This window comes from Solanum pennellii, chromosome 5 (assembly GCF_001406875.1).
Source record: "Solanum pennellii chromosome 5, SPENNV200".
Taxonomy (NCBI): domain Eukaryota; kingdom Viridiplantae; phylum Streptophyta; class Magnoliopsida; order Solanales; family Solanaceae; genus Solanum; species Solanum pennellii.
Genome location: NC_028641.1, coordinates 68892705 through 68944122, shown reverse-complemented (window position 1 = coordinate 68944122; position 51418 = coordinate 68892705). Strand labels below are relative to the sequence as shown.

Genomic DNA, 51418 nt, shown 5'->3' with positions numbered 1-51418 from the left:
TATTTTATCATATATATATATATATATATATATATATATATATAAGATTTTATGTTTGCACCTATGCACATCAAAATGCAATTCAATAGGTCTGTTTTTCCTAAATTGATATCCTGTCCAATTTCATAGATTCATAAAATATATAAGCATTTGTCATCCAAAGAGAAATAATAAAATAGAACGTGTACTCATTATTTTAGCTTGTACTTTTTAACAAAATTTATTGTTGATTACACTAAAAAATTAATATAATTTATTTTGTATATACTATTTGTATGGGACAAACGTGCAACACACGTGTCCAAGCAGTGGTATCCTTCATAATTTTTACTCTTTTAACTAGGTTTACAAAGTTAATTATGCTACACTTTTAATTTTTAAGTATGAGTCACTTTAATTACAAAATATATCATCATATAATATATGTGTAATATTTTAAGTCCACTTATTTTATCATATATATATATATATATATATATATATATATATAAGATTTTATGTTTGCACCTATGCACATCAAAATGCAATTCAATAGGTCTGTTTTTCCTAAATTGATATCCTGTCCAATTTCATAGATTCATAAAATATATAAGCATTTGTCATCCAAAGAGAAATAATAAAATAGAACGTGTACTCATTATTTTAGCTTGTACTTTTTAACAAAATTTATTGTTGATTACACTAAAAAATTAATATAATTTATTTTGTATATACTATTTGTATGGGACAAACGTGCAACACACGTGTCCAAGCAGTGGTATCCTTCATAATTTTTACTCTTTTAACTAGGTTTACAAAGTTAATTATGCTACACTTTTAATTTTTAAGTATGAGTCACTTTAATTACAAAATATATCATCATATAATGTATGTGTAATATTTTAAGTCCACTTATTTTATCATACTAATATAAAGAAACCTAATAGATCATCTCAAAAAGATGTACAACACCAAGAACTTAAGACTATTTTCTCTATTAAGTTGCCCAATATGCAAACCCAAATCTTCCCTTTACAAAGCCCAACTCATCTTCCCTCTTCAATTGATTGAATTACCCTTAAGTTAGGTAAGCATCTAGGGTTTCTTATCTGAATTTTTCTTGAACCTCTCATCCTCTTTACAATTATCCTTCAAGATGCCTGTCTCCTCTTCAAGAAAAACTTTCAGATATTTTCATTATTTACAAATGCTTCCTCACCATTTTCAAGCATATCTCAAAAAATTGAGATGTGCTCCATCTCTTCTTTTTTCAAGGTTCAAGGGAGTCCACATCAAACAACACAATTAAAGGTTCACCACTTTAAGTATAATATAAGAAAAATCATGTTCTCTATGTACGGAAAAAGTGAAGACCGGACAAATTCAGATTTCCCTGCATTTGATTTTGAATAGATATCTCTACAACCAAATTAAATTCAAAATTTCCAAATGCAGATCTAACTCAAACCCTAATTTCATCCTATAAACCTTTAGATTTTGTTTTGGGTCATGTTCTTTAGCAACGTCCACCCACTTAAGCTCGTTATAGCTTTGTTCTTCTATCTCTTCCTTCCATAGAGTAGATCTGAGGCATTCTAAGAAAACCCCGAGTTCGCTGCTCCATGCAAGGTCAGTGCCCATTTTATTAGTTCTTTTTATATTATGTTACCAAGTTAATAAGGCACAAAAAGGATCAAAATAAAATAAAACTTTGCTAGAAGGATCAAACTTATTCCAACATTAATGTTTTTTATTCCAACAATAAAATAGAATTTAAATTAATTTTGTTACTTCTGTTAGATATAAACGACACATCTAGGAGATTTGTGTAATGGTAGGTGTTATTGGGTCAACCCTTCCCGATCTAACCCACTAGGCAGTATATCACCCTTTGACGTCTCACCCCTTTTGTTTTTCTCTCAATCTAGTTCAACAATTAAACTAGCATGAGAATAAGACAACAAAAGCACGTATATGAATCATTTCCCAACTTTGTATTGAACTCATGACACAAAGAGAGCACACAAATAACTTAGCCTGCAAAATTTGACCAAAGCCCCTGCTTGAGACACGTCTACCTATGCCAATAAATAGGCTAAATCACCTTGTCACATGCCACGAACATGATAGTCTAATTCAGTTGGCATCCCCCACTGATAGGCCAATTAAAAGTTTGAAAATACAAGTTCACTCTACATTCCTGACAATCCACAAATGGCTAAATATTGCCTAACTGCCCAGACATGTGAGAGAAATATGTGAGCAACCTTCAATTCTAGAGACAAAACACGCTTCTAGTCACCCATGTTTGTGCGTGACTACGTGCTTGGGTTGTGTGCACGTCCTTCCCCACAGAAGTTGCCATTGGTCTAGTCTCTTGGGTCGTCTCCTCTTGCCCAACACTTACCCCTTACACTTCTTTAGTTGTAGTCATGTCACGATCATAGCCTTACATTAACTTGTGTTAGCTCTGCTAGCGCCTTAGACACATATCGTCTTACATGCTTTAGCCACACCAATGACATGGTATATATTCAATTGAGCTTCATCTTTATTGAAGTCATTGGGTTTTGGCTATTTTGATCATGCAAATCAATACTCAAGACCCGATCCACTCAAACCATCAAGCTGAGGTTCTAAAAGACGGTTATATGTGATCCATTTTTATGATGAATGTTATATCATCTCTAAATGACAAAGTTGTGGGGTATATCAAATAATTTCCCCAGATGTTATACATGTGTCCACAATAGATAAAGTATCAAATATTTGAATGTAATTTCTTAACAGGAATAATTTAATCAGTAAGTAATTATAGTAAATTTTCATAATGATAAATTAGAATTTTAAAACAAAATCTCGACTTTCTCTATATAGGATATATACTATTTCACGATAAAAGATTTGTCCATTATTATAATGGTTCTCTAATATTACAAAACTTTTAAATGGATTAATTTTCTTTCTTTAAACAAACTTTTAAATCGATTGATTATTAAGGTTCCCTAATATGTTTACTACACCCACTGTCATTATATTGATTCTGGCCTTATAAGTATGTTTCCAACAACACAACTTCACACCATTGTTCTTAACATAAACTCTCTCTCTCTCTCTGTTTCTCTCTCTCCAAATTATTTAGTTTCACGACTGTACCTTAGAAATGGCATGATATAATCAGATGGTGGCTTAGCAGTTTCATTCTCCAACTTATTCTGACCAGCTAACATATGAATTTATCATTCATTTGCTAACGTACCAGAAAGAGTGGTTGATTTGGGCATTAAAGCAGGAATAATCTATCGCTACCAGCGGTGTTCTTGTTGATGAGTATGGGAATGGGGAAGACAAAAACAAGGGCAAGTATTTTTTTATCTTAGTTTTATCTCACGTACTCCTTGTACTTCCTTCAGGCTCCCAAAATCGAAAGGAAGCCTAATTTATGTCTTATTGTTGTAGTGATTCAGTAGGTCAGTGACATTGATCGTTTCACCCCTGAAGGAATCACAAAAATTCTTGTTTACCATGTGCCGACCGATAGAAAAATATTGGTAAATTTGTTGCATATGATTTTTTATCATTATATACTCCACAGTAGATCTTGAGTTAAGGAAAATTGTGATGCCACTAACAAAAAAGCTTTTCTTTTGATAGCATCATATTTTTTCAGTACTCAGCCTCCATTGTGGAGTACGTAGTGGTGAAAAAATTATATTCCATAGATTTTTCAATATTCTTCTCCATGTTGGCACCGCCATAAACAAGAATTTGTTGGTTCCTATAGTGGTGAGAGGCAGATCTTACTGACCCACTACATTACACCAATAACAGGACATACAACTAAGGTTCCTTTTACTAAGCTCTTAGGAAGAACAAATGACATATGATAGAAAATCGGAATTATAAATTATGTCCCTAGTTCGCGTTTAGCAAGCACAAGTTCTATGTCTTCAATAGTCATACCCATTCCCATTTCATCAGCAATAAATAACGCCTCTAGTAGTAGATTCTTCTTCATCAGAACCCTAACAACTACTCTCTTTCTTACTATTGAAGTCTAGATCATTTGAACAGTTTTCAGTCATTCACCAACCATTCTTTTCTTCCAGATCTCCCATATCAAAGTGGGCCTCTTCTTTTTATTACTAGCCCCCATTTTATTTTTAACTGCAGTTGCACTAGTTAAAAGATTTGAAATTAAGGGCATATTAATTATGTATCATAACAAGATAATATTTTCTGGAAATATTAAAGTTATATAGAGTACGATCATTGTTTCCAGTGTAATCATAACTCAAGGATATAGCAAGCAAGCCTTGTAGAGTTGTCCTTATAATGGCAGCTTTGTTCTCCTCACTTAACAATTCACATTTAAGTCCGAAAAATTATTTACATTTATATATACACAACACATACTGGGCACATATATAAGCCATATTCCATCTTAGTGAAATACTTCAACACACAAAAAAAAGTAAGTACAATTTTTTAAAACATAATAAGTCCACTTATTTCTAAGGAAGGGAAACTCCAAAAACAACTTCCTTTAGAAAAATGACAGAGAAGAGAAGTGTTAAGACTCCCATGTAACACCTCAAACTGTGAAATAACTAAGTAGACGTTCGTACAAGTTAACCATTCGTTTTTAGTTTTGGATCAACATTAAATAACCATATCTTTTAGCAGATAAAGAGTTAGGTTGTGCGTGACCTATAAAATCAAAGGACTTTGAGTCCCCTTTCCAACTCCACAAATTTTGATAAATTTGGAGTCGAGTAAAACATTATGGCTGCTTGAGTGAAGCCTCTCTATTTAAGGCATTCCATCTATTTTAGAAAAGGGTATTTTTGTCTTTTCCTTTTCCCACTTGTCTTAGCACGTTTTTCCTGACTCAATTAAGGGTTTAATCAGATACTAAATCCCACATTCACATTCAAATAACCTTGGTATTTAGAGCGAGGTTTAAGAGGAGAAACGGGCTAAGTTCTAGCATTCTTTAATATTTGCAAAATTCGCCAAGAACATCATTATTTCTAGGTACATACGGCTTTCCATAGTGATGGACTTATTATTCGTCCACGAAGTCTTTATGAATAACCTTGGGATTTAGAGCTAGGTTTAAGACGAGAAACGGGCTAAGTTCTAGCATTCTTTAAGATTTGCACAATTTGCCAAGAACATCGTTATTTCTAGGTACGTACGACTTTCCATTGTGATGGACTTATCATTCGTCCACGAAGTCTTTATGTTAAGAGATTCTTGATCGGCTCTTAATTGTTGTTCATTCTTTAACAATGGATTCTTTTGAGTTGAGGATCTTGAGTATGAGTTATGATTTGGGATGGAGATAGTATGGGTTTTTGATGATTTTGTGTGGGATTTCTAAATCAAAAAGAGTTTAGAAAAAATCTATTACGACCTGAGAGCAGCCCCTAGTCGTAACATGGCGTACTCGACCTCGAAGAGGTCTTATACAAGCCTTATAGAATTCATAACATTCTATCATAAGGAAAAATGACAAGGAATTAAAACTTTTCATTCAAAACCCTTTACTTCAAGAACACAACATTTAAAATACCCTTTTCATCCACCTTTGTGTTCAAAATTGACTACTTTTTTAATTGTTTTAAAATTAAACTCTTTAAATATTTTTCAAAATACTTGGCGTTCAATTATTGATTATAATTATAATTTATTAATATAATTTATAAATCAACCCACTACACACTCATTACTAACTAAACCTCACCCAATTAATAATCCAATTATAATATCAAAATCGTCATAAACACTACTAAAATACGATGAAATTATAGATTTCTGAAAATGACATTCAAAATTATTCGAGTCCGAATCGGAGCCCCAATTAATTATAGGTTGAGCCGCTTATTTAGGAGGACACTTTCTTTCAAAATAGAATTAGAAATTTATGATTAAAGGTAAAGAAGTAATACATCCCAAAATGATTCATGCACTTTTTTTAAATATAAATTTATAAATATTTATGATTTGCTTTAAAATTTTAATATATTATTTTGAAAAAAAGTTACCTATGAAGTAACATCACATAATTGAGACGTAAGATTAATTAAGATAAACATAGTCGGACTTTTAAGTTTATTGGTGATTTTTATTTAGCCACTTGAATATATGATAATTTACTTCTATAATTTTTAAAAACACTCAATTTGCAGTAGCTTGCATTAATAATGTGATAAGTTCATTAATTTAGAGGGATTTAATTATTAATGGGGTGAGTAGTGGATTGATTTATAAATTATACTAATAAGTTAATTATAACATATAGCTGAGCACCACATATTTTAATTTTTTTTTAAAATAGTTTAAATATAAAACCGTTAAATAAGTGGTCAATTTTGAACCAAAAGGTGGATGACATGGGTATTTTGGACCCAATAGGTGGGTGGGAAGGGTATTTTGGAGCCGATAGGTGGATGGAGGGTAATTTTGTACCATTTCCAATACTTTGAGGGTATTTTAGGCCCTTTTCCGTAAAAGTTTTCATTCAAAACCCTTCACTTCAAGAACACAACATTTAAAATCATAGCTGAAGCCTACATCTCACATGGCTATTTAACCTAGACATGGAACCTAAAGATAGGGTCACGACCCTTACAATCGAAAGACTTAAACGAAACTAGACATAACCTATTACAAATTAAATACAAGAAACTTCTAAATACTTGTCCCCGAATCATGAGGACATAAACTTGGTCTTAGAGAACTCTTCCCAAGCCCTTGAATCTAGAGAACTCTATCTCTTGCCGAAACCTAAACTTGTAGTAAAAAGTAGAATTCTATATTGGTTCCACAATTAAGTACTAAGTATGATTACCATGCAAAAACATGCTTAGGAAGGGAAATTTCATTTGAAAGTCATGCATATGTCATTTTGGTAAAACTTCATAATTAAGAGCATATTAGGCATAATCTCCAAAACACATCAATATACTAATAATATCTTCACATTAGGACATATTCAACATACAATCTTTTGACAATGCATATTCATAAGAATAATAAACATTACATTCTTCACATAAACATATTAAGACCATCCCCTAAGGACAACTCTAAATCATACTTGTGCAATGTATGAGTAGCATCCCATAATACTACTCTCTCTATGTATTCCTTAAAGTCACCCTAGACTAGGCACATTCATAATCATTAAGTCTAGACAAGGAAGTAACTCGTAATACAACCCAAGAAAGACATACATTATAACATAAATTATATAATTCAACATTCTATATTAACTTAATTAAGAGTACCATCATTCATTAGGCATTAAGTTAACATCCTTAATAGCATACTCATAATACATAATAGCATAACCACATAAGTAATCCTAGATTGCACTTGTGCCATATGTAGATAAGGTCCCATAACCCTACCTACACTAAGTACCATCTTTGGACTACCATGCAAATACCTATCACAGATTAGTCTCCTCCATAGTTCATACACATAGTAAAGAGACATTCATAGTCATGTTCATATTCATAATTCATAAACATACTTCATATTCATTGCAAGTGTCATACTTCATATTCATAGCACATAGCATAATGCATATTCAAAGTGCAGAACATACGTATCCATAGTACATATCGTAATGCATATTCATAGTACATAAACATAACACATATTCATAGTACATAAACATAAGAGGAACTCACCATGAGTACTCTCAAAGTCCACTCATGTCATGCATTAATGACATCCCATACTACCACTTATACTAAGTAATCCCTTTGAGTAACCATAGCATATAAATGTCTTTCGTATTCATAATTTATATTCTTGTTCATTAGAAGGGATATAGTCTTAACCGACATAGACCATGTTAGCTACATGGAATCCAGTGTCATATGACCCGACACCGAAAAATGTGTCCTACTTGCCTAAGGTAGAACTAACATATTTAGCTTTAGTGTGGATCCACCAGCTAATATCTATTAGGACACATAGTTATGGGATAATGTGATTGCTTCTAAAAACCCGGCCTGACTAGCGGGAGAGTTTCCATCTCAAGAGATCATATGTAGAAGACCCGACCTAACTATCGGGAGAGCCTCTACCTCATTTTCCATATCCACTCGGTGCTAAGCATTATTCCCAAACTGATACATTAGTAGTATTTAGATTGTATCTACATGTGTGAAGGAATACTTTAGCGTTCATTCAATACAATTCATAACATAGATCATTCATTCAATAAGATGAGAACTGCCTTTCTTCTTTAGAATCTTAATATACATATGTAATATGCTTTTACATACATTGATAGTGTTTTCATGAGAACTCTCTTTCAATCAACACAATTGTTACATCATAGACATGTAAATTTCATATTTTATAATGTGTAAAGGTGAATATGAGAACTATACGTTCAATCGATACCATAGATATACCATAATCAAATTTATGCATGGAGTGTGTGCTTCATTATCCTTCTATGGAAAAACAACAACATTATCATCATAGACACTTCCCTCTCAAAGTGTTCATAATGATGCATATACTATCATAATCATGCATACTCTTCATAAATTGTATTCAAGGATTTATAAATCATGCAACTCAACACATTCACATTCATTATACTATACACGGACCTAATCGTAATTCAATTAGTTCATTCATTCATTGCATGTGTATACTCATAAAATCATATTTCAAGTCATGTGGGTATAATCCTTCCACAAAAGCACTATATGCAATTCAACATGCACTACAAGTTAGCCCTTTACCAAAAGTGGATCATACAATTCATATATATATGAATCTTAAACATAGATATATTCATACATTGCCTTCAAGACCATACTTTAAGATTGAACACTTCCAATTTACCCTTCAAGGTTCATAATTCATATCGTGCAATCACACTTAGTATTACTACATTAAGAATGAATAAAACAATACTAATTGACTAAATTGACATAGATACAATTCTAAGCATTCATATTGCATCAACAAATCCATTACAATTTCATAATATTAGGGTCATGGGGAAGCACAAAAGTTCATGGGGAATCTATCATAAAAATAACCATTAAACATCAAATCATTCATAATATAAAGAAATTAACTCATAGAAATTCATTTTAGGAAGGACCCATGGTTAATTCTAAAACTCTTGCTTTTGAAGAATTACCCAATTTCGAAATTTGACTTGGAGGGTTTCATGGAGAAAGAAATTGCATGAACGAAGGTTCCCATACTTTAAGTCCTTAATACACCAATACAACAATAATTATCTATAATAAAACATAATTAATGACATGAATCCATAAACTAACTTCATATAAACACCTACTATTCATTACACATCCATAATCAACCAATTTCCAACCAATTTAGGAGTTCAGAGGAAGTCATTGGTTCTTGAAGAAATTCAATGTAAAATCAACTCATAATCATCAATCAAACCTTAATTTTATCAATATGATTGCTTTGAAAATGTTTTATCAATGAACACATGCTTAGATTAGATAATAGGGTTTTGATCATTAAAATACTTTGAAAACCTTATTAATTGGACTCCTTGAAAGAAAGATTGATCAAGGATGAAGGATAAACATACCTATGGTAAGAAACCTTGAAGAAAATTGATAAAGAAACTCTTTTGAAATCCCCAAATCCAAGCGTCCATGGCTTCTTTTTCTTCCTTGAGTTTAGAGAGAGAAATATTGGAGGAAGATAAACTTTCTGATTTGAAGTGGGTATTTGTGAAATTGTTTATTTGAGGGATAGTTTTATATAAAATCCATTGTATAGTTATTTAAAAATAATATTGAACATACCCACTTTCCAATTAAACTTAAATAATATTTACAAAACGTCCTTCCACATATGGACTTTGCCAAAACAATTTAAGAAAATGTTTAAGAAAGTATCTTAGGTCCTTGAAGTGGTTCACTAGACTTGAACCCTCCTTTAAACTTATACTTAGCCAAATTTTTTGACCTCTTTACATCTCTAATTTATACATAAACTTGTAAGGTTCATATGTTAGTCTCTAGTTCAACCTATTATTTTGCGAGTCGTTACATTACCCACCACTTACTAAAAATCATTCGTCCTCGATGACATTTTAAACACATTCAGGGAATGGCTCAAGAATGGAAGCCTATAATGCATTCAACATTACAAACATGTACAAAACTAGGAGGAAACATCAACCCCATATCAATAAGCTCAATGGAACAAAAAAATGTAGGAACTACATCTACAAACTCATTATTCATCAAAACATCAACATTTCTCATTTCATATTTCATTGGAAGGACTATCTTCTCCAACTCACATCATGCTCATCTTCTCATCATAAATAAAATTACACAACTATTCACAAAATACTATATAAGCATGCTCAACATTTGAACTCATGAAGCACATAGTTAACTTATACTAGATACATATCAACATGAGGAATATGTAAATCATGAATAAATAACTTTAAGAAAAATAAGAATCTTCAAAAGCATGCATATTATAAGGAGATAATGGAAATATCTAAATTACTCATAACTCCTAGACATGGAACATGTCCAAAAGGATACTCTTAGTTTCAAGGTTTAATAGGAATAGAAGAAAGGGATGAGGATATCGGAATTTTCTTAAATAAAAGTTGATATATAAGCACATGATCTCCCATTTGGGAGTAAACTTCTTTACTAAAACCTCAAATACTACTCCTTTCAAAAAACCCAAAGAATTATCAAGACTTATTACAACCTAAACACAATCGAGGTCTAATGATCATGCTTCCAAACCCTACAAAAGTTATCAAGGGTAAATCTAAGGGACAAAGAAACTCTAGGACATATATCAACCAAGACTCGTTATCATAAAATGAGTCAAACTAAACTTTTTATCTTTGAGTTAGAGGAGGAATGTAAGGGAACATAATGATATTGGTACATTTAATTGTCCCTTTGCCTCCCAATTAAGCATCTTTAACTAAAACCCTTTACTAAATACCAATCATCTACATTCTTATGGAAGCACTTTTTTTATTCTTCTATTTCGTGATTTAGCTGTCTACGATCCCAATTGGTACTTCAAAATTAGAGAGGTTATCATATAAGAACTCTTGCTCAGAAACAACCTTACCAATACCACTCAAGGTCTCACATGCATACCAAATATGGACTAGACTCATGAAATCACTACACCTATTAACGTGAGATTATCAAGCAAGCCTAATTTATAACATCAAGGAAATTCAATGATACCATCTAAGCACATTATTCCACACTTAGGTTAAGCCTACTATCACGCCCCAAGCTACCCCCAAGATGCAGACACGGAACATAGGACCACAAGTGATCCTATGATAACCCTGTTGGCACGATCCTGAGCATACTAAAGAACATAAACTGTTGCAGAAGCTAAATCATACTTAAAATAAAAATATAGGGAAATTCCCATATGCTAAATCTGAGATATATGAAAATTGATGAGTTTAATACAAAGGAAATATTAACTCAATACTAAGCTAAAACTGTGTCCGAAAATAGCCTCTAAACTGGACTAGAAATACTGGGACAAGCCCCAGCTAAGTCTAGCAAAAAATGAAACTAAATGACTAAACGACTGAAATCAACTCGTGACAATTGTCCTCGGAGAATGAGGACTCACCAATGAATCTGCTGAACAGGTGATCGGGAATCGATATATGCGTGATATGGATGCTGAGAACCTGAACTTACATCACGAGAAGATGTATCACATGTATCGGTCAGTACTTGAAGGTACTGGAATGTAGGATAAAGTAAAACTGAAATAAAAAATAACTGAACAAGCATGAAAGCAAGTATAGTAATCTAAACATGATATAATGATTGCTGAGATAACTGAGTTCAATGACCAATTTATAACATGCTAAAACTGAATGATGAATATACTGATAAATGGTCAGTGTAATACATTCTGAGTGAACTATAGGAGCTACTAATAACGGATAATGAAACCACATGAGATAAATGTAGAGTTCGATGTATACGCCCCATAGAGAGGATCCAATATGCCCTGCGAAAGGTATAAAGGCATGCTGGCGTGATCATTAAACTGATTGCCCACAGAGAGGACTTGCAACATACTTGCTAAATAGTTCAGGGACTAATTGGGTGCGCTAAACCCTAGTCCAATTCGGCATTATACTACTCCCATTGATTTATGAAGTTAACTGATTATGTCTGAATATCTGTATATAGTGGATAGCTAAAAAATAAACATGCAAACTGAGAATGCAACATTTAATCTGATAATGATACATTTATAACTGAAGCATGCATAACTCAATAATTGAAATATCTGACCTAGCATGTGTAGTTCAAGAACTAAAGAAATACATAGCTAGGGTTCTAAAATTCATGCGATAAACTGAATTATAACATGGAAATCTGATTTGGAACATACATTTAACTAATTTATGATGATCTATTGTAATTCTAGAAACCCTTGGTTTACTTAGGATACAAGAGTCAAGAACAGACTGAAAACTATAGATCTAATGGGTGAAAGGACCTACTAGTGAAATCCCACATATCTGGTGATAAATTCATGGAGAAACACTTAGATTTCGCGGCTGGAATTGCTAGAAACTTGCTGCTTTCTTGAACTAGGGTTCTTGACCTTTTTCTGCTTTCTTGCTTCTAATTTTCTAAGTTTTGATTTAATGATTTCACTTAGGTAAGTTTTAGTTATGTTTCTAGGCTTAAACTGACTAAAATTTGATGATTTAGGTTCAAGATGACGTATCTTAGGGTTTAAATAAAGTGGGAAAAGACCAAAAGACCCCTGAGTTAATTGATGTCAGGACAAACGATGTCCTGGAGTGACGGTCCGTCATTTGGGTCCTTAGGTTCGGTCTATTCGACAGACCTTTACTAAAATGAACATGACATTTTACTTGGAAGTATGATTTTAGCAAGGTTGGTGGATATGAAAAGCTAACTCAATTATCTATCTTTCGGTAATGGGACACCTAATTCATTTTGCGCTAAGAGTTATGATCAATTGAAGTTGACCCAACTGCATTTCCCCTCTAATTGTCTGTTATTTTCCACCTACGGTTAGACCTACGGACCATAGATCGAACGACGGTCCGTGCTGGTCAACCGTGGTTCATATTAGAGAGTGGGTGAATGAGGTGTCGATCGACGAACACAGACTATGCCCGTAGGTCCGTCTGTCCTTTGACACTTAGTCAAATTTTTCTGGGCTGAGATTTTGGGAGTTTATGACTCAATCGACGGATGTACAGTCAGGCTACAGACCGTCGATGGAAACCGTCAATTGCACTTGCAGATTCTCTTAAAAGCTGATTTTTGGTCTCTTACAGATATGGGGTGTTACATTATCTCCCCCTTGGGAACATTCATTCTCGAATGAATACTTAATTAGGTGAAATAGAGGGAGAGTCCTACAAACCCTACGACTAAACACTGAGAACTAACTTTCTGATTGAATGGAGTTATGATAACATGCAAATACGCTGAAAATATAAGTACAAACTAATAGAACATGATTGTAAGACTTAATTCACGCATGAACGGCTGGAAAACTGAAGAGGAACTATTACCTAAAGGTGGAGTGGAATCGGAAGGAAAGAGGTGAGGATACTTGGCTTTCATGGCTGCTTATGCTTCCCAAGTACCTCCCTCTATGGACTGACTCCTCCACAAAACCTTTACTGAAGCGACTTCTTTATTTCTCAACCTTCTAGCCTAACGTTCAAGAATTTAAACTGGTATATTCTCATAAGAAAGGCTATCCTTCACCGCTACACTCTCTAATAGCACTACAAAGGCTGGATCACCCACACACTTCTTCAAGAGTGAGATGTGAAAGACCGGATGCACTATTGCTAATTCTGCTGGCAACTCTATCTCATATGTCACCTTGTCAATCCTTTTCAAGATCTTGTAAGGGCCTAAATATCTAGGACTGATCTTCCCTTTCTCGCCAAATCTCATCACCCCTTTCATAGGTGAGACTTTCAGGAAAACCCAATTATCAACTTGGAACTCTAGTTTCCTTCTCCTTATATCTGCATAAGATTTCTCACGACTCTGGGCTGTCTTAAGTCTCTCTCTAATGAGTGGCACTTTCTTCATATCATAAAGGACTGAATCTGACCCTATTAAAGTTGCTTCACCTACTTCAAACCAACCAACAGGAGATCTACATCTACACCTATACAGTTTCTCATAAGGGGCCATCTGAATGTTGTAATAGTAGATATTGTTATAGGCGAACTCAATAAGAGGAAGGTGCTCATCCTAACAACCTTTGAAATAGATGAGACAAGCTCTCAACATATCCTCCAGGTCTAAATGGTACGCTCTGTCTGTCCATCCGTAAATCATTAAATGTTGTGCTAAGGTTAACTTGAGTACCTAGACCCTTCTGAAAAGACTTCCGAAAATGAGAGGTAAATTGAGGACCTCTATACGAGATGATAGACAAAGGAACCCCATGCAATCTCACGATTTCATTAATGTAAAGCTTGACATAGTCCTCTATTGAATCTGTAGTCTTGACCGCCAAAAAGCGAGAAGACTTAGTCATCCTATCAACTAACCCAAATGGAGTCATGCTGTCTGCGAGTACGAGGTAAACCTGTGATGAAATCCATATTGATTACACCCCACTTCCAAGTAGGAACATCAATCTCTTGATTCATACCTCATGGTTTCTGATGTTCTATCTTGACTTTCTGGCAATTGGAGCACCTATATACAAAATCTTCTATATCCCTCTTTATTTCATTTACCAATAGACTTCCCGCAAATCACAGTACATCTTAGTGGCACCTGGGTGAATAGAATATCTGGAATTATGGGCTTATGCAAGGATATTCTTTCTCACCTCACCCATATTAGGAACACACAATCTACCATGGTAGAGAAGTACACCACCTCCCCCTTAGAGAAAACCTCCACTCTCTGATTGTGGATTGTACACTTAAGTTCAAGCAAGATTGGATCACTGTCTTACTTTTCCTTAACCTCGACTACCAAAGAACATTATGCCCCATTTTTAATTGTCACACCACTGTCGGATATGCTCATAAGGTGAACTCCTAATCAAGCAAGCCTGTGTACATCCTTCACTAGTTTGTTCCTTTCTTCTTCAACATGCACTACACTACCCATAGATAATCTGCTAAAAGCATCTACTATATTCGCCTTACCAAGATGATAATGCACACTCATATCATAATCTTTAAGGAACACAAGCCATCTCCTCTAGAGAAGATTCAACTCTTTCTCGGTGAACACATACTGAAGGCTCTTATGAGTAGTGAACATATGTACGTGAACACTATACAAGTAGTGTCTCCAGATCTTCAGTGCAAACACCACTACTGCAAGCTCAAGGTCATGAGTTGGATAGTCTTCTCATGAACATTAAGATGTCTAGAGGCATACGCTATAACCTTATCTCGCTGCATCAACACACAACCTAGAAAAACTCTGGATGCATCACAATATATCACATACACATCTGAACCCTCTTGTAGAGTCAAGACAAAAGTTGTACTGAATCTAGTTTTCAATTCTGCCAAGCTTTTCTCACAATTATCTGACCATTGGAACTTGACAATCTTTTGAGTCAACCTAGTCAATGAGGAGCCTATGGATGAAAATCCTTCCACGAACCTTCTGTAATAACCCGCTAGACCTAAGAAACTTCTAATATCTGTAGCAGAGGTAGGTCTGGGCCATTGTTTCACTGCTTATATCTTTTGTGAATCCACTCGTATCCCTTCGCTTGACACGATGTGACCAAGGAAAGCAACGGATTGCATCCAGAACTCACATTTGCTAAGCTTAGAGAATAACTGGCGATCCTTGAGATTCTGTAGAACAATTCTCAAATGACTCGGATGTTCTTCCTCATTCCTAGAGTAAATGATGATATCATCAATTAAGATGATAACAAACAAGTCCAAGTACTGTTTGAACACTATATTCATTAAATCCATGAAAGTTGTAGGAGCATTGGTTAGTCCAAACGACGTAAATATAAATACATAATGACCATACCGAGTTCTGAAGGTTGTTTTCGAAATGTCACAATATCTGAATTTAAGTTGATGATAACCCGATCTGAGGTCTTTCTTTGAGAAATGGCTAGCACCCTCATTTGGTCAAAAAAAGTCATTAATCCTGGGGATGGGATACTTATTCTTTATTGTGACTTTGTTCAACTATATATAATCAATGCACATTCTGAGAGAACCATCTTTCTTCTTTACGAACAACATTGGTGCACCCCATGGTGAAATACTAGATCTGATGAAGCCCTTATCTAAAAGGTCTTTTAATTTCTCTTTCAAATCCTTAAGATTTGCTGGAGCCATTCTGTAAGGAGGAACACAAATAGGCTGGGTATTTAGAAAGAAATCAATTCCAAAGTCGATTTGCCTTTCGGGAGGGATTTCGAAAAGATCTTTTGGAAATACTTCTGGAAACTCACAGACTACTAGAACTGACTCAAAAGTTGGGGTTTCATAGATTAAATCCTTAACCTGAACTAGATGATAGAGATAAGCCTTAGATAACATCATCGTGGCCTTAAGGTAAGAAATGAATCGAACCATAGGCGGTAAGCTACTACCCTTCCATTTTAATATTGGTTCATCTGGAAACTGAAAACGAACAATCCTAGTTATACACTTGACTGATCCATAACAAGAATGTAATAAATGCATGCCTAGAATGACATTGAAGTCTACCGTTTCTAATTCTACAGGATCTATTGAAGTGACTTTCTGAGATACTATCACAGGGCATTTCTGTATACCCGTCTAGCGATAATTGGGTCACCGACTAGAGTAGAGACTTTGAAAGGTTCGAAGAGTGTTTATGGATCTAACAATGCATAAACACCAAGGTCAAAGACTCGTTACGTACCAATGACTACATAAGGAGAACCTTTTTGATCCTAGTGAGCCTGAGGAGCATACAACTTGTTCTTGCACTAACTTCCACTTGTACCAGATAAGTTACCCTATTGATTCTGACGTCTTGCTGGTGATGATGAAGTTGTATACTACGCTCTACCATTTCCACCTCCTTGACCTTGTCTAGAAGAAAAATCCCTCAACCTATGACCAGACTGGCCCCACCCAAAGCATCCTTCTTTTCATGTGAGACACTCGCCTAGATGGTTCTTACCACACTTAGTGCAAGTGGGGTAAGATTTGGTGCCTGAAACACTTCCCTGAGACTTAGAGTCTGGCGCTCTACCCTTCTGGTCATACCTGTTCTTGGAGGATGGAACACTAGTTGACGAAGGGGCTGGAGCTGAAAATTTTGCTGACTCTGGGAGCGATTTCCACCACCCGATTACTGCTGAAAATAGTCATTGTTCCCAGTCCTAGCCTTCTTATTCTCCTTAGTTTGTTCTCTAAGCTTATCACCCTCAACCTGCTGAGCATGAGTCATAAGCCTAGAGATGTTCATATATCCCACTAACATAGCATTTGTGCACTTGATTTTCACCAAATCCGACACTCCATACAAGAAATTGTTCATTTGAGCCATGGGGTCGGCAACCATGTGAGGAGCATAACTGGAGATTTTGTTAAACTTCAGCCCATACTGTTGGACCGTCATGTTTCCCTGCCTTAAGTTTATGAATTCTTGGGCTTTTGCTTCTCTCAACTCTATTGGGAAAAACCTGTCCAGAAAGGTCTCACTAAAGCAATCCCAAGCAATAGGAGTTGCATCTGTACCCCTATTTTGCTTCTAGTAAGTGTACCAGATATGAGCAACATCCTTCAACTTGTACGATGCTAACTCAACCCCATCATTCTCAATGACTTGCATTACCTTAAAAATCTTCTTGATCTCATCCAAGAAATTCTGAGGATCCTCATTAGTTTGTGATCCTAAGAAAGCAGTGGATTCATACTAACAAAGTCACGGACCCTTGCTTTTACTTATGCACCATTTTCATTTATATTAGCATGAACCCAATTTTTTTGGTTAGTCATACTCTAAACCAACATCTATATGGTATTCCTGAACTGAACATTCGAGACTTCTTGATTTGGGACTGGAGAAGCTGCATTTACATTCCTGGCATTCCCATTCCTAGCGTTAGCTCTACGAAAAGGCATGATCTGAAATGTAGAACGTCAAGTTAGAATGGAATAAGATCATACCTTACGGACTATAAGAATAACAAGAAAGTGATGTTTTCCTAAAATACTTTGTAGCCTCCCTCTCATTAGATGTTGTGCACTTCACAACCATGAAAAGGACTCTAATTAGTGCAACTTTTGAGACATCCTAGGACATTTTCACCTAGTTCGTTCATACCAAGTTTTGTCACACCCCGAGCTACCCCTGAGATGCGAACATGAAATCTAGGACCACAAGTGATCCCAAGCTAACCGTGCTGGCATGATCATGAACATACTAAAGAACATAAATGTTGCAGAAGCTAAATCATTCTTAAAATGAAAAGATGGGGAAATACCCATATGCTAAATATGAGATATATAAAAACTAATGAGTTTAATACAAAGGAAATATTAACTCAATACTAAGCTGAAACTAACTTCGTCTAAAAATAGCCTCTAAACCGGAATAGAAATACTGGGACAAGCCCCAGCTAAGTCTAGCGAAATTGAAACTAAATAACTAAAAGAATGACATTAAAATCATGATTATTGTCCTCGGAGAATGAGAACTTACCACTGAATCTGCTGAACTGGCGATCGGGAATCGATCTATGCGTGATCTGGATGCTGAGAACCTGAACCTACATCAAGAAAAGATGTAGCGCACATATGTATCAGTACTTGAAGGAACTGAGCATGTAGGATAGAGTAAAACTGAAATAAAACATAACTGAAACCAGAACGAAAGCAAGTATAGCAATCTAAACATGATATACTGAATGCTGAGATAACTGAATGTATTGACCAATTGATTCATGTAGTTACTTGATTATGTCTGAATTTCTATAAATACTGAATAGCGTAAAACTGAACATGCAAACTGAGAATGCAACATTTAATCTGATAATGATGCATTAATAACTGAGGCATGTATAATTGAATAACTGAAATATCTGACATAGCTTGTGTAATTCAAGAATTAAAGGAATACATGTCTAGGGTCCTAAATTTCATGAGATGAACTGAATAATAATATGGAATCTGATTTGGAACATATATTTAACTAATTTATGATGATATGTTGTAATTGTTGAAACCCTAGGTTAATCATGATTAAAAAAATCAAGAACTGACTAAAAACTAGGGATATAATGGGTGAAAGGAACCCACTAATGAAATCTCACATCCCTGGTGATGAAATTCACGGAGAAATACTTAGATTTCGGGGCTGCAACTGCTGGAAACTTGCTGCTTTCTTGAACTAGGGTTCTTGACCTTTTTCTCTTTCTTGCTTCTAATTTTCTATGTTTTGATTTAATGATTTGACTTTGATAAGTTTTTTTTATGTTTCTAAGCTTAAACTAACTAAAATCTAATGATTTAGGGTCAAAACGACGTATCTTACGGTTTAAACAAAGTGGGAAAATACAAAAAGACCCCTGAGTTAATTGTTGTAGGATCGAACAACGACCTGGACTAACGGACAGTCGTTTAATCGATGGTCCGTCGTTTAGGTCCGTAGGTTGATCTTGTTCGACACGCCTTTACTAAAATGGGCATAAATTTTTACTCGGAGGTCTAAGTTTATCAAGATTGGTGGCTATGGAAATCTAATTCAATTATCTATCTGTGGGTATGTCATGGGACACCTAATTCATTTTGGTCTAAGAGTTATGATCAATTGAAGTTTACCCAACTTTATTTCCCCCTAATTCTCTGTTAATTTCCACCTATGGATATTCCTACGGAACGTAGATCGAACGACGGTCTGTGATGGTCAATCGTGGTTCATATCAGAGAGTAGGTGAATAGGGTGTCAATTTGACGGAAAAAGACTATGAACCGTAGTCTGACCTATGGACCGTAGGTCCGTCCATCATTTGACACTTAGTTAAATTTTTCTCGACTGAGATTTTGAGGGCTCAATCGATGGATATGTAGAACGGACCCTGGCTTAGGCTATGGTTCGTCGATGGAAACCTTCGATTGTACCTACAAATTTCCTAAAAAGCTAATTTTTGGTCAGTTTCAGATACGGGGTGTTACACCTACACAAACTCTTTGGAACATCACTTCCTTTAATTCTAAGGTTAAAACAAGTCATCACTTAAATCTTTACACTCATCACTCAAGATGATTCTATCCAAAGGTAATTTAAATTTATACTCTCCATTAAAGGAGTTTATTCACACAATCTCTAGGCATCACTTAACACAACTATTCCTCAAATCTTTTCAACAAACCTTAAAACTTCATCATGACCTTCTACAAACATAACACATAACCATAAAGCAACTCATCCAAACCAAAGATTTCATTCTACCATAAAATTTCTTGCCTAGCTAGCCACATTACCACAAAAGCATCTCCACTTACCTTTTTCTCCCTCGATCCTTGAAGCATTAGCCCCTCAAGTAGTCACATATAGAAGACCGTCGGACAAGGAATAAAAGAAAAATATTATAAAGTTAAGCTCTATGACACGAGACAAGAGTAATGAAGAAAGTGAAACTTCCTAACGTCTTGTAGTATCTTGCTCATAGATGTGTTGCGACTCACACCAATGAACAACACTCTACTAGACGTGGCTTGTGAGACATAAGCCCTAAAAACCATTCCCAAAACCTTATGCTCTCACACCATGTTTTTCACGACCAGAGAGCACCCCCTAGTCGTAACGTGGCATAATCGACCTCAAAGAGGTCTTATACAAGCCCCATAGCATTCAATCATAAAGAGAAATGAAAAGGAATTAGAACTTTTCAAACCCTACTTCAATAACACGACATTTAAAATCATAGTGGAAGCCTACATCTCACATGACCATCTTACCAAAACATGGAACCTAAAGATAGGGTCACGACCCTTCACAATCAAAAGACTTAAACTAAACTAGACATAACCTATTACAAATTAAATACATGAAACTTATATATACTTGTCCCCAAATAATGAGGACTTATACTTGGTCATGTGGAACTCTTCCCAAGCTCTTGAATCTAGAGAAATTTATCTCTTGCCAAAACCTACAGTTGTAGTAAAAAGTAGAAGAAATATGGGTTAGCACAATTAAGTACTAAGTATAATACCATGCAAAAACATGCTTAGAAAGGGATATATCGTTTGAAAGTCATGCATATGTAATTTTGATTAAACTTCATAATTAAGAGCTTATTAGGCATAATCTCCAAACAAATCAACATACTAATTATATCTTCACATTAGGACATATTCAACACACAAGCTTTGGACAATACATGTTCCTAAGAATAATAAAGGTAACATTTTTCACATAAACACATTAAGACCATTATCTAAGGACAACTCTAAATCATATTTGTACAATGAATGAGTAGCATCCCATAATACTATTCACTCTAAGTATTCCATAAAATCACCCTAGACTACGCACATTTATTATCACCATGTCAAGAAAAGAAAGTAACTCGTAATACAACTTAAACCAAGACATACACTATTAAATAAATTACATGAATAAACATTCAATATTAACTTAATATAGAGAACATAATTCATTAGGCATTAAGTCAACATCCTTAATAGTGTACTTATGAGACATAATAGCATAACCACATAAGTAATCCTAGATTGCACTTGTGTCATGTGTAGATAAGGTACCATAACCCTGCTTACACTAAGTACCATCTTTGGACTACCATTCTAATACATATCATACATTAGTCTCATCCATAGTTCATAAACATAGTAAATTGACATTCATAATCATGTTCATATTCATAATTCATAAACATACTTCATATTCATAGAAAATAGACATACTTCATATTCATAGCACATCACATAATGCATATTCATAGTGCATAAACATAATACATATTCATAGTACATAAACATAATGCATATTCATAGTACATAAACATAAGAGAAATATACCATGACTACTCTCAAAGTCCACTTGTGCCATGCATTAATGACATCCCATACTACCACTCATACTAAGTAACCCTTTGAGGAACAATAGCATATAACTCACTTTCATATTCATAATTCATATTCTTGTTCATTAGAGGGAATATAACCTTAACCAACATAGACCATGTGAGATATATAGAATCCGTTGACATATGACCCCACACCAAAAAGAGTTTTCCTAATTGCCTAAGGTAGAACTAACATATTTAGCTTTAGTATGGATCCACTAGCTAATACATATGCGGGCACATAGTTATGGGATAGAGAGATTGCTTCTAAAAACCCAGCCTGACTAGCGAGAGAGTTTCCATCTCATGAGACCATATGTAAAAGACTTCCATATCTTCTCGGTGCTAAGCATTTTTCCCAAACTTATACATTAATAGTATTTAGATTGTATCTACATGTGTGAACGAATACTTTAGCCTTCATTCAATACAATTCATAACATAGTTTATTGATTCAATAATAAGAGAACTACCTTTCACCTTTAAAATCCTAATATACATGTCAGAAATTCTTTCACAACATTCATAGTGTTTTCATGAGAAATCTCTTTCAATCAACACAATAGGATCATAATAGACATGTAAATTTCATATTTCATAATGTGTAAAGGTGCATATGAGGACTATACTTTAATCGACACCATAGATAAACCATAATCATTTTTAAGCATGGTGTGTGTGTTTAATTGTCCCTAATATGATATAACAACAACATTATCATGATAACCACTTCCCTCTCAAAGTGCTCATATGCATGTAAATATTATCATAATCATGCATAATTTTCATATATTGTATTCAAGGATTTATAGACCATGCAACTTAACACATCCACATTCATTATACAAGACATGGAACCAATCGTAATTCAATTAGCTCATTTATTCATTACATGTGTATACTCATACAATCATTATTGCAAGTCATGTGGATATAATCCTTCCACAAAAGCACTATATACAATTCAACATGCACCACAAATAAGCACCTTTACCATAAGTGGATCAAACAATTCATATATATAAAAATCTTGAACATAGGCTATATTCATACATTTCCTTCAAGGCCATACTTCAAGATTCAACGGTTACAATTTACCCTTCAAGGGTGTAACAACCCTAAAAATGAAATAGATCAAACTAGAGCTTTGCATGTAATTCATGAGTTAATAATGATTCAGAATAGTGTATTTTAGCATTGGAAATCAGTTTGTGAAGTTTGGAGGTCAAACGTCCAAGACATTCGGAAAATATGCCTTGGGATTTCCTAGTATGTCCATCATTTTGGTGCATGTTTGGTGTCTAAAACTAGTGGGGATGACCCTAGTACCTAGAGGGATGTACCCTGTGTCAAAACGTTTGAGTACGACTCCTTGGGACCACCATAAGGAGGACCAAAACGTTGGACAAATGAGCTAACCAAGGCAGCGTGCAGCGGCAGATTTTGAAGCCCACCTCGTGACGCGCCTGTAGCACGAAGCTCACTACCTCAAAATGTTGAAAGTCAAGAATCATAAGTCTCTCCGCGGCACACAGCCCAGTCCCTGATTTGGCTACGTTGTTTTTAAGTCAAATTTGAATTTTGAAAGGGTCCAAATGGTGTAGGGGTCTTTTGGGAGCTTTGGGGATCATTGTTGACTGATTTAGGTCATTTTAAACCTCTTTTCACCTATCATTTCAAATCTAAAGATCAAATAAAATTTCTCCAAAGACCTCCATTGAAGAAGCTTCAAGCTCCAAGGAAGAGGACCAAGTTCTTCACGTTTTCTTCACCAAATTTGTGGGTTTCTTGATATTAAGGTATGGTAGTCATCCTTGAACCTTCTTTCATTCAAGGAGACATTCAAAATAGATTTAAAAAAGGATTTCAACTTAAAACTTTTTTATTTCTTGACTCTAAGTATGGGTCTTTGCATAAAAATGTTTTGATGATTAAAATGAGTTGTTCTTATATTTAAATGATGATTTTAATGTCAAAACCCCAATGGAATAATGTCTATTCTTGTTACCAATTATTAGCTTATTAAATGGGTTTAAGGAGCATGATTAGAATAATGTTAAATATATTGTTTCTTGGTGGTTTTATTGAGTTTTAGCTACTTCCATAAGGGCTATTCTAAGATAAATTGTTGGATAAATTGTGGATAGTGGTGAAAGTTTGGATGAATTGGAAGTTGGCTATGTTGTTTAATCCTTATTATGAAATGCTCTAGAGTGGTATGGTCCACCTTTGGTGGCGGTGTTTACTTGAAGTTAATAAAGATATATGTGTATTGTAAATTAGCCTTTGTAGGCATAATCTGTGAAGTGAAGTGACGATTTTGATATGCATTTGCATGATATGTTTTAGGAGGTTGAAATGAGTACCTTGAAGGGTTTATGTCTTAATGAAGTATTTATTTGATGTGTGAAGTATGTAATGTCTGAATTATGATGAATGTGGGTTTTGAGCATGTCTAGAAAATCAATGTTATGAATGATGACTATTATGTGAAAGGTTTACTCACATATACTGACACGCACACTCTTCAATGCATGAATGAAGTCAATGAATGAAAATAGGGAATTGTAGGGTAGACACTATTCTCGATTAGAGATGACGTGTCTTCACCACCCCTACTATTCCTAAGTATTAAAAAGGGGGGATACTCTTGGTGAGTTGAGATAAAGTGTTTAGTGTAAACCTCACTATTCCCGATGAGCTTTCCAAAGATAGGTTGGAGGTTGGATACCATTTGTTAATTGAGAAGGGGTGCTCAATAGTTATCTCTTAACCTATAGTCAATGAATGTTTAGGATTCCGTGGGGGAGTTATGCTTAGTACCGAGAGGATTTGAAGAAGGGGTGGGTAAACTTTGTGAGTAGAGACATTGTATCCAATGTACCTCTTAAGATGGGTGCTCCTTGTTAGTAGAAAATGAGTTACTTAGTAGAAATCTCCTTATCCTTAACTATGCGCCCGCGTAGGTGTAGCTATTGGAGAATCCATTTAAAGTCTAAAGAATATGACCCTACCTTAGGCAAGTAGGGATCCCTCATCCGGTAAGGGTAGTATCGGGATTCCATGTCTTGCTCTGATGGTCTATGTCGGTTAAAGTTAGCCCTCACAAATGTATGCAAATGAACTAAGTATTCTTAAGGGTGTACTACTTAGGGTAGGTGGTGGAATGGGACGCTACTTATCCATTCTACATGTAGACATTTGAAGGGAGTCTTGGTGTGTCCTTATATGAAATGTATGAATTGGTTTATATGATGTAAATGAAAGTAATGTGACTCAATGTTTAATGTCAAGGAAGCATGTTGATGTTATGACTTGTATGACAAAAGCCTAATATGTGATTAATGTGATGTGTCTATTCTAAGGTTATCCCTAAGGAGCAGTAAGTGGAAGTGGTAGTATAAAAATCTACTTTCACATTGCACTAAGTGTAAATTGGGGGTTTCCTTGGAGGATGGTTCTTATGTGAAGTCTTAAATCAATGTATGTTTCTCTAGTGTCTTTAGTATTGAATGCTGACTTGCTAAATGAAATGAAGTATGTTTTTCCTTGGTAGTCTTAAGGATCACTTGGATGTGTAGTGAAGAGATTTTATGGGCGATCTCTTCATGTCTTACCTAAGTGAGGCTTAGGATGACTTGGGACAATAAGAGTTATGTGCTAAGTGGGTTTAGTATAAGTATGTCTTTACGTGAGAAACATGGAAGTTCTATGTTATTTGTTAAATGATGGTGTATATTATGTTTGAAAGAGTTGTTTATGAAGGTTTTTATCAAAATAGCATGACTTGTATAGTTCAACGAAATTGTCCCTTTTTGCATGATTTCACAGATGACATACTTAGTACAATGTTTGTACTAACCCCATACTTTTCTATACTCTATAAGTATAGGTTGGAGGCAAGTTGAAGGTTAGAAGGAAAGCTTGGGAATCGACTCTCTCAAGACTAAGTACGTTCTCCTTTATTCGAGGGCATAGTCTATGTTTCTTTAATTCTTCTTTAAGACTCGTATTAGACTATCTATGTATTTCTTACAATGTAAAGGGTCGTGTACCTAAGATGTTTAAGGTGTATAGTTAAAATTGTCTTGTGACGACGAGACTTATTCCTTATTTTTTTATAAAAGGTGTTTCTTATTATTATATTCTTGTGAAAAGTTTTAATTCCGCTCTACTTTTCATACTTTATGTAATGAGTGATAGCTAAGAGGCTTGTGTAAGACCTCTGAGAGGTCAAGCACACTTTGTTCCGACCAAAGGGTTGCCCTAACTTCTAGGGTGCACTTGTGGGTTGTTACAATGGGTCATAGGTCGTATAGTGCAATCACACTTAGTATTACTACTTTAAGCATGATTAAAACAATACTAGTTGACTAAATTAACATAGATACAGTTCTAAGCATTCATATAGCATAAACAAATCCATCACAACTTCATAAAATTGGGGTGATTGGGAAGCACATGGGTTCATGGGGAATCTAGCATAAAATCACCATTAAACATCAAATTATTCATAAAATAAAGAAATTAACCCATAGAAATTCGTTTTAGAAAGAACCCATGGCTAGATTTTAAAACTCTTGCTTTAGAAGAATTACCCGATTTCAAAAAGTAGAGTTGGAGGGCTTCATGGAGAAAGAATTTTCATGAATGAAGGTTCTCATTCCTTAATAAACAAATACAACAATAATTCTCCATAATAATGCATTATTAATGACATGAATCCATAAACTAACTTCAGGTAAATACCTACTATTCATAACACATGTATAATCAACCAATTTCCAATCAATTTACGAGTTTAGAGGAAATCATGGGTTCTTGAAGAAATTCAATGTAAATCAACTCATAATCATCAATCAAGCCTTAATTTTATCAATATGATTTCTATGAAAATGTTTTATCAATGAACCCATGCTTAGATTATAAATTAGGGTTTTGATCTTTGAAAGACTTTGAAAACCTTTTTGTTTGGACTCCTTGAAAGAAAGATTGATCAAGAATGAAGGATCGCCATACCTATAGTAATAAACCTTAAAGAAAATTGACGAAGAAACTCTTTTGAAATCCCCAAATCCAAGCGTCCATGGTTTCTTCTTCTTCTACCTTGAGTTTAGAGGGAGAAAAATTGGAGGATGATGAACTTTTTGATTTGAAGTAAGTGTTTGTGAAAGTGATTTATGTTGAGGATAATTTAATATAAAATCTCGTATATAGTTATTTATAAATAATATAAAATATACCCACTTTCTAATTTAACTTATAAATAATATATACGAAAACGACTTTCTGCATATGGACTTAGCCAAAAAATCTAAGAAAATGTTTAAGGAAGCATTTAAGGTCCTTGAAGTGATCCACTAGCCTTGAACCCTCCATTAACTTATACTTAGCCAACTTTTGGACCTTTTTATATCTTTAATTATACATAAACTTATAAGGTTCATACGTTAGACTCTAGTTTAACCTATTCTTTTGCGAGTCGTTACAAAATAGTTTAATTATAGATGAGTTAGCACCAGAAATTGAAAAGAAAAATTCGTCACATATGTGAGTATAGAGGTGGGGCGGCAAGACACCATAGACATAGAACTACTGTTCAGTAATTCATGACCTAGCGCACAACTCCAGCAGTTTACCCCAAACATTGTCGAGTAGTTGCTGGGCTAGCGCGTAGCGCCACTAAACGCGCCAGGTCCTTTTATTTTACGTCCTTCATTCCATATGTGTTCTATCAAATTGTGTCTACATTATCTTCATAATATGAACTCTTAAAGTCTTCATTAATACTTGAGATATCCTACATGTCAAAGTCACATGTCTTAATTTGCATTTCAAGTTGAAGTAAAATTAAGATGAAAGTTCAAAGAGGCCTTTTCAGTCGAATGGAGAATTCTTTTGTAATCAACTAGACTTTCGAGCTAAGTCTTGAGAAAGTAAATATGAGAAATGAGAAGAGTTACATTCATGTTTGAGAAATAATAAAACGGAACTGAGTATTGCCATTTATAATATGTTTACATTTATTAGAGAGAAACTTTGATTTCTAAATGAGTTTATATGTTCAGAGACATTTCAGAGCATTACCTCTTTTAACGGGCTCTTTAAGCTCAGCTGGATCCATTATGCAAGGAAGAATAAAAATAGGCAGGGTATCTAGAAGAACATAAATTCCAAAGTCGTTTTCTATTTTGGGGAAACTCCGGAAAGATCTTTTGTAAACACTTTTGGGAGCTCATTGACTACTAGAATCGACTCAAGAGATGGGTTACAGAGATTGAATAGATAACCCAAACTATAATATAGAGATACCCCTTAGAAATCATATTTGTGGCCTTAAGGTAAGCAATGAATCAACCTATAGGTACTAATCTACTACCCTTTCATTCTGAGATTTGTTCGTTTGGAAACTGAAAATGAACAATCCTAATTGTACAATAGATTAGGCATAACATGAATTTAACCAATCCATGCCTAGAATAACATCAAAGTATACTATTTCTAACTCTACAAGATCTGCTAAGGTGACTTTCTAGAGATTAGATAGGGCAAGTTTTGTACACCCGTCTTGTTATAACTCTTCACTGACTGGAGTAGAGATTGAGAAGGGTCCTAAGAGAGTATCTGGACTAACACTGAAAAATTTTCTATTATATAAGAAGTTGGAAATGAAAGTATCCCCTGGATATAATAAAGCATAAACATCTATGTCAAAGACTCGTAACATACCAGTGACTACATCTAGAGAGTTCTTGATCCTGGCAATCCTGAAAAGCATACAACCTGTTTTGGCACTGAGCGCCACTTGTACCAGATAAGTTACCCGGCTGAGTCGGGCTTCATGTTTGTGCTGCTGAAGTTGTGGACTGGGATCTACTATTGTTGCCTCTTTGACCCTATTTAGAGGGACAATGTTTCAACTTGTGACCAGACTAACCATACCTAAAGCATTCTTCTTTCCTGCAAGGAACTTTTCCGGATGGTTCTTACCACATTTAAGACAAGTTGGGTAGGTTCTGATGTATGAAACACTCCCCTCAAACTTAGAGCCTGATCCCCTACCATTTTATGATTTCGAAACATAGAGGATTGAACACTGGCTGATGAAGATGTTCGAGCTGAAGACTTCTACTGCAACTGCAAGCAATTTCTGCCAACTAATTTTTGTTGAGAGCAATCACAAGTGCGTGTCCCACCCTTCTTATTCTCCTTATATTGTTCCCTAAGCTTATCACCCTCAACCTATTTAGCATAAGTCATGAGGCTAAAGATGTTCATATCTTCAAGTAACATGGCATTCCTACATTGTGTTGTCACAAGATCAGAGACCCCATACATGAACTTGTTCATTTGAGCCTTGGAATCAGCAAGCATGTGAGGACCATACTTGGAGAGTTGGGTGAAATTGAGTCCATATTCTTGGACCGTCATAGAACCCTGCCTCAAACTCATAAATTCATAAACTACTAAGCTTTTTCCTCCCTCAACTCTCTTGGTAAGAACCCGTCCAGAAAAGTCTCACTAAAGCATCCCCAAGTAATACGAGTTGTATCTTCACCCCTATTCTCTTTCCACTAAGTATACCAGATATGAGCTACATCCTTAAGTTGGTAAGATGCCAACTCATCTCTATCATTCCTAATTACCTGCATCACTCCAAAGATCTTCTTCACCTCATCAATGAAATTTTTGGGATCCTCATCAATTTGCAATCCTAAGAATTTAGGAGGATTCATCCTAACAAAATCACAAACTCCAGTTGCAGCTGACCCAATATTAGCATTTGCCGGAAGTGGAACTTGATAATTGTTCTATTTGGTCACACTTTGAGCCAACAACTAGATAAGGTTTTGAAATTCAGTATTCAAAACTTCATGATCTAGTATTGGAGGAGCTGTGTTTGCATTTCTAGCATTCACATTCCTTTCATATGCTCTACAAGGAGCAATGATGTGAAACAAAAATTGATGAGTCAAAGTGAGGAATTAGGTCATACCTTAAGCACAATTAAAGTTGCAAAGAATTGAAGTTCTTCCTAGAACACCTCGTAGTATCCTTCTCATTAGATGTGGTGTAGTTCATACCCATGAAAATGACTATACTTAGTGCGACATTTTAAACATCTTAGAACTCTTAAACTTAGTGCTCTGATACAAAATTTGTCAGGCCTCGAGGCTACGCTTGAATGAAAACACGGGTCCTAGGATCATGAGTAACCTCAAGCTAACTCTGCTGAAAAATCATAAGCATACTAAATCAAACTAAACAAATAAATATTGTATGGTAGCTAAATCATATGAAAATCCAAAATGATGGGGCATATCCATAAATTATCTGAATAAAATAAAACAGACAGTTTGAATACAAATTAAAAATGAAGCTCTAACACTAAGCTAAAACTATCTATGTGTGAAAATAACCTATAACTGACTAGAAGTGCTGGGACAAGCCCAACTAAATCTAGAAAACTCAACTAAAACTAAAAAAAGAAGATATTCATGTTACTAGTCCTCAAAGAATGAGAACTCACCAGTGATGCTGCTGAACTGAAGATCTAGAATTAACCTATGCGTGATCTAACTGTTGGGGGCCTGAACCTACATCAAGAAAAGATGTAGCGTAGAGTATGTGTCAGTACTTGAAATGTATTGAGCATACAGGATACAGTAAAGTTGAATAAAACATATAACTGAAACAAGCGATAAAAAAATTATATAATCTGAACATGGCTAAATTGAATATAATGAACAAGTTTATACAATGTTAAGACTAAAAATTAAGCTATACTCATAACATGGTCAATGCAATAAAGTCTAACTGAACTGTAAGTGAGCTACTAATAAACGACATTAAACCACATGAGCTAAATGTGGAGTCCGATGCATACGCCCCATCGAGAGGACAGAATATACCCTGCTAGAGGCATGTTGTCGTGAGCACTAAAATGTAATGCCCAACAGAGGGGACTTATCTTACGAGGCACGTAGTTCTGGGACTTGAGGGTCACTAACCCTAGTCCACACTGTATTAAGATTCTCCCGATTGAAAAAGTAATTGAAACCTTATGACTGAAATGTTGTAATACTGGATAGCTCAAAATATTGACATGCAAACTAAAAATGTAATATTAATATACTGAAAATATATACGCCTAATTTTGTATGCATTATTATCAGTATATTAATATTACATTTTTAGTTTGCATGTCAGTATTTTGAGCTATCCAGTATTACAACATTTGAATCATAAAGTTTTAGTTACTTTTTAAGTCATATACATACATACACACATACATACATACATATATATATATATATATATATATATATATATATATATATATATATATATATATCCTAGCATGTGTAATTCATGAACTAAAAGAACAACATAGCTAGGGTTCTGAGTTTATGCATTAACTAGGGAAAAACGATATTGAATTTAGGATCATACGGATCATTTGAACAACTAAAACCTAATAAACCTAACATTTAGGAAACCCTAAGTCTGGATAATATTAAGGGAATATATATTCTGACTGGAATCTAGGGACCTAATGAGTTAAAAGAACCCATAGTGAAATCTCACATACCAAGTGACAAATTCCATAAAAAAAAATTTAATTTCGGGACTAGAACTCATGAAACCTTGTTGCATTCTTGCACTAGGGTTCTTAACATCTTTTTTCTGTTATGCTATAATTTCTCTATGTTGTGAAGAATGATCTGTCTTAGGAAAGTTCTAGTTATGTTTCTAGGCTAAAAATTATCAAAACTAAGTAGTTTAGAGCTTAAACGACGTAGTTGAGGGGTTGTACACATAAGGAAAAGACCAAAAGACCCCTGACTTAACTATTGTCGGGGTCACTAATGAACATGACTGATGGATCGTCAAATGACAGTCCATGTTGGTCAACTGTCACTCACGAATGGGGCTGAATTTGGGGTGATGATCCATGGACCATGGTATGTGGCTCGACAATGAAATAAATTTTCTGGGGCTGAGCCTTGGAAGGGTTAGACAACAATCCCTATAGCACGGGCCGTGGGTTACCCTATGGTTCGTGGGTGGCTATCATGGGTTGCCCTTGCAACTTCTAGAAATCTGCATTGGGGTGATTTTATGAATATAGGGTCTTACAAATTGTGTCCTCAAGTGTATCTTCTAGGCTTATGAGGTTCAGTTCTGTTTAGTTTAGATGTACTTAGATTTTCTTTCGGTATACTCGTGTGCTTTCTTTCATATCTGTTTGGACATCTATTTGTGTGTAGATTGTATCTTTTTTTTATTGTCTTTACGTTTCTTGCTTTTTCGATCGTTGATGCCTACTGAGTACCTTTATTTTGGTACTCATGCTACACTCTACATCTATTTTGTATGCTGGTTTTAGTAACAACTATCTGTGGTGATTCTTTGTGTCATCTTCAGCAACTTTTGAGATTAGAGATGTGGGTCAGCACTTGGCACCTTCGATCAGCCTGTATCCTTATGTATTTATGTTATCCTGTATTTTTCTTTTGAAATGACTTTTTGTGGTCCACTTTTGTGATTGGTACTTCAATATTAGATAGCGCTACAACTTCTAGGTTTTTGGAGGAAATTATCTTCATGTATAAAGTTTTTGGTTTGCTTCCGCCTCTGTCTTATTTAATTGCTATAATTTTATTTCTATTGATGTTCTACCACTATACTATTAATTTTCATTCTGAGTTAGGGTTGACTTACGTGCTGGTGGGTTATAGTAGGTGTCCATAACTTGAGGAGTCGGTACGTGACAATCATAATAGTCAATTAACTGTGGAAGGGTATAATCGTAATCTAACTTTCAAATTATAAAACCTCCCAATTATAGAATATGTATGGTGGCTATTCTAATTGATTAGTTTAACTATATATTTCAATTCTGACAAACATGTGCATTTCAATATTGCAAGTGTTTTCCATTTTATTCCTAAAAACTTTTTTTAAAAATCATATATACAACCATAACATAAAACATATCAATGTGCAGCATGTTAGTCATAACTTTAAAAGCCTATTGATATGCCAATAGCATCATAGTCTTGTTATCTAATTCACAAAACTTGTAAATAGATTTGTTTTTTTAATCTTAAAACAAACATCAAATATAAGGTAAGTCCTTGCTTAAGGCTTAAGCACTCTCAACTTAAAAATTGGTCAACTGTTGATTACTAAAATCCAATATAAGTTAAGTGTGTCAAATCCTATATAATTTAAGTTTGTCAACTGCACATATAAATTGGTCTCCTCTCCCACAATCCTACTCATTGTCTCTCACCACACTGAGACTCTCTCTTTCTTCACAATTGTTTTTTTTTCCTGCAAATCTCCACTAGTAATTGTGTACAAAATGAGGATCCATTCTCATCCTTCCTCATCTTCAACCGAAGGTTCGCTTGAAAAGTCGTTCTTTTACTAATCTATTTTATTTTCCTGGTGTTTCTATTTGCGATCATGCAACTTGTTTATTTGATGTGAATTTGCATTTGTTTTGCTTGAATCTTACAGATTACGTGAGTAAAATGGAATTTTTAGGGTGTTTTGTTATGGTGGAATTTACAATTTTTTCATGTGTTTTTACAGTAAAAAAATAATTCTATATAAAAAAAGTATTATCGAATCATAAAAATCACTTCCGTGCCAAAAGTTCATTTAGCCTGCCCATAGTGGGATTATTTAGAAGTCAAATGAGTGACGTCCTTGGTTCAAATATTAAATGAAATTAGACTAAGTGCATTATTCCCAAATCTCGTGATAGAGTTTCTTGGTACTTGTATTGAATGGAGATAACATGTGCCGAGAGATAGTCAAGGCGCGCGCAACACCGGAGTACTGATAGAAAATCTTTGTATCTTACTATTTGTTTTTATTAAAGAATAAATGGGTTGATTGATTGAACATATATTATTAATGATAAGAGTCTCACATTATCCCTTTAATAGATGCATGGGAGCACCTTATATGACCATGGACACTCTTCCCTATCCTTAGCTAGGTTTAAGATGAATCGAACAAATATAAGATCAATCCAAATGGATTGATGGTTGAATTTACTCATCAAACACGAAGAAATTGAACAACAAATAAAGAGAACACTAAATACTAGAATAGAAAATATGAAGCTAAAAAAATGTTCTTGTATCGGGGACTAAACTTGTATAAATAGAAGGAAAAATGGGAAGATCATTCAATAAGGTTTGCGAGTATTATTAGAGAATATGATATTTCCTAATAGGAATATTGCGAGTTTGTTCCCATCCTTAGAAACAAGTGGGCCAATTTGTTATACTAAAATGTCCTTTTCGTTGTTGTTTTTGTGGGTGATGAAGTATTTCTTTGATATGGCATGTTTCATATCTATATCCACTATATATGTTGTAGATAAATGTAAATGATGTGGTTGCACTTAAATGTGGATTGTGAAATTAGGAGAACAAAGCTTCCAAATTAGGAGCTTTGATGAGGATGGAGTTATTTTTATATCCTGCCTTCAATTTTGTCCTTTTTAATTGTTGCAACTACAGTGACATTTAATTAGCATGTTGGGACTTTCTTTTTGCCGATATATGATAGTTACTGGCTAACCTAAAACAAAAGTTCATGCAGTCAGATATGGATGTGCATTGAATAGTACACACGGTTATTATGTGATTATTGGTTTAACCATCTATGCAGATGAAGCTGATAATTTGATGAATGAAGCCCAAGTAGGTGGATTTGTTGACACTGATTTAACTGCGGAAGCAGTTTGTCCCAATATAACAAAGGGTGAATGCAGTATTAAAATAAAAGAAGAGCAGGTAGAACAAGATGGTGTAATAAATGATGTAGGAAATGGTGGTGACCTTTTATTGATATGGCAAAAATGGGAAGAAGAGAACGATAGGTGGATGGAAGAAAACCATACACTTTATCTAGACTTCAATAGTCAGAATGAGTTTATGACTGAAACTGCTGAGCAGCCGTCTGATTTGATCATACCCTTGCTAAGGTATCAGAAAGAATGGTTGGCTTGGGCTTTGAAGCAAGAAGAATCTATAGTTAGAGGCGGTATTCTTGCAGATGATATGGGGATGGGGAAGACTGTTCAAGCCATAGCTCTTGTGCTAGCTAAACGTGGAATAGGGCAAGCAATTTCAGATTCCGGTTTGCTCTCACCTGCCCCCTGTATTCTTCCAGCAGTGAAAGGAACCCTTGTTATATGTCCAGTTGTTGCTGTAATTCAGTGGGTCAACGAGATTGAACGCTTCACTACAAAAGGAAGCAACACAATTTTTGTATATCATGGTGCCAACAGGGAGAAAAATATTGGCAGATTCGCGGAATATGATTTTGTTATCACTACCTACTCAACAGTGGAGACTGAGTACAGGAAAAATATCATGATTTTGCGCTCTATGAATTGGAATCGTATTATTTTGGATGAGGTGATCATTGCATTACTTGACCCACATATATGGTTTTTCTTGATATGTTTTACTTAAGCTGAAGGTCTACCTAAACAACCCTCTCTACCTTTACAAGGTAGGGGTAAGGTTGTATAAACATGACAAACCACTCTGCCATCATGGGTAGTTAGGGGTAATGTTGTATATGTTATTTTTTTACTGAGAAGTTTATTAAAAGTTCACATTTGTAAGTTTCATCGGACAAACCCTTTATCCACTATTTTCTAACGGACTGCACTTTTGTTGCTCAGGCCCATTGTGTGAAAAATATACGCAGCAACACTACAAGAGCTATTCTTTCGCTAGAATCTTCTTATAAGTGGGCCTTAAGTGGTACTCCCCTACAGAACCGTGTAGGAGAGTTGTACTCACTTGTATGTTTCTTGTTATTAATCTTCTTTTGGGGCTAACATAATTCACATATTCATTCTCTGATCTAAATACATCCTTACTTTTGGACAGGTCTGTTTCTTACAAATTACTCCTTACTCCTACTACTTCTGCGAAGATTGTGATTGCAGAGCTCTCGACAATAGGTAGACTTAAAAGTTTCTTTTTTATATTTGCGCCTAACTTGGTTAAATAGAGAAACATATAGCTGAGGATTTGTTTTCATTTTACTATGTTATATTTGTTCATTTTCACCCGAGATATAGTTGTTACTATTTCAATGACAGTTGAAATCTTTCTTCCTTGAGCATCTTTTTATTTTCACCTTTTTGAAATATCTTTTTTCTCCCTTTTGTGTTTGTGTTTATTTTAGCTCATTCGAGTGTCCACATTGCCACCACCAATCTTTTCGACACTTTTGCTGGTGGAATAGAGTAAGTTATCAAATTGCTATATTTATTTTGATGCATTTCATTAGTTGTGATAAATAATATTGTTGCTTCACGGTGATGTTGATACATCTTATGTTCTAGTATATTGCCTCACCCATACAATCTCAAGGGAATCATGGGTTTGGTAGAGATGCGATGATTCTGTTGAAACACAAAATTTTAAAAACCATAATGCTAAGACGTACTAAAAAGGGAAGGGCTGCTGATCTTGGACTTCCTCTAAAGATCGTAAGTTTTTTTTTCACATTAACATAATGCTTGAGTTATTAATTGTTTTCTCTCCTCTTTAGCATTTTACTTACTTTCTTATTTAGGTTACCTTGCGCAAAGATTGTTTCGATGTTAAGGAAGAAGACTATTACAGATCACTGTGGGATGAAAGTCGGGCACAATTCAATATGTATGTAATATAGTTTTGTCTATGATTATGAAACTCGATCCTTGCTTGTTTGAAATTAATCTTGGCCTATTTTTCCTCTCCTTTCGATACTCATGGTGCAATAAATGCCTTTTCATGGAATATGTTTCATCTAATTTCTATATGTTAAGTCATCCTGAAAGCATACAGACATTCCTTTCTTAGAAATTAATTTTACACGGGTTTTCATGGAAAATAATCAACACTAGGAGTGTACTATTCATTTTCTCATCACTATGTTGTTTCTTGCTGACGTATTTTGGCACAGATACATTCAAGCTGGTACGTTGATGAACAACTATGTTAACATTTTTAATCTACTCACACGCATGCGGCAGGTATTGATATCTTGCTTTCAACTGACTTGTTTTTTATAATGTATTGATTGCTTCTTGAATTTGGTATTCGCCGTGAATAAAATTCTTTGTAGTAGGTTCATTGTTAACCTTCAAAGTGTGGATCAGATCTAATGTAATTTTTTTCTTAACAAGAAATATTTCAGTTCTTCAACACCAATTGTGGTAAAATTATTAAATTGTGGAGATGAAATATTTAATGTTGTTAATGTTAGGTAGTGGAGCCTGATTAATATATATAACTTTCCTATTTATTCTCTATTTATTCTCTATAACCAAAAATACTCTGATTTATTAATATAAATATACCTCACCGCCGTGGAAGTTTACTCACGGGGTGTTGCCACGAAATATTGGGTTTTCTCTTTATCTCTCTAGATCTCTCATCTCTTTCTCTTGAAAGTTCTTGTGTTCTTCATTCATCTAGTGTGTGTGCGTGAATTCGATCCTAACAGTTAATTGGTTTAATCTTGCAATATTTTAGAACTCAGAGATAATAATTCCTTCAGTAATTTCTTGGCTTGCTTTTTCCTTATATATATCCTTCCTTGAGCCTAAAAAAAATTGTTCAGACTTCTTTTACTAAAGCAAGCAATTTGACTTTCTATGATCTATGTAATAACTAGGAAACGTTTTCTTATATTTGATTAATTTTCGATTCATTTGCTTTCCCTTTCTCACTTTGAAAGAAAGAAGAAATCCTTGCTTTGCCTCCTTTCTTCTTCGCTAATTGAAAGCTATACTCACACGTCTTATCTTTTATTTGACTACAGGCCGTCGATCATCCTTACCTTGTGGAATGCTCAAGTTCTGCTTTGGCTAGAAGTGGAAGAACAACTAATGTTGGCTATGCTGAACAAACATGTGGTTTATGTCATTATCCAGTAGAAGATCCAATCGTGAGTTGCATACTCTCCCACTTCCCTAAGAAAAGAAATAGAAAGTATAAAATAAATAAATAAGTTCACTCACGAAACTTGATACATCACTAAAATTGAATTTGATGGATTTCCTACTCACACTACATTTATATTTCATATATTATGTGATGGATATTTCATCTTAATGTGCACATAGTTTTCAACATTTACATCTAAGATGTCTTTCTAAAATTCTTTTCCAGCACCATAAGAAAGACCTCTCTTTTTCTTTTTACTAGAAATACTTTTTGAAATGCCTTTTAACACTATAACAACTTTAATTAAACTCGTAGAGTTGATGATTTCAATTCTCGTACCTCATCTATTGACAACCTAAGAAATATTCTATGAATTCATTACTATTATGTTGTCATTTGAAACTTAAACTGACTCTCCTATAAAATTCTATGAATTCATTACTATTATGTTGTCATTTGAAAATTAAAATGACTCTCCTATAAAATGTGCACCTCTTTTGACTATTGCAGGTTAATTCTTGCACACATGTCTTTTGCAAGTCATGTCTAATAAACTTTTCTGCAATTGTGGAACAACTTTCATGCCCTTCATGTTTTAAATCAATTACAGTGGATTTCACAGCAAATGATCAGAAAACTAAAGCAACAATCAAAGGATTTAGGTCCTCGAGTATATTGACCAGAATTTGCCTTGATAATTTTCAGACAAGCACAAAAATAGAAGCGTTGGTAAACAATTACTTTTCAATCAATAACTATATCTTATTTTACCTTAGCTTTATAGTTTGGTTTGGTTTAAAGTTTTGCTTACCATTTGAAAATGTTCCATCAAATACCACGCCCACTTAATTGAGTGGAAACTTATAAGCATTCTCATTGCTTGTTTCATTGGATCAAGAGAGAAGAAATAAGGTTCATGATTGAAAGAGAAGGTTCCGCAAAGGCAATAGTCTTCAGCCAATTCACATCATTTTTGGATCTGATACACTATTCTCTACAGAAGGTAAGACATGTATTCGTTATCCCCTTCACATCTACCCCTATTGTTTCAACCAGTAGTCATAACAAAAAACATTTCTTGTGTGCATTTGGCAGTCGGGGATTAATTGTGTTCAATTAGATGGATCCATGACTATCACTGCAAGAGATTCTGCAATTACAAGATTTACCAATGATCCAGATTGCATTATATTTCTTATGAGCTTGAAAGCCGGAGGTCTTTCCCTGAATCTTACAGTGGCATCACACGTAAGGATATCCTTTCCTCTATTTGTCAATAAATATTCTTCATTTCTTGAATCTATGTTGGATTCCTTCAGCTTTTCAGGTTAAAACTATTTTTTTGTTTGGGATGTTTTCACTTCATCTCGGTGAACCTAAAGAACAAATACATTTTGAACTAATAATATATCGTTGAATGACCCAGACTACATTCCTTGACGTTTCATTCTCCTTTTGCACTTTGATAGGTTTTTTTGATGGATCCTTGGTGGAATGCTGCTGTGGAGAGGCAAGCTGAAGATAGAATCCATCGAATAGGGCAGTTTAAACCAACAAGGTGTGTGCGTGTATTTCTTCGACTAACTATACCAATAAAGATACATTATTCTTATTTTTATCATTTCTAGGATTGTGAGATTTGTGATTGAGAATACAATCGAGGAGAGGATCTTAGAGTTGCAAGAGAAGAAAAAACTACTTTTTGAAGGGTAATTTCCTCCAAGTTCATTGTGCTAGTTGCATGTGTGTTCTTTGAATTTTCCTCTTCTACTTTGACGTTCCCCCCTTCTCTCTCTGGTGTGCTGATTTCCAAATATTGATTTTTGTAGGACGGTCGGTGGTGCTTCAGAGGCATTGGAGAAATTAACAGAGGCAGACTTGAAGTTCTTGTTTGTAACCTAAATCAATTTTTGTTCAGTTACTGTGTCTTGGAGGTTCTGGATCTTTCGGACGAACAAGTTGCATTGCAATTAAATTTAAAGTTAGAGTTGACTTGACTAGCTCAGATATATATGATCTGAAAGTGTTGACATGCTTATATGATGAGTTTGGACTTGTCCGCAAATTTTGATTTAATTTCAACGAGTTTCGGATGAATTGTGAACATTTCGGGTGCTTTGTCTTTTGTTTATCATTAAAACGTGACGATCGACAGATCCATTTTTAATTATAGAGATCGAAAATTTATTCTGAGACTTCATCTCCTTGGGAATCCAAACATGAAATTGAGTTTCAATTAAATGAAGAGATCCATATTATTATTTAGGACTCATAGTAAAAATAAATCGTTGCATTTCAGAGGTCGTATAAGGATATTACGGCCGTTTTAGTGAAAACTAAATTGTTGGTTGCAAAAAGGTGTTGGGGCAGACTTTTTGGATACCGGATTTTTCTACTTTAATGACAAAAAATAACAAAAAAAGATTTTTTTTATGCCTGAACATTGTATTAGATATCAAACCATGTTTGCTTGAGGTAAAAGTTCAGTGATTTTTATCAGAGGAAATTGAGGAATTTCACTCCACATCTAGAAATTGTAATACTTTGATTTGGATGTAATAAAGACTCCATTTTTAAAATGAAAATTCTCATTTGAGGTACATTATACTATGGGTAAACCAATCTTTTTATCAAGTCTTTTATTTGTTGATTATTCCATCCTTCAGAATTGAGTAAGAACATGAAACTAAAAATTAATAGCCAAAATTAAGAAATCTATTTTTGAGAAATGAGTTCCTGCAGTATGGGTAATCTAAATTGTAATTAAAATCAGTTTTCCCTTTGGAGCTCGGGGTTAACTTATTTGGCCGGTGATAAAAGTATAGCAATATTAGTGTCTACAAATAGGTTTTACCATCTAAATAATGTATCAGACTAGATTGAGACTGTTCATATGCTCTATGAAAGGGCAAGGCCATGAATTGACTTTTCAGGCGTTTAAGGCAAATTGAAACTTTCTTTGATTCTTTCAGAGTGTTAGTGTATTAATTGACTATGTAAATGGGCAATGGATGATGGATGTCCTATATAAATGAGATGACGAGCATGTATGCTAGTATTGATTGTGTTATATGACTAGGTGAACTTGATTTGTAGTTGTAGCATTGGTAAAAATGATTGTGTTGTCACTAATATATAGGAAACGGTTGATATTTAAATATATCATATGAAATGATTATTTGATTATTTTATCATTGTCGTTCTTGCCTTGTTGATTGTTCTGAGGTTCTTTTGATTATCTATACCGAGGGTTTGAATCCAATATATGGATTGTTGTTTTTAATTGGCATTTATATTTCATGTATCAGATTGATATAGAGGAAATAAAAGGTTAAATTTTGGTAAAGGTTCAACTAGGATATTGATTTGTAAAGGATTATCGATATAGTATGTTGATCATAAAGGGCATTTCCTAGTATAGTAATGTCGTTCCCCCATGGGTCCTAGCTATCTACATTACGTAATTGAGTATATACATGTTCTCTAACAACTATTAGACATATGCAAATCATCTATTTCTCTTATATGGTAATGTTTTGATGTGAAAAGTGATAGAGTGTTTGTGAAAGTGACGTTATAATAGTCTGCATGACTTAGCAATTTACTTACTTTAACTTTTCTCCCAAGTGTAAAAAATTTGCCTAGTGTGTTCCAACAAAGTAGTAAGAACAGTAAGTAAAACATAATTTTTTACGTGAAAAACACCTGGCTTAAAAAGGTGTGATACATCACGACCTTTACCTCTACAAGATTTAACGTCAGCTTCACTATATCACTAAGGCTCAAGACAAAACAGATTACAAGCCTATGCAACCTATAGAATTACGAACAATAATTCCCTAACATCAACACAAACCTTCCAAGGTATGTGTACCCAAATATACGAGTTATCTCAACTTGAAGGAAACATTCCTAATTTAGTTTATAACACATTAAAGTAAAGATACATCAATAGTACTACTCGATGAAATCCTCCTAATATATAAACATTGTGATAGGACCTGATTCTTCAATGTGTTCATTCACCCTACTCATAGAACTTGTGAAGTCAATTTTCCAATTGCCCTTTAGCTCTAAAAGTGCACGAGTAATACAGATAACTTCACCTCTATTTGAGCACAATTCTTCATAGATTTATTATTCTCTTTGAACTCCCCAATCACTTGACTCCTTCTTTAATTCAAGATCCTTGCTTCTTTAGACTCTTTCCTTAAAACAAATTCATTTATTCTTTTTTGTTATAGTCGAATTCCAGCTCTTCAGTTCAACACTCATTTGAAAAGTTCTACTTCAAGTCAAATTACTTCTTCATTTTAAACTCCTTGCCTCTTTAAACTCCCTTCAAAGCAAACTCATTGATTCTTTCTGTTCAATTCACCACTTGTTTGTTTTCTTGTGTTTTATTACGAAATTAACATTATCCATTTCTTTATTTTTGCACTTGCTTTGAAAGTTTTTCCCAATTCATTTGTGACAATGCATGCACCTTTGCACAATTTTGTGTGACGTATTTCATCTTTCTTTATCAATCATCAAAACTTAAAAAAATCCCAATGAATTCTCCCTTTTTGATGATGAAAAATATATTATCTTTGTGCATTCAAAAAACTTTACTTGTGGACACTGAAGCATGAAATGAGTTAGTCATTGGGTTATAAACATTGCACAACTTTTATCTTCTCTCTTTTGGCATCATTGAAAATTTATGTCAACCCTATAACATACTAGCTAGAGATATTAGTTAAAGAATTCATGACCATTGAGGCTACTACCAAGACAGTAAGATAAGGACTTCATGCAACATAATTATGTAATATAAAAAGTAAAAACATGATTCATTAATAGAGAAATAGCTAATCATTCTATTAAGTTGTCAGATCATGTTTTATATAAGAACGAAGCCATACATAATAAAGAAAAAACATATTGAGCACTAATAACTTAAAACAAAACATTAAATAGGAGTAGAATAAAGCTAGAGGCACGAAGATTGAGAAGTGAAGAGAAGAATGGAACAAGTGGCAATAGTTGTGTTAACAGACAATCCGGCACATGATTTCAGCATTTCCAGCCCTTTGTTTATCGAGATGACTCTGTAGAGCTTTAATTACAGTCTGAAGCGCGTTTTTTTCTTATAAGCTGCTTGAGCAACCTCCACTTCAACAATCTTATTAGTGAATACATTCCTTCAGCCTTTTATTTGAGTATCAATTTTGTTGGTGTTTTTTTAAAAGCACGGGCCTGCTTAAAGTAATTGAAAATGTCTCTCAGGATTAAAATGACTTATAATAGCTTTCAATAAGCATTGAGGGGCTTTAAATATCCCACTTAAAATACATTATCTGCATAATTTAAAATTTAAACAACCTAAATTATCTCAACAGCATAAACCATCTAACTAAAATTCAAAATTCAAATTAATTCAAACTAAATATATTATTTTGCTAAAAGTTACTAGAGTAACTAAAACCAAACTTCAACACTCCTCCTTTGCTGTAGTTACTGTAATTGAAAAATAAAATGATCCTCCTAATTTTTTGCTTTGGTAGTTGATGTTGAACTTTTTTCATTGTTTTTGAACTTTCAAAATTTCTTCTTTTGTTTTTCTTCTTCTTGTGATTTGTTCTTCAATAACACATGAGGTGACATTGTCATCTGTAGACGTTTTTCTAAAATTGCTTTAATCTGAACAGAGAGAACTTGTAAGGGTTTTTCATCCATCACAATCTCACATATCATACACGTTTCAAAATATGGGTTTCTTCTCACAGACAAAATTTGATAGTTTTCGTCTGTAAAAATTGGTGGTGAATTCAAAGAGAGACTGTTGCTTGCCATTATTTTCGTTTTTGTTTATCTTCAGTCATATGCCTTAAGCAAGCAATATTTATGAATCAATATCGCTTGCTTCCTTTCAGCTGCACCTGCAAAACAACTTAAGGCTTACTCTTAGGAATTCAGATAAGCTTGGATCCTAGGTTACTCTTAGGAATCCAGATAAGCTTGGATCCTTTCTTATCATCAAAAGGGTGAATCAATTTTTCTTCTCACCCATCAAAACAACATGTTAGTGGACATGTTTCTGTAAACATGTATAAATATGTTTTCATTTTTCAATTTAGTATTTATTTTTTCAAAATTATTAGCAAGTAGACAGTTAGTAGTTGGATGACCAGTTTTACCCCAAATATCGTACAAATCTTCGAAGATAATAGTTTTTTATGGAATTCTAAGCCAGACTTCTCATTGTTCACCCTACCATTCAATTTTGACAATTCTAGTGGAATTAGTAAATCTATTAGCTTTTTAAAGGTCCATTTTCAACCTAGACACTGCTAGATTCAATTTTCTCACCTTTTCTTTGTCACAAAAAAATTAATTTTACAGTCCTTACAATCTGATTCAATCTTTTTTTGATCTTCACTCATAACTCCATTTCCTTTTTCAATAATGGACAGCATCAAAATTTCATATTTCAAGTTCTAATTGAGTGAATCAAGTTGATCAACCTCGTCTTTTAAGATACTATTTTTTCTATCAGTTTCGGTTTAGCCGTTTTTAAGATCAAAATTTAAGATTTCAAGTTTTGATTCAGTGAATCAAGTTGATCATCCTGGTCCTGTAAGGTGCATTTCTTTTTATCTGTTTCAGTTTTGCAGTTTTGAAGATCAATATAATCAAACTTTACACTTGCAAGAAAATGGAACAATTGATCTCTATTGGAAGTTCATCTTTTTGTTCTCCTCCTCCTCCTTTTTCTCCTTCTTCTGCCTCTTCCTCCTCCTTCTTCTCCCTCTTCCTTCTCCTCCTTCTCCTCCTTCTCTTTTTCCTCGTCCTCTTTCTCATTCTTCTCATTCTCTTTCTTCTCCTTCTCCTCCTCCTCCTTACTCTTATCCTTCTTCTCATCCTCCTCCTCCTCCTTCTCTTTCTCCTCCCTAATTCCTCCTTCCACTTCTCCTCCTCCTCCTCCTCTTCCTCCCCTTCTTCTCCTCCTACTTCTCCTCATTCTCCTTCTCTTTCTTCTTCTTCCCTTCTACACCTTGGACGTGGCCAACACTTAGAACCATTGTTGGTCTTCAAGCGAACCCTTCACATTGTTGACTGCTTAGAGAAAGACTTACTTAAACAAATAGGGAACTTTAAATTCATAATAAAACTGAATAATCTTATTTTAACCTTAACTCAATAAATGTCTTGAAATACTTGATAAAGTATAAGTAATAGTTTCAAGATCTCAACCAGAAGGGAACTTACTAAGAGACTCATCAACTCTAACTCTAACAAACCTCCAATGCTAGGATAAATGTCAGTACGAGACCCATGAAAACTCACTAATAAAAAGAAATAAATGTGAATTCCTACAGAAATCAAGGAGGAACACCAAAGATTATTTGGGAGATTCTTTAACATACAGTCATCACTATGAGTTATGTTATGATACACCGTCTCACCCACATTCCCGAAACTATCTTATGCCTTACTGAGTATAGAACACCTAAACTAAGTGGATCCACTAAGCTATGCTTTGAAGCAATTAGAAGTCGTCTAAAAAATATGCTCCTACACCCATGTTGGCTATATGATTTATGAATGATGTGAGTTGTCTGAACTCACCCCATATTATTGTTCAATACTACTCACAATAAATATATATACTCATGCTTAGGTAGAACTATTCTTTCTCTGTATTGAGATGATAACTCAACATAATTTTTTTAGAAAGGTAACTACTCTGAAATCTCCTAATCTCCTAAAATCTCTTTAGAAACCAAAGTTTCTCTATTCTCAATGTAAGAATATTACATTTGGGATACTTAGCTTAAGATTTTGTTGGTTAAAAATAACTCTCTATAATAAATCCATAAACTCTTGAATTTTCCTTTTAAAATCAATTTAGTTTTGAATTTGCATTAATACATATAATTAGGATTTGCAAGGATTTTAAAAAACTAAATGGATCCTATAGGAGTTAATACGAGGAAGGAAAACATTGACACAACTTAAAGAAGAACGTGTCAGATGAAACAAAGAAAAGAATCAACCAAACAATCCTTGGAGAACTGCTAGCCTGGGATGCCAGACCCTAAAAAACTGAAGTTAGGGCTTGTGGCGCTATTCGCACAGGGCGCCAGGCCTTGATATTAAGAGAAGACAAGCTAGATTTCAAGTGTTCTTTAAGGTTCAATTAAATTTCACCAAGAAACTTTGTTCGTTCTACGTATGCAAGACTTCTCATAGTGTCTGACTTGTTCTTCCTCACACCATACATCTCATTCATTCATGAATTCGTCCATGAAATCATTATATTAAGAGATTTTTGAGTAGTTCTTGATTATAGTTTCATTCTTTAATAATGGAAGTTTTGAGTATCTTGAGTATGAGTTGTGATTTTTTAAGGTACTGTATGAAATTTTGTATGTATTCATGTTGTATTTGAGAATAAATAAGAGTTAAGAAGAAATCACCCAGTTCTAGACGAGTTAAGACCCTAATTTTAGTAGAATAATTTGTTGGATTTTATGGGTAGGGGCATGGGGCGACGCTCTGCCATAGGGACAAGGCATGAATTTAGTAGTTCAGGCCCTAAGACGATGTGCCAATAGTGCGCCAAGGCCCAACTTCTGAAGTTCAGGCCCTAGGACGACGCGCCTCCGTGTGCCATGGTCACCTATTCCTTTTTCTTTTCTTATTTCTTTCCAAATGTGTTCCTTTGAATCGTGACTACCTTCCCTTATTTGTACTAGCTCCTAAAGAATCCATTAATCCTTGAGATATCCTACATTTCCTAACAACACGTCTTAATTACATTCCAAACTAAAATGAGTTTAAGAGAAAAATTTAAAAGCTTTTGTTGAGTTGATTTTGATTTCTTGAGTTCCTATTTTTTTTAAAATTATATTGCTAACTGTTGAGTTTCTATGTGTTACACATGGAGATTCGTGATTGATTTGTTCATGTCTATATTTCAGCATCAACCCTATGAGTTGAGTATTCTTGATATGAGTAGTATTGTTGAGTTTTGAGTTTTGAATTTCTATATTGTTATTGAGATCCTTGAGTTGATTCTTTCGTGTCTATATTTCAGCAAGAACCCTGTTTCGAGTTGAAAATCTTGAGAATCTTTTAAAGCAAATATGTATGGTTTAGACTAAGTTTTTAAGGAAGTATAAAGAGCCATTTTTAGTAAAGTTTAAGGGAATTGAACATTCCTGAATGTTTCGGTTTTATAAAAAGAAAGAGTATTATTTTGAGAACATAGAAACTTTGATTTTTAAACGAATTTATGAGTTCACAAATATCTTATTTTAAGTAGTTACCTTTTTTAAGAGGATAGTATGAGCAATTATCTTAAACCAGAGAAAGAACATGTTTTATACATTTGAGCACGAGTATATATTTATTGGGAGTAGTATTGAGCACCGATATGAGAATAAGTTTAAACCACTCACATTCTTCATAAACCATATAGCGAACATGGGTAAAATATCATACACTTTCTATTAATCCTAAAGTGTCTTTAGGCATAGCTTTGTTGACCCACTTAGTTGAGGAGTTTTATATTCACCACCTCTCCTACATCATTCATTGACCTTTTTTCATGCTTCTCTTCTTCTACTGGCTTTCCTTTTGTTTCAATACTCTTTTGGCCCCATTTTCATTTTTAACTGTAGTTGCACTAGTTAAAAGCAATTGAATTAAAAAGATTTATTATATATTATAACCAGATAATATTTGCATGAAAGATTGAAGTTATTTGGAGTACCTTCATCATTGTTTCCAGTGTAATCATAACTGAAGGATATTTTCAGTCTCCAGGTTCTTCCTGAGCCAAATAAGGGTTTAATCAGATTCTAAATCCCCCATACAATTCCAAATCACTTAGGGATTTAGAGTGAAGTTTTAGAGGAGAAAAGGGGCTATGTTCTAGCATTCTTTAAGAATTGTGGAATTTACCAAGAACATCGTTCTTTCGAGGTATGTAAGGCTTTCTGTTAGTGAAAATCTTACAAGATAACAAAAATACAATATTACAATTGAAAATAAAATGAAGAAATAAACATCTTCAAGATGAGGCACGGATATCTGACTCTCTTTAAGGTGATTCAAGCCCTTTGCACCGAATGTTTTCACCAGTCCAGCAGTAATCCTCTTTGATTTGTCCCTTCCAGAATACAACAACCTTCACAGAATATAATTCATCAACTCTGGACAAGAGTTGAGCCCAAAGCTCCATAAAAAAGAACACCTCCCTTCAACTAATAAGAACTCTCTTTTTGACTAACTCTTTCGCTCTATATTTTTTCTTGTGTGTTGTATAATACAAACCAAATGAAGACCGCCACTATTTATACTACAAGAAGTTTTCCTAGCTAAGAATAGGAAGATAATGGATTCTAAATAGTGAAGATAATGGTCTTATGAGTTATATATGTTACAAAGAATAATGGGGAGTAAATAGTGAAATAAAGTGAGTGCATCCAATGCCACTAACGAGCAGAATGAAGAATGCCACTAACGGGCTGATTGTAGAGTTGTACAATGACAAAATAATGTGCACCAAATGAAAATGTCAGAAACAGAAGAATCAATATAACTAAGCCTCACAATACATTGTTCCAAAGATAAATGCAAAAGAGACTAATCTTCTGGAAATGGAATGTGCATCTTAAATATAATTTTATAATATTAAAATGCTCCAAAACCAACACTTTCCATAGTGATGGATTTGTTCCTCGCGCCTATCATCTATAATTTATCCATAAAATCATTATGTTCAGAGATTCTTGACTGGTTCTTAATTGTTGTTCACTCTTTAACAATAGAGGTTCTTGAGTTTTCTTGACTTGAGGATCTTGACTATGAGGTATGATTTGGGATGGATATTGTATGGGTTTTGGATGATTTTGTGTGGGTTTGTAAATCAAAAAGATTTTGGAAGAAATCATTCGATTCTAGATGAATTCGGATCAGAAATTGAGAAGAAAAATTCGTCAGATTTCTGAGTACAGTGGTGGAGCGGTGCGCCACCATAGCACCAGAACTACTTTTCAGTAGTTTGGGACCTGCGCACTGCTCAAGGAGTGTTCCTAAAACACTGTTCGGTAGATTTTGGGCTGGCGCCCTGCGCCACATAGTGCACCAGGGTTGGCAGGTCATTTTCTTTTCCATCCTTCATTCAGCAATGTGTTCTTTCAAATAGTGTCTACATTTCTTATTAATATGAACTCTTAAAGTCTTCATAAATCCTTGAGATATCTTGCATGTCAAAATTACATGTCCTAATTTACATTTCAACGAAAGTTCAAGGAGGTCTTTTGAATCGAATTGAGAATTCTTTTGTAATCAACTAGAGTTCTAAACTAAGTATTAAGAAATTAAATAGGAGAAATAATAAGAGTTAAATTCATGTTTGATAAATGATACAAGGGAACTACAGTGATATGTTAACATTTAAAAGAGAAAAACTTTAATTTCTAAATGAGTTTATCAGTTTAGAGACATTTCAAAGCATTAGCTCTTTAATGGGATTTTTGAGTAATTACCTCAAATTGAAAAGAGCTATGTTTTATACATTTGAGCATGAGTTAATATATTATTTGGAATAGTATTGAGTACCGATATTAAAGGTCGTTCAGACAACTCACATTTGAGTTGTTGTCGAGATATTTTGAGTAAATATTTGTAATTGGAGTCGCATTTTTCTTGAGTATGTCTTTTGCTAAGTAGTCACAACCAGGCCAAGAATTTGCTTAGGACCAACAATAGTTCGAGCATCGAGAACGTCCATGGTGTAAGCTCAAGGGGTGATATCCCACACAGGATAATCATTTTCTTTCAACTTTATCATGTTACTTACTTTGTATTCATGTTACTTGCACAAAGATTAAAAGAAGAGTACTACATATCATTGTGCAATGAAAGGCATGCACAATTTAGTATGTATGTAATCTATTTTAGTTAGTACTTGTGTAATTACACCGTTGATTCTGTGAAAGTCATCTTTGCCTTTTTGTTGCTCTTCATTTGCTACTGATGGTGAAGTTCTTATTAAATTATTTTAATGGGACAGTTCATGATCTTACACCCAAACTACAGTTGTGAATAAAACCACCAAACATACTCAGAGAAGATCTTAGTAAGGAAATATTAGGTCCACTCCAAATAAGAATAGGGAAATAAGGAGTCATCCCCAATATTTTAGTGGGTAAATAACATCGTGGGAAAATTTTAGAATGCAATATATACATAACCTTTAATTTAGGTAGCGCAACGTGTTGGACTACAAAAAGTTATTCAACATCTTAATTCGACCATCCATAAATGTATTATTCCTTTGAGTGACTTAATTTCCTTTAATGTGTTACTATTATGTCTCTTTGTAGGTAAAATATGTATAATTGTATTAGAAGCTAAGGAAATTAAACTCTCTTGCTACTAATTTAATTTCACTTTCTTAGGAAGCACTAACTTGTATTTAATCCAAAAAGGATAAAAACTTTCAGCTACTCATTGCTGTGGAACTTTACTACAAACTTTTCATAGACATATTTGCTAAACTTAAATATAGTGAAATTGTTATAACTGTTGGATATTAATTACTAAGATCACAATTTCGTTAATATTTATATGTTAATTATTTACTTCACTTGAACTGGATAATATATTTACTAACATCATAGGAGGTAAATGTTTAAAAATCATGTAGGTGGAACAAAAAGATATGCAGTAATACCAAGTAAGGCAATGAAAAAAGTTATGTCATGAAGTTAGTGGCAAATGAATAAGTTGCTGGCTGAAATGCATGCAACTTTGAACGACATTTGAACAATTTACATAATATAATATAATATAATATAATATAATATAATATAATATAATATAATATAATATAATATAATATAATATAATATAATATAATATAATATAATATAATATATTTTTATTTATCAACTTGCAGGATTCATATTACAAATTCAAGGAAGAAAAATACATACAGATGAGGCAGGATATACTTCTTGCGAAAAAAGGAACTTATAGAAGTGTTGATTATGAAATGAGGCGAAGATTTAGAAAAAAGGACTTCCAAGATTCCTAATTAAAAAAATACTTGTTATTTGTATTCAGTTTTTTCCACATTTTTATAGATATTGCTAAAGGGTTGAATTTTTTGATGGAGAACTACGTGTTGGGAATATACTTTTCATTGCGGCAAAATATTTGTTAGGTAGCAACGTCAAAGAGTACATCGAATCAACCGCTATAAATGTGTAGACTATACTTATAACATCTTTTACTATATCTGAAAGTTTTTTTTTTTT

General features: G+C 34.1%; 1 protein-coding gene across 2 annotated transcripts; it reads left to right on the top strand.

The window, feature by feature from the left end:
• Positions 1–957: 957 nt before the first annotated feature.
• Positions 958–40185, top strand: LOC107018510 (ATP-dependent helicase rhp16-like). Of its 2 annotated transcripts, none has more exons than XM_027917313.1 (16): positions 958–1608; positions 26009–26066; positions 34813–35564; positions 35837–35959; positions 36048–36121; positions 36349–36409; positions 36509–36655; positions 36742–36827; positions 37114–37183; positions 37975–38100; positions 38610–38828; positions 38998–39102; positions 39195–39347; positions 39569–39657; positions 39728–39808; positions 39929–40185. In XM_027917313.1, exons 3-16 carry the CDS (start codon positions 34830–34832, stop codon positions 39999–40001), a joined length of 2142 nt encoding a protein of 713 aa, XP_027773114.1. In that variant the 5' UTR covers positions 958–1608; positions 26009–26066; positions 34813–34829; the 3' UTR covers positions 40002–40185. The 2 variants fall into 2 exon arrangements, with proteins under 2 accessions (XP_027773114.1, XP_015074495.1); XM_015219009.2 differs by lacking the exon at positions 958–1608 and adding an exon at positions 18802–23915.
• The last annotated feature ends 11233 nt before the right edge of the window (positions 40186–51418 follow it).

Coding starts and splice junctions, on each gene's coding strand:
- LOC107018510 (XM_027917313.1), top strand. CDS start 34,830: ATGAATGAAGCCCAAGTAGGTGGATTTGTTGACACTGATTTAACTGCG. Junction 37,184..37,974: donor TACTCACACGCATGCGGCAG/GTATTGATATCT, acceptor ATTTGACTACAG/GCCGTCGATCATCCTTACCT. Junction 38,101..38,609: donor ATCCAGTAGAAGATCCAATC/GTGAGTTGCATA, acceptor TGACTATTGCAG/GTTAATTCTTGCACACATGT.